The sequence below is a fragment of the Poromitra crassiceps genome (assembly GCF_964638095.1).
Source record: "Poromitra crassiceps genome assembly, chromosome: 5".
In the NCBI taxonomy this organism is placed as follows: domain Eukaryota; kingdom Metazoa; phylum Chordata; class Actinopteri; order Beryciformes; family Melamphaidae; genus Poromitra; species Poromitra crassiceps.
The window spans coordinates 42,816,740-42,888,828 of record NC_139642.1 but is presented as its reverse complement, the minus strand read 5'-3'; the positions used below and the strand labels follow the sequence as shown (position 1 = coordinate 42,888,828).

General features: G+C 42.2%; 1 protein-coding gene across 1 annotated transcript; it reads right to left on the bottom strand.

Annotated features, from left to right (window-relative positions):
* Positions 1 to 28,687: 28,687 nt before the first annotated feature.
* LOC310776491 (uncharacterized protein) lies at positions 28,688 to 68,398 on the bottom strand (the record flags this gene model as incomplete). Its single annotated transcript, XM_083636677.1, has 6 exons — positions 28,688 to 29,157; positions 36,426 to 36,527; positions 47,471 to 47,564; positions 58,563 to 58,710; positions 67,719 to 67,773; positions 68,348 to 68,398. The coding sequence occupies 6 exons, from the start codon at positions 68,396 to 68,398 to the stop codon at positions 29,014 to 29,016; spliced, it is 594 nt and encodes a 197-aa protein (XP_083492803.1). The 3' UTR covers positions 28,688 to 29,013.
* Positions 68,399 to 72,089: the final 3,691 nt, after the last annotated feature.

The following is a 72,089-nucleotide window of genomic DNA, read 5'->3' as shown; positions in this document are numbered from 1 at the left end:
ATGGGTGATGCAAAGTCAAATATTATCAAACAGCTGTAACAACACCAGCTGTGCAAATTTAAAAACCTAAATCATATTAGGCTATAAGTGGTTGGAGGTGATGATTTGGAATTATGGTGTGGTATGGAGTGACCTCACATGCACCTTTCATTGTGCCAATCTTAAAAGCTCTTCTAAATCCATCTAAAATAATCAAGCTCAGTTTCTTAACCTTTTTAATATCAATAACCCCTAATTTTATTCCACATTAGAGCCATGTAATTTGTAAAGTAGTGTGGTCTTTAACACAATGACAGTCTGAAGCACGCTCAATTTGTTGAAATAGTTTGCTGACACGTAAGGGGGAAGGGGTGGTCGTTGCGAGAGACCCGGTTCACCTCCGCTGTACAATGTGTTCAGATGGTAACCATAACCTAACCTGAACAAAGTTTTTTAGTTGGCTAAACATAACCAAAGTTGTTTTAGTTGCCTAAGCATAACCGATGTTTAAGCATAACCAACATGTTTTCAAATAAGCCGAACTGATGCGAGACATATCACCTGCACACACATTTTTGCTCATGTATGTCATTTTGTGTGTTATTATAAATCTACTTATTCTGTCGTTTAGGTTTAAGGACGTGTTTGTGTTGGTTTATGTGAAGCACACTGACTTTGCCTTGTGTATGAAATGCACTAAATAAAGTTTGGCTTGCCCCCTAAAAGAGACCACCTCTACTGGGACACTTACAGTAATGTTTTAATGTCCATTTACACAGCAGGCATTCAGCTGATGCTTATATTCAGAGTGGCAACAATTAGTAAGTCGAATAAGCATAAATTTGAACATTACAATTAGGAGCGCAAAGGTCAGAGCCATCGTGCCCCGATAATGGAACGAAGTATTACCGTGTCTCTATAACAACCATGTATAATCACTGTTGTCTGCCTCCCCCCAACCAACAAAAAGACTTTTAACCTTTCGAAGTAATGTATGAAAATTACTTTCTACACGATAACACGCGGCACCTGTCTACGGCCCTTATCTCTGACGGCGTTTTGTTTATCTGCTTCCTCACTGCTGCTCTCCATTTATCAGTTGCACTAGGTCTCCTGTTAGAGTCCCCACGTCTCATCTCCTGGACGGTGATGGACACAGGTGGTCATGGCAGAGACCATGGCGCTGTCCTGGGGCTCTGGCAGTGGCCCTGAAGGCTTATCATCTCTCCACAGAAGTACGCTTTCATGCTTTTGATCTCATATAAATTAGTTTCTCTGCTTTTCTGTTAAAGCAATTTTCCTCCACCCCACCCCTGTCACAGAAACACCCAATGGCCATGGGTATGGTCAGAAAACGTATTTCTCCTGCCCTTATGTCTGCAGCTCAGCAGCTGTGACCTTCATTGGCAATGCTATGGAGTGTAACGGATAAAAAAAGGACTGGACTACTACAAGGAAGTACAGTAATAGTGAGGAGGACAGCACAATTAACTCATGATGTAACCTGAAATCACTTACTGTATAGAAACGATGCAAGTGAAATGAAATGAAAGTGAAAATTAGATGACATTTTATCTCTCAGACCCAAATCGGAGAATATGTTTATTGTTAGATATGATTTTCTCCAGAATTCCAAGACTATCTGTGGTAGAGAGATAACTGAAACAGACCCCCCCCCCCTACATTCTCTAATTGTGTTAACTAACTTATTGTAGATTACATAATGCAGAGTTTATTAATAATGCAATAGTTTAAAAGTATACAGTAGGATGCAGGGCGAGTGGGTCACAGGTTCAAGCCCCCGTGTTGCCTCCGGCTTAGTCGGGCGTCCATACAGGCACAATTATTGGGCGTGTCTATGAGTGGGAAGCCAGATTAAAGGTCGTTGCACACACAGTCCGATTGTTTTCATATGTGTGTTTTTTAATCCGTCATCTGAAAACACAGACGGGTCCCAGCTCGCAAAAATCTATTGACTGATGTGAAAAACCAGAAAATCGAACCTCGTCCGAAAACTTAAATGACAGACGTAATTGACTCGGTGTGTCAACAATGATTGACACAAATGAGGTCGTATTCTTTTTTTTGCGTCAATTTCGGACGAAAATACGGACTTGGTGTGCAAAAGCTTTAAGGGTGTGAGTCGATCGGGGCCCCTGTTTGGGGGGAGGGGAACTGAGGGGAATATCGTGATCCTGCCACGCGCTACGTCCTGCCAGTGAAACTCCTCGCTGTCAAGTGAAAAGAAGCGGCTGGCGACTGCACATGTATCGGAGGAAGCATTTGCTAGTCTACAACTCTCGGCAGAGGGGGTATTCTCATGTGGTCAGACCCAACGTCGTACATCAGCAAGCTTCCAGCGACGCAGGGTCTGAATCACAAGTCAACTTTCTGGGAGACTTCCGGCAAAATCCCTCAAGATGTTGTGGGAGAAATCTGATTGGCTGGGCTGTGGCGGAAGTTACAGTATGTGTTTTCAGCCGGGGTCTATTTAGCTGATACACACCAGAGTGATGCATGCATTCCGAATGCACCGCTCACAAGGTCCGTGGTTTGTCAAATTCATGTCTGTCACGCATCCTTTTTTTGAGTCTTGGAGGGCTGGCCTGGCACTAACCACTTTTCAGAGTTGTGTTCCAGGCATACAGAGTAGATGCATCTACGGCTGGCATACTGCGAGACTACAGAGGGGGAGGAGCAACAACCGGAACCGGGACAGCAGGGGGAATTAGCCAAGTACAATTGGGGAGAAAACAGAAGGGGTGAATTTTTTTTGCATCTTTCCAATCTAAAATCAATACACATCCTCAATACACATGTTTCTGTCAAGTGCGACACGGCTTGGATACTGGCAAGAAGCTGCACTGCATGTTGACCCTGTTCTTTGCTAACTCTATTGGGTTCAGGAAAAAAAACGAGGATTGACAGTTTTGTGCAGTAGTAAGCAATATCATGATTACCTTTAAGCAAAAGTTGATTGTTAGTGTCCAGTGTGATAGAGGAGGGACAGAAATTCAGCTTACTGCCAGTGAATGTAATGGAATGCAGGGGGTCTCCAAGACCTTAAACATTGTGCCTCTCTGCTTTATTGCTGGGGCAAAAAAGGTCAAGTTATTATCTGAACCTAAGAGGAACTGAAGTTTCTGGCTGATGAGCCCCTGCTGCATTTGATGGAAAATACTATACTGTAGACGCTGAAAGGTTCTGCTTCTGCTGCACTGCTCTCTTCCAGGCTAAAACAAAATGTTATCTCCCATTCATTATTTTGCTTGTCATATCAGATGAATTTCAAGCCAAGAGAGACTCTTCAAAATAATACAAATCTATTTTCAAAGTTTCAGTCACAGTATCAATAAACTTCATTGGAGAGTCAGCCTACTGGAACTGCTCTGCCAACAATACGTGATTAGGAAAATAAAAAGGTTTGACTGTAGGGATTGGATATGATGTATAGCAGGGGGGGAAATAATGTTTATTGGTTCTGGCCACAGTGAGAAGATTCCCATCTGCATTTGCTGATGAGTGCCACATGGAATCTCTTTCTATTTGTGCAAGGCAGCGAATCAGTCATTTTCATCTCTGTTTCCCTTTTCTCCTCTGCATCCCAATGAGCTTAACACAATATGAAAATATGGCAGAGAGCTGATGACTCCGCCAATTGTAAGAAATGGTACTAGCAGGTCTCCTAAATGGTCATGTGGTCACCTCTTCCATGAAGTGTTAGTGTTGTGAGAGAGAGAGCCTGGTGAAGCAGGGCTTTAGCGCTGACCTAGCAAGCTGACTTGAACTAGAGATCGTGAGTTCCTAAACTCCACACAAACCACACATATATACACAAACAAATACATAAAGAAAGAAAGTTGCACACTCAAATTCTCCTCTGCTGTGTTTCATAGGTATACCAACATGTTGCCTTCGTCAGGGGGATGCAGCTCTATCTCAATATCTCCCTGTGGTGTCTAAGCGCCAAAGACTATTAACAATACATAATTATCATATTTTTCTCTAATGCATCATTCATTCACTATTATTATACATATTGGTTTATTCATTCACTGGTCTCTAGTCTGTCCTGATTGAAATTTACTTTGATGACTATGGGGCGAAATTATCTGTCATAATCTGAGATCACGTTTACTCCTCCCATTGACTCCAATAGACTCAGACCTGCCGAAACTCTCCTAAGTGGGTATGGCCATGGTAAACCATGGGCAAAACCCACGTGACACAAATGCAGGAAGTGACTCAAAGATGGGGTGTCTCACTTTGATATTCCATTGTCTCTGGTAATGCCCATCTCCGCTGCTGGTTCTTTGTCTCGCCCCATTGCCTGCATCCAGAGAAGCACTGCATGCCATGGGACCGGCTGTTCCATTGCCTGCTTCACCTCCTGACCTGCCTGCCTCCTCTACTTCTCTGTCAGTCTGTCTGTCTGTCTGTCTGTCTGTCTGTCTGTCTGTCTGTCTGTCTGGCTGGCTGGCTGGTTGGTTTGCTGGTTAGCTGGCTGTCTTGTCTATGTGTTGTGTTTTCAGGTCCTGTTGAGAGCTTCAATCAGTTCAGTCCACCCAATCCCTGCACCAGCTTGCATAAGTTCACTATTATTATTGATTGATTGATTGATTGATAACTTTATTGATTCAATAAGAGCAGAATTGTGCAAGACAATACAACAAAAATATTGATCAAAAGGAATAAAACACAATAAAGCCCAAGGGCTTGTTTCCATTGTGGTCCTTTGTATGGGACAAGTGGAGTGAATATGTGTGCAGGTATGAGCGCGTGTGTGCGCGGGCAACAAACACAAACAATGAAAACATTTTACAACACAACCATACACTCAATGACTGATTAGTCATTGACTGAATGGTTATTTAAATAACAACAAAAAATGCACCAATCAATAAATAAAAAGAGAGACCAGCTCATATAATAAATCAAAGACCTACCTAGGGTTTAAAAACTGCGAGCATCAAGAGACAAAAGAAAAAATAAAAGGTTAGGAACTCATTTGGGAGCCAACCAGCCATTTTTTCAAGGCGAGCTTAAAAGAGAACCTGGAATTAAGGGTCTTTATACTCTCAGGGAGTTTGTTCCATAAAATAGCTGCTGAGTAAGAGAAGGTACATTTACCCTTTAAAGATTTAAATTTGGGGGGAACAATGTTGGAGGTGCTTCCTCTTGTGGAGTAGCCATGTACATCACTGACTTTACAGAAGTAGTCAGAGAGGTAGCGAGGAGCCTCCCGTTTAAAAATCCGGAAAACCATGCACAGTTTGATCTGGGAAACCCTCTCTTCCACTCTGAGCCACCTAAGGCTAAGGAAGTGAGAGGGGAGGAGATGGATTCTGGGATGCAGTTTCAGAATAACCCGTATTAATTTATTCTGAGATGTCTGAAGCCTGTTTTTAAGTTTTATGGTGATTGCCGTGAACCAGGAGGAGCAAGCATAGTCAAAATGACATTGAATCAGAGCATTTGCCAAGGTTTCGAGGGCGCTCTTGTCTATGAAGGATGAAATTCTGGCTAAGAATTTGGTTTTTTGATTTACTTTGGAAATTACTTTTGAGGCCATGCTAGTTTGTTATCTAAAATGCAGCCAAGGTACGTAATCTCCTCCTTGGTGTTAACAGCTACGTCACCCACCATAATTTTAAACCCGGGGGACTTTTTTAAATTAAAATTTGACCCAAATAAAATAGACTCCGTTTTCCCCAGATGAAGTGATAATTTGTTGTCCGAGAGCCACACACTAACACTGTGAAGCTCACTGCTCAATTTCCTTTCGATCTCCCCCCTGTCCTTGTGAGAGAACAGGAGGGCGGAGTCGTCTGCGAAAAGGAACAGGTTGCAATCACAGGCCGATTGCATATCGTTTATATAAATTAAAAAGAATAAAGGCCCTAAAATACTTCCCTGGGGGACCCCACACGTCAGGGGGAGGGGACAGGACAGCGTTCCGTTTATGTCCACCACCTGCTCCCTACCCTCCAGGTAGGACCTAACCCAGTTGAGGGAAGTGCTGTTGAAGCCCAGGGCCCCGAGCTTACACAGTAGAACATCATGGTTAACGGTGTCAAAAGCTTTTTGAAGGTCCAGCATGACCATACCACAGTATTTACCAGAGTCTACTTCCTTTCTGATCTGATCGGTTAGAAAAAGCAGACAGGTGTCAGTTGAATGTGATTTTCTGATTATTATTATTATTATTATTATTATTATTATTATTATTATTATTATTATTATTATTATTATTATTATTATTATTATTATTATTTTCCAATTCCCCTTCACTTTCCCTTCAGTCCCTGCCAGATTGTCTAGCTTTCCCGTGTTTGTTCGTGTTCCTGTTTGTAGTTCGGGCTATCTGAACTCTGCCCGATCTCTGCCTGGTTTGGTTGCCTGTTTATTTTTGCTTGACTCACAGTAAACTAGTTTTTCATCATTTATCTGCCTCCGTGTGTCTGCATCTGGGTCCTAGTCTCTACCCATTACACTTGCACTTATAGTAGTCTGACATCGAACATGTCCACACACACACACACGCACACGCGCGCGCGCATGCACGCGCACACACACACACACACACACACACACACACACACACACACACACACACACACACACACACATGGAGCAAAGCAGATGCATTTATTATACTTGTCTGAAAGGTCAAGTATTCAAAGGAAATTGCTTCGTCCAAGTTATTGGGAAATGTAATGACATAGAATTGTTTATGCATTTGCTAAACACTTGTCACAATTGATGCTTTCCCCTGGTAATCCTGTACTGAACAAAGAATGAGAAATCACTTCACCTTCTGTTAATATGCTGCTGGTCAGTGGTCACATTGCGTGTTTGATTCTGGGCGTGGCAGGGATCTCCCTATAAGACCCTGATAATACTATGGGTACTTCAGCTAAGCAATGTGATAGGTCAAAGACATTGTGCAGGATAGTCTCAAAATGAGACTACCAGTGATTATGATAAATGCTAGTCTCAGATGGATACCCCCAAATTCACTGACACCTCCCTTTATATCCACCCTGCTTTTCCATACATGTAGCAATCACACACACAAAAAACAATACTTGCCATAAAGCCACAGTTGTTGTCTGTCAGGACGGGCTGTTTCTGTTATTTAATATTGTGCAGTTTTCAACGCAGAGGGTTTTTTGTTGTGTCCGAGCCGGACTCTTCTGTTCTTTGGCGGTGTAATTCCATATTTCCACCAATAGCCACAGCCGAGAGGGCACTGTTTCCCCACTAGGAACCCGAAGCTGTTTAGATTTTTTTAGAGTCATGGCATGACAAAAAAAAACTCTGTATTGGAGTTAATTTGGGGGTATATATCCATCTGAGACTATGACTGAACGGTCAGATGAGAATCACTTGTAATCTCATGTTGAGGCTAGTTTGTATACTGATCATTCCCATCAAGCATGCAAAGCTTTACCGGTTGCCATCTTGGTAACCAGGGACTCAGGAGCTATTGGTGATCTTTATTGTTTTCTCCTGGTTTATTCTTAGGTACAGTACTAATTTGAAGAAAACAGGGTACATGCATTGGCTTCACCTCAGTGCTGCACCTTGATCTCCTGCATCACCGCTTAATAATAATAAAAAAACAAACAGGTGTTATTGTTATGACTAACAGCCGATCTATCCATTATCGACATACCTTGCAACAGCGTTCTAACGACATAACTGCAATTAGCGGAGTGTGTTACTAAGATGTGTGCACTGTGGTCCACAGATAGAAGCAAATGAGGGAAGACTGAAAGAGAAGCAGAGCTGTGTGTTACATAAAAGTGACACAAAGGATTTGTTCCAGGAGACTTCATCCAATCCAATCAAGTGGGCTTTTCTGGATGAGTTCTCAAGCGATTCTTGAATCTCTCAGGAGAAAGCACTCAAGTTAACCTGTCCTTTGGTAATGAGGAAAGGATATTGGCAATGAGCTTTTTTTGTTCACAAGTATTATTTTATTATTTCCAGCTGTTTTCATGTGCCCATACAGTAAGTACACCAATGCAACTATATATGAGGGGAACCATCAGGGAGCTCTAGACCCTCAGAAGATATACGAAAAAATTATATTTAAAAAGTAATCTTTGCTCATTTTATTTTATTAATTCCTAATTCTGAGGAAATAAACCCATTAAAACTGCCTATCCAGTTTGTGTTGGAGGGTGAAGGGTTAATGAAAGAAGCCCTTTTTTGTCAGTCTACTGTATCAGAATTTTGCACTTCACATTTGCTGGGAAGATACCCAGCTCTATGCTGCGCTGTGATAGGCTTGCCCGCAGAACTTCAGCTAGGGCCGGTGTGGGTGTAAGCAGAGCAATTTAGAGAGAGAGAGTGGCGTCAGCGGAGGACCGAAATGCGTGACTCATTAGCCAATGAACAGTCAGGAAGGGGTCTCGCGCTACTTTTGAATGTTAAAATAAAGCTGATAATGTACAATTTGATCAAACAAAAAAACTTTCAAAGTACAACACAAACTGTCCATTTTGCTGCAACTCGACAGTGCTGCATAATCCAGAACCTTACTTCCTGGAACTCTTGAGAGTAAAAAACTGGTCCAGTGGAGTGAATGGAGATGTCGCAACTCTTCTACATGGCTCTGGGTGTAAGATCTGATCACCTACGGCTCGCCCAATCACTATGATTGTGATTGGCTGTCGGACACATGGGATTAAAAGGGAGTAAGTGGGTTTGTTTCTCTGTTTCAATTTTTGGATGATGTCATCAGCAATTGTGTTGTCACTGATGATGTCACAATGTCTATGACATGCGAAGTAGAGCAATTGTGCGCTGAGTGATGTCACTCGAGCACTCCATGATGTGATCAATGATGGTCACTCGAGCAATTGTGATGTCATCATCAGTGAGTAAGTGGGTTCTGTTTGTCTGTTTCTCTGTGATTTTTGTCCCACATTGGAAGATGTCATCAGTGACATCAGCGCACCTCGTTTTTAAATGCGACCATTATCCAGATAACTTATTCCGGATACAGGTCGCATTTAAAAACCAGGTGTAAATGGGGTGATAGATACACCTTCCAATTGACTGGTTGCATACACAAACATGGACTTTCAATGTACACACAAATGTCAGTGCCCCTGAGCAAGACACTGCAATCTAACAGGAGTTGGTCTCCTGCCAGTGCTGCTCACTGCTCCTAGTTTTAGGAAGGTTCCTACTTCCCTTCTAGTATAGGATGGGTCAAATATAGAGGATCGAGATGCATTAATAAAGGATAACTTTAACTTACTGTGGGGGAATAGTTCAAGGATGTACGTTTGAATGCATAAAATAAAGCTGATAATATACAATTTGAACGTCATTACCCTTTCGAAATACATCACAAACGGTCCATTCTGCTGAAACTCGACAGTGCTGCTTAATCCAGAACCTTTCTTCCGGGAACTATTGCGAAGGTAAAGAAGCTGGTCCGTTGGAGTGAATGGAGATGACACAACTCCTACAGTATATCTCTATCCTCTGCACTGAGTGAGATATAGGTACAAGATGTCTGATGACTTTGTTAAATCAAATCTTAATCATTAGAACATTTTTATTTAGAGAAGTAGAAATCATGCAGCACCCTCTGACTGAACTCATCAAATGAAATATTGCTTGATTTGACACAGCCCTTTGGTGCAGATATTTCACATGATATTGTGTCATTATGATGTCAAGGGGAATACACAAACAGGAGTGGAATGACACTGTGGAAGCTTTATCTGTCAGCTGATCTTTCTTATTGTCTGTTTACAAAGGGCTGACCTTTTGTCAGTCTAGTGAGAAGGTCAGACGTGTGATCTGTGATTATCTCAAATATATTTCTTTCATAATTATGGGACAATCTCTTTTTTTCTGTGTAAAAGCTTATCATATGACAAATAATAGGGCAGGTTACTTTTTTTTAACTTAGTTATTACACATGCACTGTGTAAAATTGTTTTTACTTACTTATTAGTAATAAGTTATTACTGCACAGCCCACTCATTAGAAACCCATCAATGTTCAGCCCTTGTGGCAAAATAAGGCAGGGAAAATATCTGGTAGTTAAAATAAGAATATTTCTTCAATCATTGCACCTTTTTTTATATCAGTTTCCATCTGAGATCGGCACTTTTAGTGGCCGTTCACACTATACGCCGAAGCAACGCTCAACCTAAGCTCAACCTACCCTGAACCCACAAGTTTCTTGTTAACAGGCGAAGCCGTTCACACCAGCACGGGTGGTGTCACGCTCAAGGCATGCTCAAGCCTTGCTCACACCTTGCTCATGCGAGCGTTTCAGTCCTATTTTCCAAGCGTGACACGTCAAGCCAGGCATGAAGTCAATGGGAGTTGTGGGCGGGTTCAAGGCACGCCGAGTAGGCGCTGAGAGGGAAAGTGACGGCTTCTTGTGTGAACGGTTAAGCGTCAGCTCAGCTTGAGCCTGCCTCAAGCTTCAGTTCTGCTTACGTTAGGCATCCTGTGTGAACAAAGGCTTACTCTTTGCACTCAATAACCCTAACTTCTAAAAATGACTGTGTGTCATAGGATGCAAGAAAACAACAACAACAACAACAACAACAACAACAACAACAACAACAATAATAAGAAAAATAATAAAAATAATAATAAGAATAATAGATACATAAATAAATAAAAAATGAAAACAAAGCCCAGAATCCTGACAAGAATGTGGAAGAAACTCACTCCAAGAAACATACAAACATACTGTAACTTGTTGAGAACATCTGGCTCACCCTTTGGGAATTGTGTTGGACTATTTTAGTTCTGTTTGTCTAGTGGAGATTGACAACATCTCATCCTGTGCCTGTAGAAGTGGTCTTTAAATTCTCCAAAGGTGTATTGGCACAAAATTAGTCATTGGGTAATTGATCATTATAAGTATCATTCACTTAATGGCAAATCAACCACTAGCATCTGAATGTATATTTTTGCTGTAGTTCACCACAGCCTTACGGAATGTGATATGGAGCCTTTTAGCAGAAGTAGTCCACATGTCTTGCAAGAGTGGAAACGTGTTGTGATGAAGTTGAGCATCAGATTTCAAGGCCCTCCACAGAGCTGAGGCTTCTCTCTGAAAGTCACAGATGACCTTCTTTTAGCAGCAGATGCTGAGTAATGTTCCATCCTGATACTTTTACTGTTCCATTTTGATCGATTGCCTCAAATAGCGAGTAGGTGTTACTGACACAGCACTTCTGCTGAGTTACTGACACAACTCCTCTCTGACGAAACAGCCTCAACATTCATAATTCATGGCATATACAGTGTTGTATATGCCACAGTGCTGTACTACTCTACTAGTTACCTGCTGCTGCAGCACCCTCATACAGTAGGTTGACTGGGTTGATTATTTTCCCGTTATGTTCCCTCACTGCTATATTATTCCAAATCACAGTATCTCCATAGATTGTTACAATAATGTCCAGCTGTATCCACCTTGAATCCTATACTGAGCAGCATATCAAATCTGAAAGAATGGAAATAGTTGTGAAAACAACCACTATTCAATGAAAATGGACAATGATATTTTCATTCATACCCGAAGTCGGACCAATGACATTTGTCAGGCAGGTGAGCCCACCATCCTCTGAGGCAGGCTGGTGTACATAGTTCAGTGGGAACAGCATGGTAACATTGCAGGGTTGACAGTTCACCTTCCACTGAGGCCACCTTTGCTAAAATGCACTCAGGGGCTTAGAGTAAACGTTCTCCAAATGGCATGTTACTTATGCACAGAATAGTATTCCAGTAGTCCAGTGTTTCCCAAACTATGGGTCGGGACCCTATTTGGGTCGTCAACGGAGTGCAGTGAGCTGAATTACGTGCAATTCGGCATTCGGTTTATCTCGATAGCCTTCATCTGATCGACTTCAAACTTGGGGAGTGCGCTGCTGAGAACCCGCCATAGAGCAGTGCTGAATTTTGTGCAATTCGGCACAACGCCACCTACTGGCAACACAAAAAGCGGTTTATCTTGAGAACCATTCATCCGATTCACTTCAAACTTGGGGAGTGTGCTGCTGGGAACTCGACATAGTGCAGTGCTGCATTTCTTGCAATTTGACATAGCGCCACCTACTGGCAACACAAAAAACAGTTTATCTCGAGAAACATTCATCCGATTGACTTGAAAATGGGGAGTGCACTACTCGGACCCCGATGGAGTGCGGTACCGCATTTCTTGCAATTTGGACTTATGCATAGTCATAGTGCCACCTCCTGGCAACACAAAAAGCGGTTAATCTCGAGAACCATTTGTCCGATCGACTTCAAACTTCGCGGGTGCCTTGCTGCGAACTAATAAACCTTGTGCAATTCAAGTAATAAGATCACAGCTTTCACGTATCTTCAGGACTGTCCATCCGATCGACTTCTGTACTATGTCTGTCCTTCGCGTATCTCGAGAACCGTTTGTCGGATCGACTTCAAACTTGGCAAGTGCGCTTAGGGGGACCTGAGTGAGTGCAGTGTGTGGGGGGGAACACTCATGGGGTGGTGAATGGGGGCACGGGCACTGCACTAGTTATGTAACAACTGTCAACAAATATAGTAAGCCTCAGTGTAATGAAACCAATATTCAATCATCAGACAATAACACATTAAAATCTAGTGTAAAACAGTGTAAAATTGCAAAAGTTTTTTAAATAATCTTGCATTCTTGAATTAAAGTAGGCTACAACCATTTTTCTTTATGAATAACATAGTTTTAACCTTTTAATGGAACATTAACCCTCTCACCCCCCTCACTTCCTCTTTCCTGGTCCATCCAAACTATACAGTCCACACTAGAACGGTCAATATTGAATTTTCCCCTTAACCGACAGACATGTCATTCTGGCCCAGCGTCAGTGATGACGTTAATATTAATATCCACCCCTGAAATGACAACAGCCCTAATTATGAGCATGGTGTTTCACTTATTTTCATGTTTAGAGATTTGAAAAAGTGTGTGTTTGTGTGTGTGTGTGTGTGTGTGTGTGTGTGTGTGTGTGTGTGTGTGTGTGTGTGTGTGTGTGTGTGTGTCTGTGTGTGTGTGTGTATATATAAATGTGTATATATATATATATATATATATATATATATATATATATATACACATAAAAATATGGAATGACAACAAATATCATGGGTAGTTTGTGAAGTTTAATGTTAAACTGCATTACTTTTTTCACACATCACATTGTTAATATTTACATCAAACAACTCAGAGTAAAAAATACAGGTTAAATTGTTTCACATAATTTCCCTACTCCAGCATGGGCAACAGAGAAACCTCATATTTCAACTATTATTCTGATTATCCTTCCATAAATGTACAGTAAATTTTACAAACAACAAAAAAAGGTAAAGGTTACAAAAAAAATCATTGTAATCATCTTCAGAAGGACATTCAAAATAATTCAATCTGGTTGAAAACATAATGATTTGACACAAAAAATACATGTAAATGACATCAGCATAGTTTGCAGCAATCACTTACACATTAAAATATTGTTTTTCTCCATTCATAATAATAATAATCATAATAATCATAATAATAATATAAAAAGGAAGGAGATCATGAATAGTGTCACAAAAAACAGTTGTGTTTCAGGTACAGAAATAACAAACATCTTCAGCAGTTCAAACCAGAGATCACTGGCTAAACTAAATTCTAGCACACAAATTGAGCCATCGCAAGACAACAAGGTGAGCACAGCTTTCACAAGTTTTACTCTGTCCCATAAGAGTAAACACTATATTACCTTCAACACCTCAATATGTTTTATATTTTACTTTTACACTGAGCACAACCACAAGTGTTTTTCTTTTTACCTGAACATAACAATATAGGCTCTGACATGGCAAAAATGTGAACTTTCAGTTTATGCAAAATTTCTGTCTAAAGGTCTTGTGTTGGTGGCAGTATCCTGAAATTGGCTCCTCAAGTACGTTAGCTTATGTACAGTATGGTCTGAAATTAGCAGTCACAGTGTAAAATCGACTCGTAAGTCAAATAAGTGGAGTGCTATTGTATACAACTGAGCATTCTCTAAAAAAATACAGTTACAAGCTTAGGCTGTTTTGAAACTCTTTAGGCTATTTTAGTACAATTCTACAAATCATACTATGAAAAAAAAAGTTAAACGTTTGAGTTGTCCTTGAAAAAGTATTTATCTTGTTAGTATGAGTAGAACAACAGTTTTACATTTGTTTTTCTAGGAACAACGCTAGCATATGATTGTCTTATTCATTGATTGCATCTGCATAAGGAAAGATTCCTTTGTTGATAACTCAGCACAACACAGGACCCGCAATGTAATGAACCTCAAACCAAACCTCCATGATGAACTCAAGTCTTCACATACAGATATGGAAAATACTGCATAATGTCAAGTGATAATGTAAACTGGGAAAGCATAGCACATTGCCAATCAACTATATACAGTATTTCCCATCAAACAATAGAGTGTAAAGGCTTGAATGAAAGCAAATGGACATTAACTGAAGGTTGAAGTCTATTTCTTTGGCAACTACTGGTAGATAATAATAACAATAATAATATAATGCAAGGAGAAAATAAATAAAATTGATAGATTAGTGTTGGATCTCAAGCCCTTAGTTTTTCACCTTATAGCTAATGACGACAACATTCACTTTGAATAATGCAAAAATATCCATTCAAACACCATAACAGCAAAGCTATTATGAAGAGTGATGAAGAGGATTCAGTTGAGAGACTGCCAATTCACATATTTAAACAACCCTGTCATTAACTGTCATTAAAGGGGTAGGCCATGTCATAATAGATTGATAATTCTTTTTTTTAACAAATCAATTTCAATAATCGAATGTCATTTTTACCATTACACACCCAATCACGTAGACAATTTTTTTCAAAGAAGCAAGCATTGACAAACGAACATAAAACGAACAAAATGTGCACGTAGCTATAAAAGAGCTCACTACCACTGTGGGGAATGTGTAAAAAACAAAACAAAGAGAGAAAGTAACATTATGAGTGACACAATGGCATAATACTGTACACGGTTAGAGACTTGGCAAAAGAAAAGCATTCAAAGGTGAGGGAACCAATCAAAACAAACGTGTGCGGGGCAGAGGGTGGAGTCCTGGGTGACATTCGGCTGTGGTGTCTAATCTAACAGCACAAGGTGACGGGTCCTACAGACAGCCTCGGTGGAACAAGCAGTGCACAATACACGGGGTTGCAGGTCCACAAATTACTGACACTTTCATCATGGCGTATTAAGCTTATAAACAGGAGCAAGGTGGAGGATGGATGCACATCCTTTCAGCGGGGGGCGCTGTTTCTCAGAAAAGCATTTGTGGCACTATCATGTTGCCTCTCGCTGCACAGCTAAGAGCGACGTGGGGTGTCACACAGATTGCTCCTTGGGGAATGTAAACGAAGAGCGAGGGCCGGGGGCGGGGTGACTGGTATTGGCGTACATGGGCTCGTCAGATGGAAGCTGGGTGTAGGCATTCTGAGGCAGAAACGTAACAGGAGGGTAAGCTTGAGCTGGCTGCGACTCGGGAAACTGTTCCACGTTGCAGACGCGATGGTAGTTCACATATTCGGCCGGGTTTAACAGCTCTTCTGGGCATCTCCCACAGTTCTGCGGGGGAAGGAGAGGAGAAGAAGAAGAAGAAGAAGAAGAAGAAGAAGAAGAAGAAGAAGAAGAAGAAGAAGAAGAAGAAGAAGAAGAAGAAGAAGAAGAATGAAAGGTCACTGTTAGTTAGCTGAACTCGAAATTAAATGTCATCGCAATCAGTGTCATCTGAAACACAAGGGAGTTTTTTTTTTACCTTTATTTATACAGGGGGAGTCTCACTGAGAGCAATGCTCTCTTTTTCAGGAGTGCCCTGTTCACATTCACACCTGGAAGCTGACCAGCACAACCACAGTCTGATCTGCTGGCCACTGATCAGCTCCACTGGAGCGGTTGGGGTTAGGGGCCTTGCTCAAGGGCACCTCGGTGGTGGTAGTGAGGGAGGGGCAAGGCAAGCGCTGCCTTTTCACTTTTCCCACCCAGATTTATCCTGCCGATCCCGGGGATTGAACCGACGACCTTCCGGTCACAAGCTCGCTTCCCTAACCATTGGGCCACCACTGCCCCAAGTGGTGGAGTGTAAGAGAGTGGTTTACCAAACAGGCATATACAAACTATGTGACAGTGTGGCACATTGGTGGAATTCCCTTGTTGGTGCACTGTATAAACAATCGATTTTGCCTGGAATACATTTTCATGCATGTTCCCCTATTTTCTGAACAATCTTGATGCCAGGGATTTGAATTCAGTTGTTTATACTTAAAGGAGAATTTCGGGTTTTTTTAACCTGGAGCCATTTCCTGGCATTAATTATGATTTGGCCACTCACCTAGCGATGTCTGCAGCGTTTCTGGGCGTCCTAGCGTTGTTTTGAGATCAATATCGTCCAAGTCAGTCGTAAAATGGAGTTGATTTGGGGCCAAGTGGTAGCCTGTATTTCCTGCATCTAAATAGCTATTTTTCTTCCCGTTTTCGCCACATATCGCCGTAATCTGATCCGTCAACATCCAGCCGAGTGTTATTTCACCCCAGGTTGTTTCCTGGAGTGCACAGGGATCAAATTACCTCAAACGTGATCTAGGTCACCAAGTCTCGTGAAGTCCCGCGATACTTTCCTGTCGACTGGCCAAATACAGGCAGGACGCTTTGCGGTCGTGGTTTTAGCGTAACCTATGTGGGGTTTGGCGTAACCTATGTGGGATTCGAAATAACGAAGGTTATGCCAAACCCCACATAGGTTACGCCAAACCCCACATAGGTTACGCTAAAACCACGACCGCAAAGCGTCCTGCCTGTATTTGGCCAGTCGACAGGAAAGTATCGCGGGACTTCACGAGACTTGGTGACCTAGATCACGTTTGAGGTAATTTGATCCCTGTGCACTCCAGGAAACAGCCTGGGGTGAAATAACACTCGGCTGGATGTTGACGGATCAGATTACGGCGATATTTGGCGAAAAAGGGAAGAAAAATAGCTATTTAGATGCAGGAAATACAGGCTCACACTTGGCCCCAAATCAACTCCACTTTACGACTGACTTGGACGCTATTGATATCAAAACAACGCTAGGACGCCCAGATACGCCGCGGGGATCGCCTGGTGAGTGGACAAATCATAATTAATGGCAGGAGATGGCTCCAGGTTCGAAAAAACCGAAATTCTCCTTTAAACAAACTGCTTAAAGCTAAAACAACAATACAATTACCCTATCCACTAATCTTAATTATGGTAAACGTTTGCAAAGAGTTCTTGAAATATTAGTATTCGTTTGTATGTGAATGTCACAATTTGTACGATTTATTTAGCTGTGTTGAATTATTTTCGCTGTGTTCAGACCAGAGGAACGTAGAGAAAGAGAACAGATTGCTGAGTCCAGCACCAGACGTGGCAATAAATATGTCAGATGTGCTAAATAGCTCCTAAATTTTACATCTAGGTATAACTTACTTATGTGTTCACGTCATTAGTTCTTTTGGGAGCAAAGCACTTTCTGTCTTTTCCACAGCAGTACAAACTGGGAGAGCTACGTATGGTTCCTCTTCCTGAGCACGACTCTTTTATTCCTACAGGGCTCCAGAGTTGTCATCTCTCTCAACTCAGCAGTTCCTCCTGGCAATTCCTTGCATGTGTTTGATGTTTCTCGCCGTTTGCTTTCACAGCAACATGTTAAGATGATATGACATACTGTAGTGATGAATAGCAGACATGCAAAAAGAAAAGTCAATGGATGAAAGTGAAAATGAAACTTACGGATATTCCCCAAGCATCTCTACATCTACGAAAACGACGATGCCCGTTCTGAAAGTATTTTGGTGTGGTAACAAAACCACAAAGAGCCTGAAATCTGTGCATGAATAATTGCACGTTGCTAAATGGAAGGATAACGCAGATGAGGGGAAAGCTTGCATTACACATGAGAACTGTTGCTGAACAGTGGACATTTCATGCCTAAAACATGAGGAATAGGGAATTGTAATATAAGCAGCCACAAGCAAATTGACCTATTAGGACTAATCTCTATCACCTATTAAAATCCATGCAAAGCCATAATGTAACCCATAAACGTAAAGCGCTAATTAATTCATCTAATTAATCTTTATCTAAGTCGGGTCTGATTAGAGAAGTATACAATTTGCACTGAATTGTACCCATAGGGAAAATGCTTTTGAAATGGGATAAATGATTGGAACAAAATGGATTTTTTTTAAAGTGACGCTGTGTTTCCATTACAGTTTTTCGCAAAATAATTGCGATATTTCTACAACTTCGACAATGTACAATTGCGACTTGTAGGCGTTTCCATTGAAGTTGAGTTTGAGTGACGGCGCACACACCTGAACGCAATTCCCCGTTGCAGCAGCTGCCACAGTGATTACGCATGGGGATCTGCCCCAAATCCCGTCCCCTGCATGCTCAAATCCAACCAATGGTCAATGCAAATCACCACATGAAGTTACAACGCATATAAACGAGCCTGATTATCAATTCAAAAGAAATGAGTGTCGTACCCTGCCCCAACATGTTGCTGGCTGCGGTGAATGCAGTGAGCGCGCGAGAGGCAGAGGAAAAAAGGTAGCCTACAACTGCGCGCACACAGACAGGCAGCCTGTCACCATGGAGCGATTTCTGTCATTAAACATGATCTATTTTCCCCAGCTCCGCTTTTGCACAACACTCGTCTTTCTGCTAGGTAGCGTTGCTTAAAAGTTTTCCACTTGCTGCGGAGGTTTTGCCACGGCTTATCGAACCCTTTCTCCCTCATTTTCCTTTCATTTTCCGCTCCTTTTCCAAAGGAGAAGATGGGTCACATGACATGCAAATGCGAAAAATGTGTTTCCATTCCACTTTTGCGATAAACTGCTATATCGACACGTCTGAAAAACCACCTCATGAGAGCGCAAAAACGCTTTGCGATATTTGGGAGGTTTTTGGAAATTTACCTGTTTCCATTGCCCAATTTATATTGCGATATTTAGATTTTGCGCATTTCTGAGTGTAATGGAAACACAACTATTGATGAGGGATGAATACACCAAGATGTAGATGTAAAACTATGAAAAACACCCTGGATTTCAGGATAAGGGAGGGTGAGCTGTGATCTTGTGTGAAGGTGAATTGGTATTTTCACAGTAAAAGACATTCAAGTCAATCTTTCGTGACATAATGCTGGAGACATGCAGAACCGTCTCAAAAGCTTATTTGTTTCAGGTGAGTATCAAGCACTGCTGAAGCTGCTAAAGACAATGCTCTACTTTGTCAGGTTATTAATTTCTCCACTCACACTGATCCACTATCCACTGTGAAAAAGAGCTTGGTGCTTTGAACCAACATTCAAAAGAACAGTCCAGGGGTGCAGTTCCCCCCAATAGATATAGGTGTGTCTCAAGACATTCAGCATTCACACCTGTCCCTGTCTGCATACTATCTATAAAAGGCGGAAGATAGGTAAGTATTATGGATCTAGTGACACTTTGAAGAAAAATATAAACACTACCTTTGAAAAAAGGCTCTCCTTCACACTAAACAACTCTCCTTCACACTAAACAACTCTCCGTCCGACTTCCATAGATTAATATCACTATTAATTTACCGTTCATATAAATAGACTAGTATATTCTTTTTTCGACTTTGACATTCGACTGCTGACTTCCTGCAGTCTTCCTCAGTATTTATTTTAGGCAAGGGAGAGCAAACCTGATGAAGGTGTTATGCAAAGTGTGTCGCTCGACTGTTTTCATTTGTGCATTGAATACAGACAGGCAGGCAGACAGACAGGCAGGAAGACAGACAGAGAGGCAGGCAGACAGGCAGACAGACAGACAGGCAGGCAGGCAGACAGACAGACAGACAGACAGACAGACAGACAGACAGACAGACAGGCAGGAAGACAGACAGAGAGGCAGGAAGACAGACAGAGAGGCAGGAATACAGACAGACAGACAGACAGACAGACAGACAGACAGACAGACAGACAGACAGACAGACAGACAGACAGATAGATAGATAGATAGATAGATAGATAGATAGATAGATAGATAGATAAAGTTGATTTATTATTGAGTAGCAGATCCACTTTCCATTGATGTTTTTGTTTAGATAAGGGTGAGTACCTATTATGAGGCAGGGGTTGGTAATTGGGGGGGGGGGGGTTGGTAATTGAGGTTATAAAGTGGGTACTGCGCATTAGAGAATTGATGAGGTTGATGACCCCACCTGAAGGCACCAGAGAGGAGAAGCCCCACCCTTCCTTTTGTTTTTCTACAGCCTGCTGCTGTCAACAATGATGATGACTTGTACCAGAGTGAAACCACTGCAGCTACACTTAGGCTTATACAACAACTACTGAGCCAATTCATACTATTATGTCACCTCACGGCCATCTTGGCAGGAGAACAACGGGCTCGAAATAGCAGGTGATGTATAATCACATGACAGCAACAGCCAATGAAGTTTGTATGATGAAGCATAATATTCGTAGGAAAAGCAAGTGACATCATGGGAATACTATGAATGGTTTCCACAATAACCATTACTCACAATAACCAGCCTGCTCAGCAGTTTAGAAACCATATAACGTTAAGCCAGAAAGAAAAAGAAAAATCATAGAATGGAAGAAAATTGACCCTGTTGGCTATGGCTCACCAAAAATTTCCAAGTCCAGTATAATCCATATACTGCCTTTATGATCACTGTTCCGCTGACAGAAGTGCACTTTTACAACATCCAACAACTAACGTTAACTTAGTTAGTAACTTCCACCGGCTAACTATCCCCATGTTGTGCTTATGGAAACCAGACAGCATCTCAGTCAAACACGCGGGTGAGTTTTGAATGTTTATGTTGTGCAGTCCGTAGCTTTAAACATTGCAGTATGCATACTTGAAACATGTTGGTTATGTAGAAACAAAGTGTAAAAATGTTTGACGTTGGGGGGTGGGAGTAGTAGCCTACTCCAATCTCTCCTTTCGCATCTGCCTAGCCTGACTGACTTCCGCCATCAATACACACAAACCTCCCAAGTCATGCAGCAGATTACCGTGACTGTGAATTCAGTCTGAGCGCAACACAAAAACATACATGTCATTTAGTTAATTATTACCCATGCCCGTACCCGTGAATTTATAGAAGTATAGCTTTTACCCGCCGTTGCACAAGCTTTTTGCAGGTTACCTGAGCGTACCCGACCCGGTGCAGGACTCTGGTACAAGGTACTGGGGCGCATTACCTCCAACGCACAAGGTGTGTGACAAAGCGGGGACATAGGACGAGTTGGGAGTGACAGCTACTTTATGCAACTTTGCATGTTGACGGCATGCCATTGTTTAAACTTTGATTGCAAAACCCAGAAATCATGTGATGTGACGCCAATCATGTGATGAAATAATGTGATGTGACGTCAGTAAACTGCACACATGTTAACCAGCACAGCCGGTCTGCATGTATACCAAACGATATTACAGAGACAAGAGGTAAAAGATCACCTGCGAGTTCAGCTTTTCTCTGGATGGAGCGCTCACTCGCTCACTGCTGTTTAGGGGACAGTTCTGTAATTTGGTCTTTACTTTTGTTGCGTTTTCACTTCCTGTGGGTGGAGAAGAACTCCACCGATGACACCATGACACCTTCAATTAATTTGGGCAAATAGGGCGAATCTTCAGCTTCATAATTAGAGGAGGATGGGATTCTTCTCTTGCAGCACTATGTGATTTATAGGCTGATGAGAGGGGTGTAGATATATTTGTTGTGAAAGTCTGGCATAGTGCATGCAGCTTTAATTGATATTGGCATTTTTATGATCTCCAATCTCTCCATGAATTACACTCCACACCCTACAGTACATTTCCCTTTGGCCCACTTATATAAAAAGATGTATTTATAATTACATATTTCTTCTGATAGGCTCTTATCCTAAATCATGAAAATCTGATAGCCTTGGCCTATAGCCCAGACTTTGCATGTGGAAAGGCTCCGCAACACAGAAGACACATCCAACTTGGTTTGTGGTAAAGATACGCCTAAGGTGAAATAGACAGTCATAAAAATGTAATGATAAACAAAAGTTATAGGCCAAACTCCTGCAGTTACAAATGTGCATATTTCCCCAAAAATCTGAAGTTAAAAATCTGTATAAGAATCAAAGATAAATCCATAGCAAATAAGCTAAACTTGCCTGATTTTGGGGGGAATTAAAGACAAGTGATTTAATAATAATAATAATAATTGATTGGATTTATATAGCGCCTTTCTAGACACTCAAAGCGCTTCACATATCAGGGGAGGGAGGGGAGGGAACTCAACTCAACCACCACCGATGTGTAGCACCCACCTGGGTGATGCACGGCAGCCAGTTTGCGGCAGAAGGCTCACCACACATCAGCTATCACGGTGGAGAGTTGAGGACTGAATGTGCCAATTAAGTAACGAGGGATGATTAGGTGGCCATGATTGAAGGAAGGCCTGTTTTGGGAATTTTCCCTACTCTTGCGAAGAGTGCTGATGGGATCTTTAATGACCACAGAGAGTCAGGACCTCGGTTTAACGTCTCATCCGAAGGACGGTGCTCACTCACAGGACAGAGTCCCTGTTTCTGCCCTGGGGCATTGGGGAGATTATTCATCAGATCAGATTATTCATCAGACCATTCGGACCAGAGGGGAAGAGCACCTCCTACTGGTCCTCCAACACCACTTCCATTTAAAACGTAACTTATTCTAACTCATCTTATCTGCACATCTTCGAGAGTTGTACTGTATGTTAACGTGCACTCTGTATGTTGTACTCTATGTTAACGCGTCTGCTTTATTAGGTAGGCTACACCTATTCAGTATCAGGTTCAAGCCCCTTTTTGCCTCCAGAACAGCCTAAATTCCTCAAGGCATGGAATCCAGTGCCAAAATGTTCTCTGGGGATTTTGGTTGTTGCCGCCTCGAAAGGGCCACTAAGTTCTTCCAGATCTTTCGTCCATTCTGCGAACAACCCTTTCTACCTCGTCCCTAAGGTGCTCTATACTGGCTTGAGATTGACTCGAGTAAACTAAAGTTCTGGAACCATCTTGGGGCAATATTTAGGTATGCTGTGGCCTTCAAATGATCATCCATCCGTAGGAGGCATTTTATGTGTGACAAGATGACATTCCTCACACCATTACACCACCAGCTGGCTGTTACCATTACACCACCACCAGCTGGCTGTTACCATTACACCACCACCAGCTGGCTGTTACACATTCCCCACACCATTACACCACCACCAGCTGGCTGTTACACATTCCCCACACCATTACACCACCACCAGCTGGCTGTTACAGTTGACAGGCAGGACAGATCCATGGATTCATGCCAGGCTGTCCTCACAAAGGAATACTACGACAGCATTGGTCAATTTCCAAGGTGGTTAAAACGACCAATGTTTTTACGAATGTGACCTCTTGCAGTTGTGTGCGTAAGTGCATGCCTGCAGTGCATATTCCAGAGCCGGGAGTGTACAAGGAAGTAGGGTCGACCTCTAGTGGTCTTTAATGTAATGATGGTACGATCATAGGTAGGAGGGGTGGGATTAGCGGACGGGTATAACGTCCTCATCTTTCAAGTGAGAGAGACTGGTTTTGCGTCTCGACGTGGTCTTTCATCATAGCCCTAACCTTAACCAATTTAGTTGCTAACCTTAACCAAGTTGTTTTAGTTGCCTAACCTTAACCAATTTAGTTGCTAACCTTAACCAAGTTGTTTTAGTTGCCTAACCTTAACCAATTTAGTTGCTAACCTTAACCAAGTTATGTTAGTTGCCTAACCTTAACCAATTTAGTTGCTACTAACCTTAACCAAGTGGTTTTAGTTGCCCAACCTTAACCAATTTAGTTACTAACCTTAACCAAGTTGTTTTAGTTGTCCAACCTTAACCAATTTAATTGTCTAACCTTAACCAATTTAGTTGCCTAACCTTAACCAAGTTGTTTTAGTTGCCTAACCTTAACCAAGTTGTTTTAGTTGCCTAACCTTAACCAAGTTGTTTTAGTTGCTTAACCTTAACCAAGTTGTTTTAGTTGCCTAACCTTGTTGTTTTTAAATTAACCAACGTGACGTGTTTCAAATGAAACCGTGTCCCACACGAGGCGTACAGTATCACGTGTATGCAACGTTTCGCTCATGTCATGTTGGGAGTCATTGAACATGACGTGTTGATTCTTGCTTACGGCAAATTAAGTGTTCACATGTACAAGAAACATGGCATTTATAATGTGTTGAGGTAAATACCACACGTTCTACACCACCATCTACACCACATGTTCCAATTTTCAAATGTGCTGTACAGTACTAGCCTCCTTTGGTGCAGAGCTGTCAGTGTATATCATTATATCATACCATTACTCTAAGCTAAAGGCCTACTCTGACTGTGTGGCATCACCATTAATATCACTACCTGAAACGTATTTCTAATATTTGTATCTGTATTTTTGGCCCTTTTGTTGAGGCGCTGGAGCCTGTGTAGTTACTGTAGCACCTGGATGCTGTTTCCTTTGATCTATCTTCAAAGCACAAATGCACAGCGGCAAGAGCCACAGCCAATGAGGAGTGCTGGTGCCGTTGTGATGCAAGCCAAGCAATATAGCAACTGATAATGAGCGTCTGTGTTGCTGAGTGGGAGGTGATCCTACTATCGATTGGTGGAATTGACATACGGGGTGAAGGAATGAGCGCCGGGGAAAGTATTGGCATGGGGAGAGCAGATCGCAGGTCTCATTAATCCCAAAACTGGTGAGACCTTCTTCCATGTCAACTGAACACATTTTTTTCTCAGGGATCCCTGCTATGTAAATGTTGAGAATCCTGCTGTCCACGACCACGATACAAGCAGAGTGGTAAAGAGTTACCGCCAAACATCAGAGACGACCACGATGCAAGCAGAGTGGTAAAGAGATCATGAGAACATCAGAGAACATCAGAGAGAAGAGTGATCACACAATTGGAAGCTGATCAAAGAGCTGTGAAGATCGGGTCGATATGAGAACTTTTATCTGACTGCCCCCCACCTACCCCCTGTCTTATCTCAAGATCTTGCATAACTGACTTGGATCAGCCAACACTTTGGAGGGGGGGGGGGGGGGGGGGGTGAAATGAAAGAACCCCATGAAATGGCATCTTTACTTCCTTGGCTTGATGCATTTTCTGGTGTAAGCGGGTTGTGGGGGCAGGACATAATGTAGTGAGGGAGCATTCAAAAGTCTAAAAGAGTGAGGCAGGTCAGGGAGAGAAAGGCATGTTGAAAAATCGGATGGATTTATTGGTTAGAAATGTATATTTATGCCTACTAGTACAACATGAGGTCACCATGTGACCCGGCGAAGTCATCCAATGGAAGACAAGACATGGCACTCTATTAACTGTTCAGAGTCTTTTCTTTATAGGCCGAATTGTGGAATCTCGATTCTCTGTATTGAATATATGAATTAATTGTATATGTAGTTGAAGAGGAGAATGACCCTTCCTCCCCACAGCTAAACCGACAGACAGGCTCAGACAGGAATGGTAGATTTGAAGTGGCCAGTTGCTGAAAAAACTTGGACATTCATTTTAATTATATTGCGGTACTTTGTTGATCCCTGTAGGGACATTTTTGTTCTCTTGGCTTGCCCCCCTCCAGCGAGGTCAATGCAGAAGGTCAGCTTAATAGCAGCAGCCCTAGAGATGGCAAGGATCCAGTGTTTTGCTCAAGGGTGCTCCAGCAGGGCAGATCCATGTGGTGACACTGCTGGATGGAAGGTCAGCTAATTACAATAATAATGATGATAATAATAATAATAATAATAATAATAATAATAATAATAATAATAATAATAATAATAAATAAACGAAATAAACGAAATAAACAAATAAATAAATAAACAAACACATAAATACATAAATAAATAAACAAACAAACAAACAAACAAACAAACAAATACATACATAAATACATACATAAATAAAAGATTGCATACAGCAACTCTGAAAACTACAAATTGAAAACCACAACTTCATAGGAGCATGTTAACATCAAATTTTGTATTATCTCTATTTTACATTTAAATCTGTGAATATAATGGAATGACTTGAGGTGATGATAGTCCTCTGCCTTGACAATTTACAGTCAAAATGCATAAGCTTAAAACTAAGGGACAATCTAAATGAAATCTGTCCAACCAAGAATCTTTTTAGAACACCTCTACAGTATGTGCCTGCATTATGTAGAATTGTAGATAGACTAACCTTAGGGGACCTAAATAAGTTTTCATATCTGACAATGTAATTACTCCTTCATAGCAATGGATTCTAGCCAAATACATTCAGGCTCTGATCTTAAAATTACTGATTACTTTTAATTCTCGTCCAGAGCAGAATCTCGGCTGCATAACTTTATAGCTTTACAAGCTCCAAAACATCGCCTTCAAAAAACAGAATAAATGCCCTATCACATTGGGCATGAATTGGCTACACAATATCTGTCTCAGCCAAAAGAGTGTATTGAATGATGCAACTAGTTCAAGTCTTGACAGGAGGCTTTGGAAGTAGGTAATACAAATCGTTGAGGCAAATAACAAATGTTGAATGTCTCAACACAATTTGGCTCCACTGCTATATCATCAATAACAGCGCTTTACCTTAACACCTTGAGAAAGCTGACATAAGAACTGAATCAATATTCATTAATTTGCCTGCCCTCCCCTTGTGTTGTGTATAATCTATGATCTCTTGGATGGGCATTCTCCTGTCAGACTCTCACACTATCTATCCAGCTTATGGCAATTATTCATGATTATATATATATATATATATATATATATATATATATATATATATATATATATATATATAGAGAGAGAGAGAGAGAGAGAGAGAGAGAGAGAGAGAGATAGATAGATAGATAGATAGATAGATAGATATATAGATATATAGATATAGATATATAGATATAGATATAGATATATATATATACCAGTATATATATAGATATAGATATATATAGATATATATAGATATATATATATGCAGTATACACACACACACACACACACACACACACACACACACACACACACACACACACACACACACACACACACACGCACACATATACAAGAGGCAATCTTTGTGTGCCTAACAGCACAGGATGCTTAAATGTGTATGTATCACTCTGCTTCACAGCTGTTCTAATGTAGAGTGTTTAGGCTGCATCATGCTACAGTGTTTGTGGAGACATTTGACCTTAATTATGAAAGGTAAGCTGAAATTGTCTGTGCTAACCTCACCTAACATTAGCTTAGCTAGCTTGCAGTCGGGAAACTGCAGGCAGCAGTCTACCTGTTGCTTGGTAACACTTGCAGTGCAATCCTGAGTGAGCTGTTTTTGTTGGCGGAGATGAATAACGGACAAAAATAATTTGTTGTCTCAAATTATAGAAAAAAGTACAGTGCTCGTTCGATTCTCGAGATATGTGAAGGAAAGACATACAGACATGATACTGTACATACATACAGACATACATACAGACAGTGCTGCCTTTATTAGATAGATACTACATGTAGGCTACTTAATGAATAGCTTTGTGCTGTATAACTGTTGTACAAAAGCACACTCGTCATGCTGTTGTACTGTATAACAACAGCTGTGACCGAATCACAGCTGTTGTCCAAGACGACCATTAAAAGGCGCTCACATGGGAATCTCAGTCGTGTGTTTGTATGATGAGGTATCACACCTAAGATTTACAAAGTTATAAGAATTATAGTTCCAAATTTGACCTTTTAAGCTTAATGTGCCATAATGTCTTTCCCATCTGCATTTACTTACTTGCGATGATTATTTTTTCTTTAAATGAGAATATATTTGCAGCTATTTAAATAACCTGCCTCAGCAGGAATTGCCTCAAGAAATGCCTCCCTCACGAATTGCCATAGAAACCAGTGTAACCAGTATAGCAACACGGTGATTTGTGCTTCAATATAACCCTTTTTGTTGCATAATGAAGGCTTCAAGTGCTGCAGATGACTGCATGTGAAAGAAAACATTTTCCCAGCCCCGCTACACAACCTTCTCTCCTGTGGGGTTTAAGATGAGATATTAGAAGAAGCATCTTGCAAGTGAGTGTGTTTTACTCTTCCAATAAGTGCTGTCAAGTGTGGGATATAATCACTTGAGAAAAGTCCCACTATTTTATATTTTGCATATTTGTCACCGTTCACAAAGATCTTCTACATGAAATGATCACAATATTTTACATTGTTTTATTGTTGATACCTGTAAGGCACAGAGCAAATAAAAAACACCATAAAGCACAAATTATGTTTCTGTTTGTGTCCCATAAATGCAAAGGCATGGATAGCATAATACGATTGAACATTCCTCTAGTTTCCCATGCAGCAGACACATGCAACTGCCCCCATACTCTTATGTCTATTGATATTAATAGGACATGTTAACAAGGTTTACAAGACAGATGATCTCTACAAACAGGATCCATGCATACAAAGACTGACTGAGAAAATGAGGCTTTGCTTAATTAGACTTTTTTTCTATAGTCATATTTTATATGAAAAACATTTTGTGCAGTTAACAAAGTACTTTTGCGGCTGGTCTGGTTAAAGTTATGACCTCTCACTATTGTGCAGACTGTGGGTTTCATTGTGCAAAATAACCACATGTCTCTGGCACTGTGACTACATTGTGTAGAAATAATAGTCGGAATATACTGTATCTCGCCTCCACCTCAGTCAAACTTTCTTTAGAGTGGCAAAGGGAATGTCAAAAGATGACCAGGACACAACGAGGGAGGGAGACAAGGGGATCCAGGTGGAGGGCATCAGAGGAGGGTCAGTGCATGTGATGGGGATGGTGTTACTTGGATGAGTGGGGAAGAGTGTGTCAGTCTGTGTACCTGGAGGCCAAAGTCTGAGGGGAAAGGCCTACGATAGCATGCGCTAGTGTGAGCTAGGCTGGATGGTTGCATACTCGACAAGGTCCCCCGGGCCAGTGAGAGCAGAGCTTCGTGGGCTGGGAGAGGAGGCCAAGGCTGCAGTATCCAGCTCCGCATACTGGACATCACAGTCATTGTGGCCAGAGTTCTGGGGACAAGAGAGGCGAAAGGCGTGTGAGGAGGGAGACAGGCAAAATGAGAAAGAGAGAGAAAGAAAGAAAGAAAGAAAGAAAGAGAGAAAGAAAGAAAGAAAAGAAAGAAAGAAAGAAAGAAAGAAAGAAAGAAAGAAAGAAAGAAAGAAAGAAAGAAAGAAAGAAAGAAAGAAAGAAAGAAAGAAAGAAAGAAAGAAAGAAAGAAAGAAAGAAAGAAGAGAGGGAGAGACACAGCCAGAAGATGAGAAAAAAGACTGGCTGAAAGATGAGATTGTAAAGAGATCAGATGGTCACCGGGACATTTACAGTTTGTATGCTTGGGAGTGATGGAATTACTGGAGGGAGGATAAATGACAGACTATGAACGTGAGTGAGCAGCAGGGCACATACAGTACAGTACTGTAAAATGCGAGACCAAAGCTGACAAAGATTGAATGTTAATATATGATAAGCTGACAAAGACGGAAAGAGATGCTACTGTATACACAAGAGACCTCAAGAGGCAAACAGAAATTAATATAAGACACATATCTTATATACCAAATAAGAAGAGCCAGATGTAAAAGGACTCATACTCATGTTTACATGCTCACAGCAATCTAATTAATGTTGTTACTTTGATGATGAGAATAATTTGATTAAGCTCTCCACATGTGCGGGTACAACAAACTGACTGGTATATCTGTAGCTCATGTTTCAGGAAAGAAATATGTAAATCTGACAGTTGATAGCGGTGAAAACTGGATTTAAAAAACAACAGGTATAGCTAAACAAACCCAACACATACTGTATACGGCATGTGTGGCAAATGAGCAGGCTTTTTCAGATTATGGTGATACACAAACCTTCAAAAGCTAGAAGGCAGTACTCATGTCTCCTAATCACTGTGTGGTTTCTATGATATATATATATAAAATTGAAGCCTTTGCATTTTCAGCATTGCAGCATTTATAAACTGGGTGTCAGCGTGGGCGGAGCTAACACAATAGACTCACTCTGTATAGGTTACTGTAGGTTCCTGACAACTCTTGTGTGAAGTAGGATAACAAGCTACTTTTTTCCAGTCTCTGCTCTGCTCTGCGGGTGGTTGCTATGGCCGAGCAAACTGACTAATGTCACTTTATGCAGGATTTCACCTGCAATTACCACCCATCGCCATAGGTGTCACCCAATATAACAAAACTGAAATCTTAGAGATTATCACTTTGAACAAAGCAACAAAATCACATGAATGTATGTACATGATTTGTTTGCACATCAGGGACCATGATGGAAATAAGTGTTTACATTTTTTCATGTCATCCCTTGGATTTTGTTATTCTTTATCCAAAATAAAATCAATCCATGGGGATGTGGGCACGGTGGCTCAGTGGTAGAGCTGTCGCCTCACAGTCAGAAGGTCCTGAGTTTGATTCTCGCCTGGGACACTGTGGGCGCTGTGGTTGTGTTCCCCCCCATATCTTCAGTGCCTACTGCCCAGGTGGGGTATCTCGTCGTAAGGGCCTTTCTGTCTGTGTGGAGTTTGCATGTTCTCCCCGTGCTCCCCCAGGGGGTTCCTCCGTATATAACCCCCCCACTAAAAACATGCAGAAGATCAGATCGTCATCGTCATCCGACCAGTGATGACAACATCCGAAGTTGGTCCCCGGGCGCTGTACGAGAAAGCGACCACTGCTCCTGGCCTGCCCCCTGGAGGAAAGGACAAGCCTAGATGGGTCAAATGCAGAGGACATATTTCACCGGCCACCATCAGCATGAGTGTGTGTAGTGGCCGCATGCATGTGTTGTAGTGTGTTGTGTGACAATAAAGACGGGCTGCCGTCTGAAAAAAATAGTGAAAAAAAAATAGTTTTAATGTGACATGTGGTTGCTTTGATATTAAAGTATCGGTGTGCATGTAAACCTAGACAAGACATTCATCTAACCAACCAGCATTTGACCACAGTTTGATCACAAACACAGTCTGATGATTGAGTGAGTGATTTATTTGATTGATTGATTGATTGATTGATTAATTGATTGATTTATTGGCCAAGTGGATATTGAAAGATAAATATGACCTGAACTGGTTGTTCAATAGCTAAATTAAACGGAAGGCTTTCACCAGAGTTTATCCAATTCCAAAAATACGGAAAGAAGAGGGACAGACTCAAATGCACTGGGTCAACAATAATTTTAGAAATGCAAAATTCAGACACATTTGAAATGCACTCACTGAGAAGATGGGTACATAAACATGATCAAATTGTTTGAGAAATAAATGCTTTTCATGTATTTTGATCCCATGATAAATAATTATGAAATGCAGAGTAACACATGCATTTGACAGACAACAATATATTGGTTAATATAATATCCACCAACACAGGGAGGCAAATGGGAATTGGACTGGATTGATGCTTGATGTTTCCTCATGTTGCCTCATGTATTACTGACATAAAATAAAATTACAATTGAATGACGACAGGAACCAAAAATTCCCAGGCTGGTCTAATACCCCAACACGTGGCTGATGATATGTCAGGACCCTTGGCATCCCTATACTGAGGCAAAGGGTGCCCTTTCTCATTCGAAATCAACGTTGCGGGCGAGGCAAATGCTAGATGGCCACATAATGCCAGTGCCGTTATGTCTGAAACCAACATTGTGGGCAAACTGACCACTTTAAAGTCCCTGGAAACCAGAAATATTTTTTTATTATTTAGCATTTTGAGTTCATCACATCACAGGAACCTACTGTATGTTAATAAGCCACCAGCCAAATTTGAACGATGATGAACGTCGCAAAGAATATACATTTAGGTTTGACAGTCATGACAAAAATCATGAGAATCAATTGGATTTTAGACTGTCTTTTCTCCCACGGACTGTGTGGGCGTGTCCCGTGTGTGTGCGTGCAGGACTTCTCCCCCGAGAGAGAGAGAGAGAGAGCGAGAGAGAGAGCGAGAGGGAGGGAAACGGAGAGAGAGAGAGGAGAGAGAGAGAGAAGGAAAGAGAGATGGAGTGTGTGTGTGTGTGTGTGTGTGTGTGTGTGTGTGTGTGTGTGTGTGTGTGTGTCTGTGTGTGTATTTGCTCGTTGCTCGGCGCATACTGACAGAGAGGAAGAGAGACTGCCGCTGCGAGTGCACAGCGCTACTGTGTGTGTGTGTGTGTGTGTGTGTGTGTGTGTGCGTGCGTGCGTGCGTGTGTGTGATTCGATTAAATCTTATGACGTGATAAGATCATTCATTGTAGCACCGTGCACACCGCTCTCTTCAATCATCTTCAATGAGGAAGTGGAAATCCAGACCTTGTAGAAAAGTGGCGATTTGGGGGTTTTGGGTTGAAACTAATGTCTCCTACTTTCTGAGGCACACAATTACTCACATAAGACCCTAAATTTAATAGTTAGAAGGTTTTTGTGGATTTTGGTTTCCAGGGACTTTAACGTAACAACAGTCTCATTTTGAAGTAGTTCACTGGCCAAGGGTGAAGGGGTGGAATGGCGGACCTGTACCCTCCCCATCTTGCAAGTGAGAGAGCCAAGGCGAAGGTGGGCTGGGCGCTAAATATGGCCCTGTATCTTCATACACGTACTAGCAATCACAATAAAACAGTACTTGTCTCACACACAAGGTTTTTGTGCGTCACTACAGGCAATTCGTGTTATTAAATATTACATAGTTGTTTCCAATATGCGACCCTGGTTTTCAGCCCAGAAACAGCATTCTTCGGCTGTGTCATTTCGGGTTTCAACTGCTCCACAGTGCAATGTATCGGTTCGGAGGGTGTACTGCACTGTTTAAAATGTACTGGTTAAAAGAAACTCCCACCTGCACCTGCTATGAAAGAGGGAGTCAAACCTCCAGAATCCACTTCCGCTGTGTATCCCGTGTCTCCTGTTGCACGTGGTATAATGAGTAATATTTTTCTGTTACTCTAACAGCGACCTCAATGAGAAAGCCATTGATTGGCTCAAACGGCAGGGCCTCGCCTTATAGTCTGCCTGCTTTTCTCCAATAATAAAATCGATGGAGGAAAGGGAGTTATGACAAAGTAAATGAAAAGGGGAGATATCAGATATATTTGCGTAAATGATTGAACAGATGGAAAGGAGTTGTTGTAATGGGATATCTTGTTGTGTATCAGCATACCTAATCGCCATCTGAGAAGGGATTATATCGAAATTATTAAATTTTTTAATATATATTTCACATTACTAATTCAAATATACATGTAGTATGAAATCCCTACACTGAATGCTTGCATATTTCCCCAACACTCATACTCAGCATTGCCTCCCTGGATATTTAAATATCTTGAATAATTGTCGCCCAGAGTGCAATCAGGGGGGAAATTACAGCCACATTGTATTGAGAATTGGCAGATACTGTTTTTCCCCTAGAGAAGCACTCATTAGTAACACTCCCTGCTCAGCAATCAATGCACTTCATTCACAAATAGTGTTTTGATAACCTATTCATTTTAAGAGCAGCCCTGAACTTAATTTCAAGTGGAATGGACCATTGGTGTCCAATGTATCAAAGTTGAACATCCAATTCTCATTTGGGCATAGAACTGACGATGATACTTTAATATTGATTACCAACAGAGAAAAGCAAAATCAATTTGCCCATGGGATGGAGTGATAGTAAATGAATAGTCCTTGACACAGAATAGTGGAAAAAGATGAGTCATTTCAAAAACCACACCATCAATGCAATGCTGGGAGGCTATATATGTAAAGCATGATGCAGTTCATCAACAGCATCAATACTGTGTAAAAGTTGTGTAACACCTGTTTGCATCAGGTTCAAGTGGAACTTCAGGCAGACCAAACATCTCAGTTTCACATTAAAAAAAAAGTAAGTAACGTACCAAAACACAGCAGTGGCCGTTAATAATTTAACCAACCCTAACCCCAAAGTTGCTTTGTTGCCTAAACCCAACCATTGTTTTACTTGCCTAAACCGAATCAAGATCTCTAAGCCCCTAACCCCAATCAAGATCTCTAAGCCCCTAACCCCAACCAAGTTGCTTTTGTTGCCTAAACCCAACTGTACTTGCCTAAACCTAACCAAGATTTTTTACTTGCCTAAACTTAACCGGCGATTCGAGCCGTGGCTTACTGGGCCGATAGCCACGAGGCACGGTAGCCGAGGCTCCCGCAACTTGCTACCGTGCCGAGGCGGTAACCAGGAAGTAGCGGTGTGGTTACGTGACCGAGCTGGGCTGCAGTAACCAGGAAGAGCTGGTGTCTGTGCTGGAGGACCACAATGTCCATATCTGAGCATTTGTGTGGAAGGAAATGTATAATATTAAAGGAGAATTTTGTTTTTTTTTAACCTGCAGCCCTCTCCTCACATTAATTATGATCTGATGACTCACCCAGTGTTCTCGGCAGCGTTTTTGTCCGTCCTAGGCGTTGTTTTGAGATCAATAGTGTCCAAGCGAGTCCTAGAATGGAGCTCCGTGGGGGCCAAGTGGCTCTTTTCACCGGTAGTTACAGGCATCCCATTTTCTCCTGTCGGGTCAGTGAGACACAACTCTTGTCAGGAAAGTCCCGCGAGACTTTCCTGACGAGAGTTGTGTCTCACTGACCCGACAGGCGAAAATGGGATGCCTGTAACTACCGGTGAAAAGAGCCCGGGGGAGAATTGCAGTCTGATCTTTCCTTAGGGAACAGTTTATGACGATATGCGTCGAAAACGGGAATAAAACTGTCTATTTAGATGGAGGAAAAGCACGCTGCCACTTGGCCCCCACGGCGCTCCATTCTAGGACTCGCTTGGACACTATTGATCTCAAAACAACGCCTAGGACGGACAAAAACGCTGCGGAGAACACTGGGTGAGTCGTCAGATCATAATTAATGTGAGGAGAGGGCTGCAGGTTAAAAAAAAACTAAATTCTCCTTTAACATTACCATGGATTCTATAAACGTGCAATGCCGACATTTTATCCTGGCGATTGGGTTGCAAAAGCTATTGATTTAGCTTACTGAGAAATAATTCCCACTAATTTATAAACTTTACTACATAGACGCTAAAAACAAAAACCCATGAAGAAGTGCTGGTCGTCGTCTCCAGGAGTGATGTCACTATGCCTGTCCCCTTACAGTTTTCTGCAAAGGACTTCTTACAAGCAGAGCAGATGTTTGTTAGAGGCTTCATCCAGCTTCCTGCCTCGTAAACGTAGGTAGGTACCAATAGTAATGACTATTATCTGGCCATCATTTGCTTCCTATTAGCTAATGTATGGCTACACCAAGCGATCACAATTACATGTTTACAGCTGCTGTGAGCCATTTATTGTGGGTACTTCTGTTTTTACAAGACACATGATACACACGCACGCACGAAGGCACGCGCGCGCACACACACACACACACACACACACACACACACACACACACACACATGCAAACCCACACACGTACAGTACACACAGTACAAGGGCCTGCAAGTCTATTGTCTTCAAATCAAGGTTAAGATTCCATCCAAAGCTAAAAAAAATTAAAAAATAAATCTAACCTAACGACGGGGACACGAGACGGATGCGACGCGCAGCGGCCGGTGTGAACGGTCTAAACTGTTAATACCGGAATGAAACCGCCTCGGCATCGCGACACATCCTCGTCGGAGACGTTTCTGGTGTGTCCGTGTCCCCGCCGTAAGCATCTGAAGTGTGTGCCATTCAGAGAGGCTCAACACAGTTAGCAGCTAGGCATCTGATACAACAAGGCAAACACTTGATTGTCAATAGTTACACTCAGGGACGATTATATACTGTAGAGAGTACCACGGTGCAATTGATCTGCACATGGGTGGCATGTAAACAGCAGTAATTGTGTCCAGATTAGGGGGATTGAAGCGGAGGTGAGGCAGAGGGCAGAGTGTGTGGTGAGAGCTGGGGTCAGCAGGTGAATTAGCACACACAGACCAGACGCTGGCTGGATCAGGTTTAGATAGACGCTGAATGGTGCGGATGTAAATGATGAGATAAGGAGCTTACTCAAATTGCACCCACTGGATTTACTGGTTGGCCTGTTAAAGGTCCCTTTCCCCTTTAAAACAATACACTAGCAAAGAATCAGCAAATTTAAAGACCTGCAGTGAGATTCAGAGAGCATTTACTCCTCTGTGAATCTATTCCAAAACACCATGAAGCATGATAGCTCCACAGAGACTTCCTCTGACAATAACGCGAGGCCGAAGGCACCGCCGAGTGTGGACGAGCCCTTCATAGAGAGGCTCTTTTTGTCACGGCTCACGGCGTTACTCACCGGCTTATCAGTGAAGGGGGTTGACTCGTGCGGCGCCATGTCGTAATAAGGAGGCTGAAGAGGGAGCTTCTGCATCTCCTCGTCCTTGTCGAGATGAACCACCTACAGGAGTAGAGATGGGAAGTAACTAAGTACAAATACTCCGTTACTGTACTTGAGTAGGATTTTGGGGTATCTTTACTATTTATTTTTCGGACAACTTTTTACTTAATTCCTCCCTACATTTTAACACAAATATCTGTACTTTCTACTCCTTATATTAAAAACAGACTAGTTTAGTTTCAATGCATTGCAGACAAAAACCATGGAGCGTTTGTTTGTCTGTCTCTCTCATCTCGCACTCTCTCCCAGCTTTCACGCATTATGTGCACCTTTTGTGTGGAAAAACGATATCACATTTCGCATATCACAATTATCACAATCATATTAATATTAATATGACGCCAGTTTCAGTTAGCTTATAGTTTCAGTTAGGGCCTATATCACTCCACTGTATGTAGCCTATATTATACTGTTATATAGGGCCTATATCACTCCACTGTATGTAGCCTATATTATAGTGAGATATATGGCCTATATCACTCCACTGTAGGTAGCCTATATTATAGTGTAATATAGGGCCTATATCACTCCACTGTATGTAGCCTATATTATACTGTGATATAGGGCCTATATCACTCCACTGTATGTAGCCTATATTATAGTGTGATAAAGGGCCTATATCACTCCACTGTATGTAGCCTATATTTTAGTGTGATATAGGGCCTATATCACTCCACTGTATGTAACCTATATTATAGTGAGATATAGGGCCTATATCACTCCACTGTATGTAGCCTATATTATAATGTATTATAGGGCCTATATCACTCCACTGTATGTAGCCTATATTATGAAGTGATATAGGGCCTATATCACTCCACTGTATGTAGACTATATTATAGTGTGATAAAGGGCCTATATCACTCCACTGTATGTAGCCTATATTATAGTGTGATAAAGGGCCTATATCACTCCACTGTATGTAGCCTATATTATAGTGTGATATAGGGCCTATATCACTCCACTGTATGTAACCTATATTATAGTGAGATATAGGGCCTATATCACTCCACTGTATGTAGCCTATATTATAATGTATTATAGGGCCTATATCACTCCACTGTATGTAGCCTATATTATGAAGTGATATAGGGCCTATATCACTCCACTGTATGTAGACTATATTATAGTGTGATAAAGGGCCTATATCACTCCACTGTATGTAGCCTATATTATAGTGTGATAAAGGGCCTATATCACTCCACTGTATGTAGCCTATATTATAGTGTGATATAGGGCCTATATCACTCCACTGTATGTAACCTATATTATAGTGTGATATAGGGCCTATATCACTCCACTGTATGTAGCCTATATTATGAAGTGATATAGGGCCTATATCACTCCACTGTATGTAGCCTATATTATACTGTGATATAGGGCCTATATCACTCCACTGTATGTAGCCTATATTATAATGTATTATAGGGCCTATATCACTCCACTGTATGTAGCCTATATTATGAAGTGATATAGGGCCTATATCACTCCACTGTATGTAGTGATAAAGGGCCTATATCACTCCACTGTATGTAGCCTATATTATAGTGTGATAAAGGGCCTATATCACTCCACTGTATGTAGCCTATATTATAGTGTGATATAGGGCCTATATCACTCCACTGTATGTAACCTATATTATAGTGTGATATAGGGCCTATATCACTCCACTGTATGTAGCCTATATTATAGTGTGATATAGGGCCTATATCACTCCACTGTATGTAGCCTATATTATAGTGTGATAAAGGGCCTATATCACTCCACTGTATGTAACCTATATTATAGTGTGGTATAGGGCCTATATCACTCCACTGTATGTAGCCTATATTATAGTGTAATATAGGGCCTATATCACTCCACTGTATGTAGCCTATATTATAGTGTGATATAGGGCCTATATCACTCCACTGTATGTAGCCTATATTATAGTGTGATATAGGGCCTATATCACTCCACTGTATGTAGCCTATATTATAGTGTGATATAGGGCCTATATCACTCCACTGTATGTAGCCTATATTATAGTGTGATATAGGGCCTATATCACTCCACTGTATGTAGCCTATATTATAGTGTGATATAGGGCCTATATCACTCCACTGTATGTAGCCTATATTATAGTGTGATATAGGGCCTATATCACTCCACTGTATGTAACCTATATTATAGTGTGATATAGGGCCTATATCACTCCACTGTATGTAGCCTATATTATAGTGTGATATAGGGCCTATATCACTCCACTGTATGTAGCCTATATTATAGTGTGATATAGGGCCTATATCACTCCACTGTATGTAGCCTATATTATAGTGTGATATAGGGCCTATATCACTCCACTGTATGTAGCCTATATTATAGTGTGATATAGGGCCTATATCACTCCACTGTATGTAGCCTATATTATGAAGTGATATAGGGCCTATATCACTCCACTGTATGTAACATATATTATAGTGTGATATAGGGCCTATATCACTCCACTGTATGTAGCCTATATTATAGTGTGATAAAGGGCCTATATCACTCCACTGTATGTAGCCTATATTATAGTGTGATAAAGGGCCTATATCACTCCACTGTATGTAGCCTATATTATAGTGTGATATAGGGCCTATATCACTCCACTGTATGTAACCTATATTATAGTGAGATATAGGGCCTATATCACTCCACTGTATGTAGCCTATATTATAGTGTGATAAAGGGCCTATATCACTCCACTGTATGTAGCCTATATTATAGTGTGATATAGGGCCTATATCACTCCACTGTATGTAACCTATATTATAGTGAGATATAGGGCCTATATCACACTATAATATAGGCTACATACAGTGGAGTGATATAGGCCCTTTATCACACTATAATATAGGCTACATACAGTGGAGTGATATAGGCCCTATATCTCACTATAATATAGGTTACATACAGTGGAGTGATATAGGCCCTATATCACACTATAATATAGGCTACATACAGTGGAGCCTATATTATAGTGTATTATAGGGCCTATATCACTCCACTGTATGTAGCCTATATTATAAAGTGATATAGGGCCTATATCACTCCACTGTATGTAGCCTATATTATAGTGTGATATAGGGCCTATATCACTCATAAAGCTATACTAAATATCAGCATGGATGGAATGTCTCTTGTACAATTAAATTGCTCTGCTGTTGTATAATTAGATTTAGCTAGGCTCATTCTCTGTACAGTCCTGTGAGACATGCATGTGGTAAAGGGCTGTATACATTAAATAACTTGAACTTGAAGACTATTCCCTGTGTTACATAGGCCTACAGTATTACCAGAGAATTATGTTGAAAGTTATTTAAGTTCACTTGCCCATGCACATGTGTTCCTCAGTGGAAATAATCAAAAACAATGCCAGGAATCTGAGGAACAATGTGACTCGACAGCAGCATGAGCTTTTAGCTGCCACACTTTTGTCAAATGAATATGTTGCATATGACCATACAAAGGTATGATGCAAAGTTTTGAAATAGTTTGCAGACATGCTAAAATGACTGCAAAGCTACAAAGCTAGCCTTGGTACACAGCAACTAAAGAATATGCAGTGCAGCTTATTGCATATTTCACTGTGCATTATGTGTAGGCTATTTACAAAACTGTTGTGTTCCTTTATATCCTTCGGCTATACACATCATTAGTAAAAATTACACAATTAAACAATAAAACGTAATAACTATTTTCAACAGCATCCCAAATGGCCAGAGCAAAATGGAGTCCCTGAAGTAAGAGCCATAGCACAGTGTTTGGTTTGGGGTTTTCTTTTAATGGTTTGATGTTACTGAATTAAACATTTGGGATAATCCCTGTGTAACCGAATGAATGTGATTCCTCATGAGTCCCGAGTGGTAGCGACTAGCGAGTAAGTTGGTTAAACTCACTCCCCCAGTATAAATGGCCGTTAATCAGCTCCGCTAAGGGAGCTAGCTCTCTTAGCGTGTGCGCTTTGGAAGCCGGAGGTCGGCGTTTCGAATCCACCCCTGGGCAAGCCCTTAACATGGCTTGCTGCAACTACCATCAAACACAACGCCGTTACACCTGCAGCAAAGGTGCCTTTGAATGGAGATTTTCAACAATTGTACCCTGGCTTTGTCACATTCCAGAGGAATGTATATTCTGTGTTTGAGGATTTGACACTGGACTGGAGATAGTTTCAATTTAAAAGTCAAAAAGGACTCGGAGGCTTTAATGTGTCGATATTTTTGTGCTTTTGTTTGCTTCTTTCTCCAGACAGGTAAATGATGTGAAAATATTTAATCAAAAGCATTTTAAGACTCCTGAACACTAACAAACACAGAGGTTGTTAAATATTTGTGAAAGCTTTTGAATTCAAAGGGGTTAAGCAGAAAATTTAGTTTGACACACCGCATTCATTGGAAATGTCGGGATTGATGAGAATAATAATAAGATGATGTTCCTGATGTGAATAATATGCTGCTTTTGAAACCAGTGTCTGTGTATTTAATGTCCTGATGTTGACATGCACCGTGTCTATTTGGAGACAAATAAAGAATAATCTTCCTGGATGATGATGAGGGTTAGACACTCATTAGAAGGGCATTGTTAGCAAATTAAAGAGAAAGTGAAAGAGGCATTCAGGTTAGAGCAGAGTACTGTAGCTGCAGGCCACATTAGAAAAGGAATGAAAGGGAGATGATGATGGAACTAAATCACATTTTACTATATACATACTGTTTAGGCTACTATACACACATACATACTGTTTACTATACACATTTATACCATGGTCTGGGTGAATACTCGATTCTGATTGGCTGCAGAGTGTCCATTAAAAAGTGATAATGTACAGTTGGTAAAGTCATCAGCCAAATGGTCTGTTCACCATTCATATCAATGCGCCATAGTTTCAACCGGTTTCAACAGTGTTATCAAGAGAGCAGTTTGAGCTCTATACCCCCGTTAAGGGTTAATATGGCACTTTTGTATGTTGAGAAAAAAAATTACTCGGTCAAAGTAAGTATTTAAATCACCCCTGTGTGCTCAGTTTATCAAAAAGAACTCTTATTTACAATTTTGATTTTCGTTTCGGAGATTTCTCTCCCCTGACAGAAGCCGGCTGGTGCCTCGGACCGGTTCACGCTTCTCGCGTCGTCCCTTAAAAAGTGATAATGGACACCTCGTCGTGCATTAACCCTTACATATACATACTGTTTACTATACACACATACAGTATACATGCATACTGTATATGCAACAGATTCTGATTCTGATGGCGTCAAATACCACCGCTTTGTCACGCACCTTGTGTGTGTTGGCGTGGACGGTGACACACACGGACGTACCTGGTTAGGGTGAGGCAAAGGTCAAGCTTCGCTTTGGGGTTGAGGTGAGGCACAGGGGGGTTGGGTTTAGACACTGTAGAAGGGTTTCCAGGGGAGGGTTGGGGTGAGGGGGGTTGGGTTTAGACACTGTAGAAGGGTTTCCAGTGTAGGGTTGGGGTGAGGGGGGTTGGGTTTAGGCCCCCGTAGAAGGGTTTCCAGGGGAGGGTTGGGTTTAGGCACAGGGGGTGAGGGGGGTTGGGTTTAGACACTGTAGAAGGGTTTCCAGGGGAGGGATGGGCTGAGGCACAGGGGGTGAGGGGCAGTGTTCGAATTGGGGGGGAGCTAAGGGGAGCTGAGCTCCCCTAAGAAGGACATTGGCTCCCCTGAAAGACTGCTTTGTGAAATGTAGGGGGAGCTCTAAAATATTGGCTGTTTCTTTCTCACCAACTCCGTAAGACAGGCCTATGATGTGTTTTTTGCGATTTCCGAACAAGAAAAAGGATAATCTTTTCCGCGTTGCTCTCCGAGACACAGCTGCTGCACTGCCAGCCAAGACGAGAGGAGTAGGACTGAGAGAGGAGAGGGGAGGGGCTGGGGGCGTGCTTGAGAGCACCCACCACACACATACACAGCACAGGGAACAGGGAACCGGCGGAGGAGCAGGCAGATAGACTAGACATGCAACTGAGCAGAGCACACGTTAAGAATGGCTGAAAGAACGAAGCGATCAGATTCTAAAGTGTGGTTGTACTTCACTCGAGTCGATGGTGACAATTCACGTTGTCACAAGTGCAATAAAACCTTCGCTAGTAAAAGGTGGAAACACGAGCAATTTGTCTAAACACTTAGCCAAAGTGCATCACATTCAAACGGAGAAATGCACAGTTTTTTTTCTCTCTAGCTGTTTTGTTCTCTTTCTACTAAAAACAGCAAATATTGCCAATAGCCTATAATAAGATGTCAATGGATATGTCATGCACATAATTGTAATTGACATTGTTATGGAATGTCTGTTGTTTTTAACATTTCAGTTCTAGTTAGGCTACAAGTTACCTAATATATTGGCCTACTGAAAAAGCTTTATTTTTGTTTCAGGGTATTTATTTTAGAAACATTATTCTAGAAATATTTTTTGTTAATTAATATTTAATTTTACAGCATATTGATTGTATAGGTTATACAGGATTCTTGAAGGGGTGTTTTGAGCAGAAAAAACGTTGCCTGTGTGTCCCCTTTGCTGCTTTTCTTTACTCTGATTAATAAATGAGTTCGATCATCCAATACGGCTAGTAGAATGTTTTTCACATGGTCTTTAACCCAGCAAGCACCATTCTAAAAGAGGAGCAAATGATACATTTGTTTATTTATATTGAGACCCGTTATGTTGCCAAATTGCGTCAATTAGTCCCCCCCCCCGTACCCCCCCCCCCCCCCCCCCCCCCCCCGTACCCCCCTCAAAAAATTGGGCTCCCCCAGGACCCATGGTCCAATTCGAACCCTGGTGAGGGGGGTTGGGTTTAGACACTGTAGAAGGGTTTCCAGTGGAGGGTTGGGGTGAGGGGGGTTGGGTTTAGGCACCGTAGAAGGGTTTCCAGGGGAGGGTTGGGTTTAGGCACAGGGAGGTGAGTGTGGTTGGGTTTAGGCAAGGTTGGAGTGTGGAACAGGGGGGTGAGGGGGGTTTGGTTTAGACACTGGTAGCCACTTGGTTGAGGTTAGGTTTTGGATATGTTGGGGGGGTCCAGGGGAAGGGTTAGGGTCTCCAGGTATCTTCTTCCCCTAGGGGTCACCTAATGCCTCACACCAACCAGCTCCAGCCTCCAAACATGTGTCTGTGTGCGTCTCATACTGACTCACACGGTGCGTGACAAAGCGGTGGCATTTGACGCAGGTGGATAATGGGCTGATAATGGGTACTATGAGTACAATAAGAGCCTTTTTGCAGCTCAAAACTCTCTTTGGAAAGAGACGTGAAAAGAAATGGCATGACAGCATTTATGTCATTTTTTTCACCATTCAATAGAGCAGTTGGGGGTAGAACTAAATATCAGAGGGCCTTGCTTCAAACAATCATGGTTCTGATAAGAACTTTTCTGAAGTATGCTTCACAGAGGAAGCAGTCTAATGAAAGAGGAGCTGCGGCAAAGCGCTCCTCTATAGTTTCCATTTCAACAGGTCACCGATGTTAAAAATCTGCCTGCAGCATGTGGGCGGATTCTAACATCCCAACTAATTGCTGTGTCAAAGTCTGTCATCATCTCAAAGCAAAGTTTGACATTGTTAAGTGAGAAATATATTTTTATTGGGGTTAACGTGGGATATTCATGACAGGCACATGAGACGTTTCAGACACGAGCGAATGAATTAATTTTCGGTATGACAAATGAACACTCATAAAGCCTTCATTAAAGATTTATCTGACCTGCATGTCGCACAGTTACATAGCAGAAATAAAAGTCCTCCAGAACAATGTAATTTTCAATGTAATGCATGTGAGATTCATATGATAGATTTGATCAATGCTTGTCCCCTCCACAACTCTTATTGAACTGTTATTCAATTTGTGGGATCAAAAGACTGCCAAATGCCTTTTGATTCCTAATTTGTCTTACATTGAAAAATGCTGATCAGCCAACATCCACTGCACTTTGCTGTTTTGTTGTAGTAATATTTCCCCATTATATTATATCCAATTGCAAGTATATGGCTTAGTGATGGTGTATGTTGAGCTGGATACCAGTGTTCAAATGCAGATGTACAGTATGCAATCTAGTGAGCACAGATGTTGATAGTTGGGTGCCAGTTTTGCCCGCTGCACTGGGCAATGACATCAAACCAGGAGGCTGCCAACTTCTTCACGCCTGTCAAGTCACCTAGCAGCCTATGCTGAGGTCACACCTGCAATGTGCAACTTTTCACATGAAAACAGCAATGAATAGATAGTCTGACCATGTGTGTATGCCTGAAGCCAACGTTTCCCTGAAATAGACATTGTCAGTGACATTTTTGGGGTGCATAGTGTTGGCTGTGGGCGTGGCCAGCTGGGGTCTGCAAATCAAGATATGGCTAGCAGCCACAGCACAGATAAGTCATATAGCAAGAACAAACATGGCAGAACGCAATAAGAAAACAAAGTACAGCAAAGCCAAATGCACATCTGCTTCGATAACACCTGACTGTGTGAATGCTGGTTACTTCAGCCTCAGGCGACATGCTGTTTCATAGACAGCTCATCAAGATGAGTGACAAGTGTTGGGGGCGGGAACTTGACCAACTGTGGGGGAGGAGGGCGTCCTACGGTGAAAATGTGCCTATTGTAGCTTTAATTGGCCTTCAGCAAGTTATTTTTCTTTTGGATAATTTGAAACAAGGGCTGTCAATCAAACGCTTCATGAATGAATCATGTGAATGTATCAAAGTAGACAGCCATTGTTAATATGTGACCCACTGTATCGAGTGAATACACAGGTAGGGGTGGACTTCATGGGGGCACTATATGCAAAGGCAAGTATGAGCCCCCCTGTGTCCCAACTCTTGCTTTTCAATCCATCCTAGTCTAATCTTGGGTAGCTTTTAATAATAATAATCATCATCATTTAGCAGTAGCTCAACTATGCAGTGTCAATGGAAATCTCGCTAAGTTGTATAACCCATAGTGTGATAAAGTAGGGAGTAGAATTGAAATGAATGATTGTAACAGTAGAGGGGTGTTTTTAAATAACAATGCCCAAGGCCTATCTTTGCCTAATGCTAAGACCACTCCTGTACACAGGGACTGTAAAATAAACTCACTTATATTGTATGCATTATATTGTATGCAACACAGGCCTACTTTTCTCATATAACAAACATGCTTAATGAATGTTATTGTTCATCCATCAATGAGCATTGTTCATTCATGAATGTTTTACCAATAATGTCATGATCCTGTGATGATTTTTGTTTTACTTGCTTAATTGCTTTTGTTTTTCCAGGGGGGAGGGGAGCTGAGCACACATGTTATTTTACTGCAGCTCCAACTGCTCATTATAATCTCACCTTTCTACTGATCACCAGCTCTGAGGAGCTAGGCATTCAGCTCTTGACTCAAGTGCGGCCGTTGCTGAACTCACTTTTAACAATTCTATTTCCTGCCCAGATTGTGGATGATGTTCAGGAATTATTCCTTGCAGTCATAAAGGATGGACTATGTCAATTCTCAGTAGTTCTGTCACTCACTAACCATTGCAATTAGTGAAATATTCAGTTATTGTTATTCTAATTATTCTTCATGTGCCAATGTTTTGAGAGTGACCTGAGGGGGAAAAAAATACATCAGTTGATTCTTTTCACTCAGCCATGGACTGTTGACATTTCAGTTGTTGTTTCTAATTAATTAACAATTAAGAAAATAATCCATTGCTCCTTTATAGCAAAGAGTGAACATCAGGGGCCTGACTGTATTAGGGAAATGTTCAAAATAAAAGTAATTTCCATGGTAGAAGATGTCTTGGGGTTAAAAATAAAAATGGCATTGTGAAATGAAGCTGTTTTTCAGAAACTGGATAGTATTTGTATACAGCACTCTTTAAGACATGGTTAAGCTGCATACAGCAAAAAGCAGATTTTTTTAATATTATTATAAAAATCCCAAACATTTAAAAACACTTTTTTGTAAATTCTTCATTTATTCATATGTAACTACAGTATAGTGACATCTGTGTTGGATGTATGGTAGAATCAGACGTCAGTAAAGTATTAATTTGTGATATTTTGCAAGAACAGTGTGTTATAAAAATCCCAAAATAGACAGAGTAAGACATTGGCCTAATAGCCTACACATCCCTTTTTCTTTCTTTTTTCATGATGCAATGCAAGGTCAGTACCATTTATTTGTCAAATATGACCCACTTACCATTACTTTACCTATTGGGGCAAATTATATAGTCATTTGCATCAGACTGGTAATTACTCTACATGGTAGTGGGTTTACCTGCGGCACAAGGCATTTCTATATTTAGATATTCCATTTAGGGTGTTTGGAACTCAAGCGCTGTCAGCTAATTGTAGCTGGATAAATGAAGCAACTCTTTGACCAGTGTGAGACCAGAGAAGAAGAAGATGAGAAACACTTGGGAAGCTGGGTAAGATGAGCAGTGTGCCAATAAGAAATACTGTACCATGTCTGAAAATAGCAGCATGTCACTGCACTGCACTGACACATCATTTCATTGCTAGGCTACCAATGACATAAATACCACATGAACAGCATCTAACCATGTAGTCCAATTGAGATAAAAGAGAGAGAAAAAAGCTGGCCAGTATTTAGAAATGTGTTGCTGTAGTTGCTAAGCTCTGATAATGTATGGCGGTGCTATGTGTTTGTTTCTGCTCGTCCTGACTGGGTGACTGACTCAAAGTGTTTCATATTTTGGTGCAGTATTCAAACATGGCCCTCATTCCGTGGTGGGTTCGGATTGGTAAAGTTTCACTCATGATTCTTCTCTTTCAGCGTGAAAGGTGGTAGAAATGTGACATGAGAAAGCTGGCAGGCCCTCAGCATCCATGGCAGACCAGCCGCACATTCACGCTGAGAGGATGAGAACAAGGTGACGCCAGGCAGAAGCGAGCGGGGGAGGATCTTACCTGGATGTCATCGGATGTCAAGTGTCCCTTCATGTCACTGTTCTTCTTTTTGGGCGGGGGAGGGGCCGGCTTGTGGGCAGGTGGGAGGTCGTTCCTGTTAAGAGAGCGAGAGGATAACATGACACTCGGCACGGTGAGGGGTCGCCATTTTCCACGGCCCTCACCTTCTACAGCACTCTATAATGAGAAGTCCTGCCTGGCACTTGCCTTTGTCACTCTTTCCCTGGGATTTTGATAGACCCTCGTGTTGGTGGCTTTGTTGCAGTGGTGGCAGCCATTCTCCCTGCCCTTTCAAAGGCTCTCGCTGCAGAGAGACTGCTCGCTAATGAGAGCAGGCTGTAATTGGACACTGAGGTGGAGGGGACGGGGGTGGAAGGGTGTAGGGGGCAGGGAGAAGGCCAGTGTGAGTCAAGTCCTCAGGGTGGATTCTAGCTCATCCAGTGCCCGCTGTACAGTGACTGTTTGCTTGACAGTCTCCCTGGACCCCCGGTACTAACATGCCCTACTCCCGAGGCGCTCACCCCACCCCACTGTTGACACACCTGGGGAAGAACAAAGCCTCACAACCATGGATGTATTACAGAGCTGGATAAGAGATTGAAAATGTCTGCCAATGTATTTGAATGTAAACCAGCACATGAAGCATTTTGAAGGGGTTTTTCTTTCTCGTTTTACTTGATGTACAGCCCAAGGTCATGTGTGCATGTCTGCCATGATGTCTGCTTACGTATTCTCACACAATGGCGTTATAGTGGTCAGAGCCATAGATAGAGGGAGCTCCAGAAAACAGCTCTTGGTGGCTTCTGAAGCAAAATGGACTCATAATGTACAACTTGATAATTAAAAGAGTCATTTTGACGAGTGATACCCAGATCCCCCCCCATGTAAGCGAATGTGAATAACTGTTTCTGGGCTGCATGGCGTCACATGACTTGCGAGCTTGGACACCATGTTCAATTTGCTTCAAGGCTGAGACCTGATGCTGAGAGCTCCTCACAACCGAACACCTGCGCTCATTTGCATGCCATTACCAGAGCAGTACACATCTATTTATTTTATTAGAATTATTTGCCCCTTATTGTTATGAAATCCCAGTCAAGATGAAGGTCACACTCGCATACAGTCAGTGATGCAATATTCAACAGATAAACCCAGCTGAAATTGCAAATTGCAAACATGAAAGAGGGAAATCATTGATTGTTTGAGATTGTTTGAAGTACATCCAGATAATTATTTCAGACAAGGAAGCAGAAGGGTTGTTGCCACGTAATTGTTACAAAGGAAAACCCCTTCCCTCAAACATGCTGGCAGTCAGATGTCATCTGCCATATTGTGACATGATATCAAGAGTGATCAAAGATAATGAAGCCGTGCACAGACACTGAGCTGTGTAGCTACATGCATGATCTCCAGCTCCTCCTGCCTCCCCATTCGCACTGGTTTGCGTCCTTATTGAATAACATGACCTTTCCACAAGGCCATGCCGGCTTTTTAATGTGCAGAAAATTTGTGCATGAGTGCACCTCTTAACTCTTTCTTTCACGCTCATTATTTCCGGTCCGTATCACCTTGTCTCCAGACGGAGCTGCCGTGCCCGTGCCACTGCCAGACTCATGTGGCAGCCTCCCCAGCCCTGCCTGCCTGCTCCAGCACGCCTACAATAACCTGTTCCACCAGAGAGCCATCAGAACAAAGCATCCATTTTCTCAGAGACCTGTGGCAGCACGCTCATTATAAAATATTGTAATCCATTGCTTGTGATTGATTGGATTCTGATCCAGGTGAGAACATTGGAGCAAAACTTGGGAGGAAAGATCATTTGCTTTAAAGAAATGTGCGAGGCAAAGTAATTCTCGACCTGTCTCCATCGGCATCGCACATAAACTGAGACAGCAAATTATGACACATCAGCGATTCACTGAATAAGAATAGAAGCAGAACAGTGTGAGAAACACCTCATGCACTGATCCTGTAGACACTTTGTCGAAGTGAAATGTGTTAATATTGCTGCTAAATTATATCAGCACACAGCATCTATTTAAAGACTTGATCAGTTCAGTGTCCTTGGCTTGGGACAGATTATTTACACCATGTTTATGTATGATGCACAATAAACATTTGCATACAGATCTGCTGCTGTATTTGGAAACTGAATCTCACATTTTTCAACTTCAATTCGATCCCATGGGACTTATACTGATTGCATTTCATTTTCATCGCACATTACCATACCTGCCAATGTAACCGAATGACTGTGAGTCCTCGTGAGTCCCGAGTGGTAGCGAGTAGGTTGGTTAAACTCACTCCCCAGTATAAAGCCCTGTTAAGCAGCTCCGCCTCTTGGCAAAGTGGTAAGTGCGTATGCTTTGGAAGTGGGAAGTGGGAGGTCAGTGGATCGAATCCCACTCCACCCTTGGGCAAGCCCTTAATATGGGTTGCTGCCAATGCTGACAACACAACACAGGTTACACTAACATTGGCCTTTGAGAGATTTTCCAGATTTTCGGTGAATGGCCGCTACCCTCAAAATCCCTCCGCCCCCATATAACCTTACACCACAAATTAATAGAATAAATAAAATGATGTAAAGTAAATGACTTTTAGCTCACAGTAAAATAAATAATAAAATAAACATAGCCTACAAAATGTACAAAGGATGTGATCAAAAGTCAACATCAAAAACGACAACTAAAACAATTTGCAAAATGCATGTTGTCTGTGGTTAGAAACGGTAAGGTCTCGCACTGTGAAGTGAACTGAAATTTGGACGTGTGTTTCTTCTTCTTGGGTCCTGTTTCATTTTCAGGGGCAAAGCGAGCAGAGCCCATTGAGTGTATGTGACGGTCGTCACCCTAGAGTTTGAGCGAGTGCAGTGACGAGTGATGCACGACATAGTCTCTTAGAACAGACGAGTTGGCTTCCGCAATTTTCAAATGCTTCCGCCATACCGTCTGTACTTCGTAGGGGAGAATCATGCACCAACCGGAATGGGAAGTAGAAAGGCGGGTCTTCCGCTCATTAGTCCAATCAGAATCCAATATGCCGCATTTTTCGTGGACCCACGTGTCGTGATTAGTCGGATTCTGTCGAACTTCTTTCCTGTCTGAAGGTTTTTTTCCCAACTTCCTTGTGCATGTTCTGGGGGTGTAACGTAAAGACTGTATATAGCTGCATTCGCCGGATGTAGATGAGACAGTCTGTTTTAAGAGACTATGCACGACACGTCAGGCACGGTTGTTTGTTTGGGTTGCCAGGTACCACGACACATATCCTACAATCTGGACATATTAGGCCTGTGAAACACCCATTTGAGTTGTATCACTATGAAATCGGGAGATTAGCGGGAGAAACTACCAATCGGGAGCACAGTGGGAGAAAGGGTTAAAAATAGGGAGCCTCCCATGTAAATTGGGAGTGTCGCATTACTGCAACTAGGTAGTGTTTTGTGTCCGATGGGTTTGGTGCTGATCTGACCAAACATGAAGCATCCAGCATCCACCCCCACCACCCACCTCCACCCCTACCCTGCCAATGCAAACATTCAGCTACATTTGCAATCAGGTTGTGCACAAGCCGCGGCCTTGTGAGAGTGTGAGTGCGCAGCCTGTCACACCTGGTTGACACAATAGCCAGAAAGAAAGAGCAATATAGCACCAAGGGCAGGAGCATCCCTATTTGATGAGGCGGTGTGTATTCAGAGTGAGCGAGCGAGCGAGCGAGCATGAGGCGGTGTGTATGCAGAGTGAGCGAGCGAGCGAGCGCCAGGCCAAGTGTATGCAGAGTGAGCGCACGCACATAGGAGTGTGTGCTCAAGCATGCTAGTGCAAAGACAAATAGATGTGTTTCTGTGTGCTCAATCTCTCTCTGAGATACACACACACACACACACACACACACACACACACATTGATCGAGATGCAACAACAACAAAAATCCATGCATATAACAAACAGTAATTTAAGCTGTAATCTTTGGAAATGGGGGTTACATTTGAACTGTTTTATGTTTGTCTTAATGCTTCCATTGAAAAAAGAGGTGGGAGGGGGTGGAGGTTCTGTTACAGTCGGATGTGAATCCAGATGAAGAGGAGTCACAGCTACTGTATACCGCCTCCATTATATTTAATCAAAGTTATATAACGGTGAAGTCCAGCTAAATAATTAAGTGGCTTCTTTCATGCAAGACTCGCTTTCAAGCAAAATAAGCATTGTCTTTGATCTTGGCTTTTTCTCTCTCTCTGCTTGCTTTATGTGAAGTTTGTTGATGAATGTGCCGGTGTATTTCATCACCTACAGTACAATGAAGTTCCCTTTCTCTCATTTTAAGATTTTGAAGTGACAGACTGTGGAGATGCAACCGTTTGACTGAACAGAGATATTAAAATTATTTACAATAATAAGGGTCAATAATTAAGGGTTAGTTAATGCCTAATAAGCATTAAGTAACACTTAATTAACAGTTAACTAATGTGTCTAGTAATAACTTACTGAAGAAGGTCTATGACCGAAAGCTTGCAATAAACAAGATATTTGCACAGATTTGAGTGTGCGGACGCTCCTTTTTTCATTCCTAGTAATAACTCACTAAAATTTTTCATGTTAACTAGGTATTAATGTATGCATTATTTAATAGTTTAGGGTTAGTTAATGGTTAGGGTTAGAGTTAACCGTTAATTTGGTGACCCTTATTGTAAAGTGTCACCAAAAAGGAATATAGGCCTACTGTAGATCTCCAGACAAGACAGCATGGTGTCAACCATATTAATAGCTGATGAGCATTTAAAGGCGGCATAAATTCTGATTCATTACGGGAGGATTCGCCCTGCTATGAAATATGCTTTTCCATATGGTAAAATATTCAGCACAAATGCAGCATAACCATTTGTGTATCTTATCAATATTCCCTAGTGGCCTCTCATTTCTTTGTCCCGACACATTAAGCTATAAATAATTCTCTGGTTTGCACTCTGTTTACTGGAGCATCATTAGTCAGACGTGGCATGCTAATAGCAAATTCAGCTTGACCAGCTGTGTATCTCAGCTGTGTGATTATACTCAGACGACATCAGAGGCGGATCTGATTCAGGCAGCATGTGGGCGTTGGCTTTGTGACACACTGACGCTAATGAAACCCGACAAGCGCCACAAGCCTGGGGAGCAGAACGCATCGTGCAGGGAAGCACAAGCTACATTCAAGTTGCAGCGTTTCCTACTTAGATATCCACCTTGAAGGCCTCGGTCTTCCGCGCTCCGTCGAGTGCAAAAGGCTCAGCGCAGCTTAACGGGAGATTTAAGGAGGATAGCAAGGAGAAAACATAACTAATCCTTAAACTGAGGAGAGTAATCTGAGAGGGAAGATTTACAGCAAAGAAAATCACTCTTAGGCTATAGCGACCAAAACTGAGATTTTATTCTAAATGTATCGAGAAGCCGTTTTTGAATTGGAGGTATTCAGAAGTAAGATGTTCCTTGATTTGTCAGTTAGAAAATACTTTCCCTGCCCTCTGCTTAGAGAACGGGCAGTGTTGCATCCCCAGAAGCATTTGAGCCATCGCATCACCACAGTCCTCTTGTGGAAAGCAACATGGTGTTTGAGCTGATCCTTGGTGCTCCCATTGATTTCTGTTGATCACAATCTTATTTGGCAATTTAAATGCTAATGATACTTTTAATTGCAAGACCGGATAAATGTGATTTGATCTTTAGGAGGCAATTACTTTCATGCTTTGTCCATCCAGCTCCAATCTTTTCAAAGCGTGGACAACAATTACTCCGCCCAGCTCTTTTTTTAATTCTCTGTATAGCCAGAAAGAGTGAAAGAAGAAGAAAACAAATTTGACTTCTGTTTTGTTCTCTGACAAGTTTATCAAAAACTATTTCAGTTTGGAAAGAGCGTTTTGCTTTTTTTTAACACTTCAATTTTACAATGATACACATATTCAGGGCCATGTTACCAGACCTATTCCATAGAGTGCCGCAGGGATGACATCTTTTTTGTAGGCCAACCCAGAAGTTAGCATCGTGCTAACCACCTACTGCTACCACTTTTATGAATTCTGAAGCGTAAATGTGGTAGCCAGAAAACGCTTCTAAAATCCTAAAAGTGGTGGTGTTGATTTTGTGAAGATGATCTTACTGAACAAAAAGGTCAAATATCACAAAAGTTGTGTTAACCACAGACCTTGTTTCAGGCATCTCACCAAAAATCCATACAAAAATCCCATTGACTTCGAGAGGATTTCCGGATATTAGGACTCATCCTTGCAGCACTCTATTGCCGTAGGCTTCTAATTACATACACTGCTATACAGGATACATGAATGAAGGTCATTGAAGAGACAGTTTTACTGTATGTACAACATTCTGTACAGAGAATCCAAGCACTGTTCTTACTCATAGACAACATAATAACAGTGAATGATTCATATTCACACCCAATACAACAATAACAGTCCATGTTGAAAGGCAGAAAGACAATAAAGACAATCCCAGTTTGGTCACAGTTTAAAGCTAGTTAGTGCCCAAAATCAATAACCATGTACTACTTTTTTATAGCTCTCCACAGACCATGGCAATTAATGGTGACCACTAATGTACATTAAATTGTAGTGTAAATAATATTCCTGGAAGCCCCGGAAACATAGCATAACCTCTGCCACTATAATTTTCATCTTTCATTTCATTGTGTTACTAAAGCAGACAGTCTATATTTATAGATGCAACTAACCATTTCTTTCTGTTAGATCACACTGGAGAGTCTATCAATAATTTCAAGTGTCCTCTAAATCACAATGCGGCTATGGAGGCCTGCAAGCACATTTCCAGTTCAATTGAAACGTTTACATTTCATTTGTGTTTTCCTAAGCTAAGCTACTGTATCCCAAAGAGGCCTGAATTTGCACCTCAGCCTGAGAATTATGTTGGGGACACTGACATCCGACTCATAATTCAATATTCTTTTACATTCTGCATGTGATTCTTGTCACATATTGTGGTAAATATGGCCAGCAAGTTGGCACCACACTGATTTATAACACCGACTATTTGCAACGGTGCCAAAACCAGCTGCATGTCAGAAACGGTACTGAGTGAATTCATTTTGCGAGGGAGCCATGCCACGATTGGCAGCGCTTTTCAGCGTTTTGGAGGTCATACATCACGCTCGGAAAGACAGAAGACAAAGTGATGAACACATTATCCTGAGAACAGTGCTTTTGACAATGCCCATCTATTTTGATAAGCAGTGGACTCTTGTGCCAGTGCCGCATCTGAAGGGCCAGTGATTTATTAGGATTGACCAATTTTGAGTCCCATCATGTGCTGCTTTGCGAGGGCAAACACAGACGTGACTGGCGGTGCAGTCAGCCATGTTATCAAATGCCCTGGCTTGATTAACGGCTCATCAACATGCAGAATTAAACAGTCTGGCTAAATGCTTCCCCTTCACCCCGACTGAGACGCTCATATAAAACTATGAATCTCTTGCACTGGTTCTCTGCATAAAACCACACACATTCACTGGCTTCCAACACCGAGCAAAGAAGACCATTATGCATTTACATCGTTAAAACATTTCAAAGTAAACAAACGTTTCATAAGACACTGAACATGTTAAGATGACAATTGCTATATGGCAAGAAATGAACACTGACACAAATATTCATCTAGACAATTAAAGCTTGGAGTCACATTGCACTACATTAAGCATGGCATGCCAAACAGGGAACAGTAACACAACAGTTACACAGCACTGATATGACTCTTGTCATGCATGGACACTCATGCACACAGAGGGCAAACAGCAAGCGCTAGAGCAGGAAAGAGGTTACACAATGCCAGACAGTACTTATTGAGTTTGAGCATGTGTGACGATTACGAAAGACTAAGCTCGTTTCTAAGCGTACACATTTTCCAACTCATTAACAATGTGATATGTATGTTATTACTGTACTTTTGTTATTTTTTTCAGAATCAGGGAATGATTCAAATGTGTTCTGTTCTGCGCAAGCACCCCAAACGTGTGATATGACAAATCAAACTGGATATTTTATCTGAATTAAAAAAAAAATTATTTCGGTATTCTTTCATTGAGCTTGAGTTCCATTGCCATTGGAATGGACTGTATGTATTTTAGCATCAAACAGAGATGTTTGAAGCTTAGTATGCTGGGGCCATTCTTGAACGTCTCAGATTGCACTTCAAACGTATCTTATTTGTTGAATGCCATCAAAAGAAAAAAAGAACAAATAAATCAATAATTTCCAAGACCACAGTTATCGTGTTGATTAATGTCCGTTTTGCTGTGATACTAGATGTTCACAAGGGTGTGCTCAAGTATGTCACTTGCAGGCCACCATTACATGCAGGCAACAGAACAGAGGATCCAGGAGGACAGGGTTCAGTGGGAGATAGACTGGGGTCAGGTGCCTCTACTTTCCTTGTGGGGGATTCTGGCTTCTCTGGAGCCTGTGTCACACAACTATCAGCAACAGCAGCAACAGCAATGCTGAGGGAGGGGAGTGGGAAACAGAGAGCGGTTACTTTGGCATCAGAGAGAGAGAGAGAGAGAGAGAGAGAGAGAAAGATAGATTAGCAGGGAGGGAAAAAGAGACAGATAGCAATGGGAGAGAGGTAAGCGTGTGTGCGCTTCATTTGTCTGGAGAAGCGTTCCTGAGAGGTAGAGGCAGTGTGGTTTGTTTGTCTCCGCAGATTCGCTGTTGGACCCGTGGCCGCCTCGCCTCGGAGCGCGCGGCAGTCTGACTTGTGGAGGCCAAAGTCTGGCAGAGCATCTCGCTTTGAATATCAAATCAATTACAAGGTTCTGCAGGGGGCCTCTCAAATAAGCATTGTAATCTCATCATGTGAGTTGATTAAAGGCCCGTGTGCATCCTCCTCAGCCAGGTTTTGCACGCCCCCACCTCAGATGTTTTGGGAATATTCCCGGGGAGGAAGATAGCCAACCCCTGCACAGCAGCAGCATTCCCATGGGGATGTGGCTTGAGCTTGCATCATGTAGTAATAGCCAAGGACATCATGGAAACCCTGGCAACCATTGAGCTATCTGTCGCAGCCAGGTGTCTCAGGCAACACCCTCCCTTCTCGTTGAAAATCCACCACAATTCTATCTAAGCAGATGGCGAAGAGCAGTGGCGTGCACAGATATTTTGGGGGGCAGGTGCTCAAGTGCAAAAAAGGGCATGGTCTCACTACAATGAAATGGATACTATGAGGACTAACATCATCACACATGATACATTGGGCTCATTGAATCTGCAAGAGTCTCACGTTTTCCAGTCATACCTAAATTATACAATTCCAAGCCTATTTAGGGAACCGAGTATGCAGAAATATCCAAATAGAATACTGTAGGCGAAAATAACACATTCATACTGCATGGAACAACCTGCATGGTTTTGGCAAAAGATGCAGGGGATTAGCATAAAGTGGGCAAGACTGTAAAGGGGAGACTCTTGGGTACCCATACAACCCATACTCATGCATATGTATTGAGGTGAGAGATCCAGGGACCCCTAGAATATGGCCATGCCAGTTTTCCCGACAAGCAAACATAAAGTTGTTGGTACCAATGGACGCCTTAGGTCTTCTACTTTCCTATGATAATATCTTTCTAGCTAACTGAGTCCACTATACAGCCTCTGAAACACAATCATGTTGGCCGTGGACGTGTCTTGCAAAAAGGGCACTTATCAGTCAGAGGCCAGAAGGCCAGGGGCTTAGGCACCACCTGGGGTCTATCTGTGCACGTGCCTGGCAAATACTTATCATCTTCAGAATAATACAAGACAATGTTTCCCTTTTTCATAGCTCTTCTCCTTGTTACTCTCTCAGCTCCATTCTCTGTAACTTCTGTGTTCCCCTCTCTGTGCAGGCAGCAGCTGGCAATGTTCGAAATTGTCCATGGCTCTAGGTTTGGAGGCGGAACAAAATTACCTGGTTGGATGCTGGAGGGGTGGCATGAGTAAATAAAATAGGCAAAATACGGGGGCCCTGAATTTATCTTTAATAGCAATCTGCTGGCTTGACTGGAATGAAGAATGCAGTCTTCCTTATTCTGAAATGATTCCCGTATTGTAATTTTCGATTTCACAGCTTGGAACCATCTCGCTTATCGTAATGTATTAATGTATACAGAGGTTCCCAACAGTTTTATTTTGGGAGTATGCACACCTATCAGCCTGATGTGACATATGGATTGTGACACTTCCTTTGCAGTGTTCAGACCTCAACTACCATCATCACACCAGTTATAATGGTGGTGAATCACAATTTCCACTGTATTGTGGTCATTCTTCATTCTTAGAACTGCAACAAATTAACCTTTTTCGGCATTTCCAAACCCAATCATCACATGGTGATTCGTCTTTATTCACTGTTTTGATTGAAATCCATTTGCGCAACTCCGGCGTAACTGCCTCTCCAAATGGCATTTCGAAACAGCGCAACCTCTCTAGACCTACTGTGTAAGAAGAAAATCTCCTTGAATTCCTGATAATTTGGTAACAGTCCCACAAAGGTGAGGCTCTCCCTAGAGGAGAGCACATTGCTGCATGGAGTTCCTGCAATCAGATTCTGATTGTTTCTCAATGGGAATTGGTCAAATCAAGCAACCACTTTAGCTGGCAGTTTAAACCAAGCACAAAGACATAATGAACATAAACGTGTGTGTGTGTGAGTGTGTGTGTGTGTGTGTGTGTGTGTGTGTGTGTGTGTGTGTGTGTGTGTGTGTGTGTGTGTGTGTGTGTGTGTGTGCGCGCGTGCGTGCGTGCGTGCGTGCGTGCGTGCGTGCGTGCATGCGTATGTGTGTATGTGTGTGGTGTGGCGTGGCGTGGTGTGTGTGTGTGTGTCTGTGTTTTAGCATGGGTCCCATTATCATTCATAAAGTGACATCTAACAGCTGGGAAAGGGTATTGGCTCTCAGGCTGAATGAGGGGGGGTGACAACATGTCTGCAGTTAACTCTGCCACAAAGTGTTTTGTCCTCAGAGTGTTTCTCTCTTGTGTGCTGACAGAGTTCACACCTAATCTTGCCACCCATCCGGCCCCACTGCAATCCTCTCTGGCACAGGTACTCACAGGTCATTATCTGTCTCCGTGCGGCTCTTCTGCTGCCGCCGATGGACCATGAAAACGGTGACAGCCACGCCAATGATGAGTCCGATGGCAACTACACCTCCAAAGATCCCGATAACACCACCTGGGGGACCCCGCGCCATCGGCTTTTCTGTAGACCAGGAGAGAAATAACAGCGTCAGGAATCTCTGCTCTTGTGCAGGTCATACTGCTGGGTTGAATAAAAACAAACAAACAAACAAAAAATCAGCACTGAGCACAATGGAAGTTCACCAGTGTTATATCTCGATGATGTGCTGTTGAAATGCCACCGACACCACTAAAATGCTTGACTGCATTTTGGTAGAAAAACATCACTGATACATTCGGGATAAAGTTGGACACAGTTTTAAGAGAGAGAGAGAGAGAGAGATTTGAAAAGAAAGAAGCAATGCATAAACAGAAAATATGGGCAAAAAAGATAGAGATAGACTATACTGTGTAGATTGTGGGGGCGAAACCAAAAGTTTCACAAGCCATTTGAATATCTGCTCTTCTGTAGGTCATGCTATACTGGGTTGAACTATTTAAAAAAAGAAATTGTCGTTACATCTCGATCCGCCACTAAAATGCCTGACTCCACAATGGCAGAAAAATATCACAGATACATTGGGGATGCAGTTGGACAGCTTTACTTAAGGCATCTGGGTAAACAAAAAAGATTTAAAATGAAAGAAGCGATGCATCAACAGAACAGAATGAGCAAAAAAACCCTAGAGACAAGGTTGTGGGGGAAAAACAAACAAAAGCATCACAAGTCATTTGAATATGTGCTCTTCTGTAGGTCACGCTGCTGGGTTGAACAAAAAGAAACATCAGCACTGAAGACAATGGAGGTTCACCAATGTTACAGCCTGATGATGTGTTGTTGAAATGCCACCGCCGCCATGAAAATGCCTGTCTCCAAGGCAGGGACATATCAGTGGATGCAGGGCAAGGCAACTGGGTACAAGTAAAAATTTAAAATGAAAGGAACAAAAAAGATGAGCAAAGAAATGCCAAAAAACTTGGATGTGGGGAGAGAGGGGAAAATAAAAGAAAACCTTCACAAATCATTTGAGATTTGACACTACAGCTTTGGCCCGGCTTGAGGCATTTCTGCATAATACAGCCCAGACACTATTTTCAGGGACATATTTTAGGATGAGAGCATTGTCCTCCCTTGCCTTGGCACTGCATGAATAGAGCACAGTGTGGTGGTCACACAACAGCTGTTCCCCTAATGTGTACGCCATCAGCTGGTCAGAAAGAGCAGCAACTGGCTGGCGGGGATTTGACAGTGAACCAGAATGCACTCTTAAGAGCATGACAGAGATAGTGAATTCTAAGTCCGTGCCATGCAAGGGTAAAATGAATACAAAATAAAATTCTAGCGGTAGCCTATGAGAAAGAGGAGAAGAAGCATGGAAAGTAAGGTACCAGTAGTGTGGTTTCCAAACTGACACAATGCACAGTACACTGTTGAGAGGAACAGATGGGAAAGTTACTTGCCTTGACTTAACTTATGAGAGTCGTGAAAGTGGAACCAAAAACAATGCAAATCACTGATTACCTCAGGTCCCTATTGTTCAACACCTCTGTTTCTCCATTGGTGATGAAACCAAAGCCATTAACTTCGAAAGGCACAGGGATTGCAGTGGAATACTAAATATATTGATATAACCTACATTTTTAAGTGCTGCACTGGGCTTTCATGATCTATCGCCTAAAGAGTAACTAATCCCCACTCAAATCTGTGCTGAAGCCTGACACCTAATGGTGAAAAGTAGGGTACTGGACTGTCCATCTGCTATAAGCTGGTCTTTGTGACAGGTGATGTCACCTTCTCGACTGTAGGTGGTGACATCACCTGGCTGGCACAAAGACCAGCCAATAGCAGATGGCCAGTCCAGTACCCTACTTTTCACCATTAGGTGTCAGGCTTCACCATAAAATTAGTGTCTTTGAGAGTTTTTCCAGGAGTGTCAAAAGTGATCTGCAAAGAGTGCCAGGAGGAACATCTGAGGCAGAAAGGAATATTGGAAAGTGCAAAACTTGTTTGATGCCAGTATTTGTTTTAGCTTACGGACGACAAGACATTTGAAATCATCATAACTACTTTGGCATGCTGCTTTGACAGTCAAGATGACATTGAGAATAAATACCATCTGTGGTATAGTCAGCTGTCTGAGTTCAGCATACTGGACGTGAAAATGTTAAGTCATCTAATGTTCATGGATAAAAAGCCAAATTGGGTCTGGTGTAAGCCTCTTACTCACACACTGATTCCCAGCGGATATCAGGTATTACACAAACAAGATGTGAATCTCTATTCAGACTTTTGACTCGTATTGGTCTGTGTGATTTCTCTGTATGATTTGAATACATGTTTGTGAAATTAATTTCCTGCGTTGTTTTTTCTTTTCTTTATGGTCATATAATAATATACATTCATGTGACATCATCGCAGCATACATATTCTGATAGTCCAGGTTGTCCTGGAAGAAGAAGAAGAAGATGTAGGCCTATATCACTTTATTACAGGGTTGAGGTTATACGAGCATTATTACACAAGGAGACCATATGGACTAAAAATAGGAAAAGATGGCTTAGACTCCAGAGGGTTAACGGCTGTTTTTACCATCAAGATGACATCGAGAATGAATAACATCTGCGGTAAAGTCAGCTGTCTGAGTTCAGCATACTTGAAAATGTTAAGTCATCGAATGTTCATGGATAAAAAGTCAAATTGGGTGTTACCTCTTACTCAGACTACGATTCCCAGCTGATATCAGGTATTACAAAAACAAAATGTTAATCTTTATATTCAGATTCTTGACTCTTTTTTGTTAGAGGAAAAGTAGCACCGGCCTCACTTTTCTTCGACAACGGAAAGCTGTCCTTTTTTTAAGACAGACCAGGGACCAATCAATGGCCACGGGCCACTGCAAATTCTCACCATCTCCACTTTGAAAAGGAAAGCCTATCTCCTGCCCTCGTGATGTCTCCATTATTATCTGGCCATGCCTCGCGGTACTGACAGGACAAGGCTTGGCTCCCAGGGGGCCTCTTCCCAGCAGCCACTGCCCGCTTCACTGATTCACTGCCCACAATGATGGATACACAGAGGACTCCTCCACATAAGGCCACACAATAGCAGGCCACATTAGCCACTTTGTACCTAACACCCCCCGCCTCAAAGTAAGTGATTATGTTGCCACCTCCATCGCTGTGTTAAACTGTGACTGTAGAGGTCCGAGGATCCAACCCGGACCCGGCTGGGTCTCGGGTTCATTCAAAATAAGTGACTTCGGGTCTGGGCTGGGTCAGTTTGCTGCAGGTCTCGGGTCTCTGACAGTGAAATGCCGGGTCCCACAGGACCCGATTGGACCCGGTGAGACTCAGGGGCGTATCTAGCGGGGTGGCAGCTGCCCCGTGAAAAAACAAACAAACAAACAAACAAAAAACTTGCCTTGCCACCCCAGAAAAGTTGAAAATAACATAAGATAACAATAACAAGACCTAAGGCATCCATTGGTGCCATGCCAATGCTATAAAATGTATCAACACTCCTACAAAGAAATGTCAATGTTCACACTACAGGTGTCTGTCCAGTCTGTAACATTGTAACATATTTCAGAATGTGGTTTCTTGCTGAGAAAAGACTTCTCTTTGTCTTCCCAGAGATAAGCACGACTGCATTCCCTGGTGTATCAATAAATGTTCATCATGTATCTATCATTGTAACATGCTCGAATAAGAACACCAGTTTTCTATTGATTCCATTTGATGACAAACAATGTTATCTGACCTTGCACGTCAGCAATGTTGAAACCACATTCTTTCCCACAGACAGAATGAGAGTGAATAAATTAAATCTAAGAAATATGTTTTACTGCCATATAGGTAATTAGGTATGTACGGGTCCGGGTCTCAGCTTTGTAATAATAGAAGGGTCCAATCAGGACCGGGAAAAAAATTCCTGGGTCCATTAGGGTCCGGGTCTTATATTTACAGTCTATGGTCCGGGACCCGTGAAGACCTCTACATGGCTGCTGTTGCTCTAATGTTATGCTGTGCCACGGCCTGCGCTCGTTAAAAGCTGTGTCTTGAAGAGTAAATAGGTTTTGTATAGAGGTGCATCCTTCTTTCTTGTGATGCGTTTCAATCAAAGTCTGTGGAATGGCTTTGAAGAGCGGGTAAGAATGTGATCTTGCATCATGGCAACAGATAAGGTGGAGTGGAGCTTCTGCTCTTGTCTCATCACTGGATGGCTAAAGCAGTGGGCTTGAATTTCATTGCCCTAATGCAAATGCCAGGCACAATAGTCTGTTGTATAACACTAACACAGAGGAGTGGACTGGATCAGAATGCAATTTCCCTGTTTGCAGCCGTAGGCACTCAGCAGCACAGGATTTGGACAGACTGTCACCTCCTAACACATGCATGGTAGGCTACAGTAGGGTGTGCCATCTGGCACGCAGTCTGAGTGCTTCATTTGTCTGATACTGTCGCTGGACAATCATTAAAAATTAAACCCTTCATTTTCAGTACATGGCTTCTACATTAAAGCGTTTCGATCATGACCAATCTTCAACTGTATACACTGTTTTTGTGTGAATTGAGTTGCAAAATGTTAGCATCCTTTGTGCTGATAACGGTGAATGTTGTAGCCGGTGTAACAAAATGATTAATAAAAATACAGTGAGCGGGCACCTTACTCCACACTATGCATGATAATGCTGAGCTGGTATAATTTTATCACAAAAGCAAGAGCTTCCCTTTACTTAAGGTCCTTCTGCAGCAAACAACACACCTTCAAATTCAATTAGTCCAAGTCAGATAGTATAATTGGACCAGATAACTGCTGCCAGAGGATTACATTGTTGTATATATGTTGGCAATGTATTTTCAAGCAGGTGAATTGTTGGAAATTTGGAAGGACAACAGGGGTCATGTTACTTTTAAATGCTTCTTCTCCATCCATAACCTCCCACCCCACCACCAGGAGACACACTATACACACTGTAACGTTAATGTGTCAGGACTCGTTTAGGCATCATTAAAGAAGTTCAAGCGCCCACGTCACAGCAGCAAACAAACAAACAAACAAACAAACATGATCCAACACTCATGACAGCGTGGTCAATGGGTCAGCATGGGGCAAATCCTCTCGTTCTCCCCATTCAGCTTACTTAGCATTTAGCTGCTAGCCCAGGCAGACAGGATCGGCGTTTACCGCAGTAAACACACATCTGAACAGACCAACCGACGTCTATGTACCTGCTCTTGAATCCCCAATCCTGTAGTGTAGAGCCACAGCACCGTCCTTTGGTGAGTCAGCCCATTGAGATATATGGGTTTTTTCCCCCACTGTCTAGTCTTTGCGTGCCAGCCGTAGTCATTTTGTGGGCGTTCCCACACAGACCGACTGTATCTATGCTCTGATGATCATGAATTAGTCCCGTCCCGTGAAGTAATGGTTAAGAAATCCCCTTGCGTGGCACACAACATGCAGCACTGCATTACATCAGGCAGCACTGCACTGCATTAAAAGAGCTTTGTCCCTCTGGTAACATAAATAGTGGATTGCCGGCAATAAGAGGCATGCGTACTGGAGTTAGTATTTCCTCTGTTCTGCCTCCTTTCACTTCCACCAGCCATTACAGAAACTATTACCATGATTATCTTCATCTTCATAAAACACAGTGAATACAAATTAACACTGTAGTCTGATCAGGGAGGCTAGTCTATCATGGCTGACTCTGTGCACAGCAAGAATCACAACAAGCAGCAGCAGTTTGTTTGTAGCTTAATAAATATAAGGAGGTAGAAGAAATCAAATTTGCTGCATTCATCTTTGGTAGGAGGTGGCAAGTGGCAAACGCGTCATCTCCGACCGACGTGCGTTCGAGCTTCAGGCTTCAAGTCGGAAAACCATGGATGCTAATAGCCGTTAATTGTCTAAGTTAACAGCTAATAACAACATAAACGTTTAGTTGTATGGGTTTAACCAACTATTGTATTGGCATGCTGATTGGTCTGAAAGCTATAGCCTATTGTTGAAAATAAAATAGAAATGTGTTTTAAATTCTTACAATCATCGGCGCAGTGTTGAAATGAGGTCAAATGATGCACTGGGAGCAACTGGGGGTTGAGAAATCATACCCAAGTTTGCAGGAACTCCCAGGTAACGTGATGTTTTATTTGATTTTTGCTCAACTGGCAATTTGCCGCTTGCCGGGTATAAATGAATGCAGCATAAGATTCCACTGTCTTTATGTGACATCATTGCCTACATTGAGTGCACATCACCAAAGCAACTGACCAAAGGTGTCACCGAAATCAAGAAAAACAAGAATCTTTAAGATCATGCCCTTAAAGAATACTTGCATTAAAATCATTTAACGTTCCTATGGATTTGCTGCCAATGGAAAACCAACATAACCTTTGGCCAGAGTCTATTGAGTAAGGGCCGTTCAAATATATCTTGTAGCTGCCACTGAAAGATTGTTATTGATTTTCAATAAGTGCAAAGCATCCATCCATGCAGCGGCTGTGCTGTCAGTCGACAAGTGTGGCACATTTGAGCTGACAGACAGACTTGACCTTGGCTTTCGAGGTGGCAGCAACCTTCACTCCTGTCACATCTACTCCCCGTGTTCACTGAGCTGCACCAGATGTATGCGTTATTGTCGGTTTCTCTGCCGCCGGAGCCCAACATCCAAACAGCCAAACATGGCGTACATCGCAGGCCTCCACATGAGCCTCTGTCACCTCTGACTGGCTTTGTTTATATAGCACCTTTCAAAAACAAGTTACAAAGTGCTTTACACTAAAAACAGATAATGAAAGTAAATAAAATCAAAAAATTAAGATAAAATCATTTTAAAGTTACAACAAATACCATCAGTTAAGAAAAAGCTGGATTATAAAAGTGAGTCTTAAGATGAGTTTTTAAAGAGAATGCTGAGGTTGCCTGCCTGAGACCCGCAGGCAGGGAGTTCCACAGCTGAGGGCCCCGCCCAGCAAAAGCCAGGTCCCCCTTACGTGACAAGCCCAGACTCTGGAACCATTAGGGCCCTGCTGGAGGATCTCATAGATACAGTTGGCCTGTGTGGGAACGCCCACAAAATGTTACAATGGCTGGTGCGCAAGACTAGACAGTGGGGGGAGGGGGGGTGGAACCATAGGTGTAGTGCTGGTAGAACGTGGGGGAACGCTGTTCCCATACTTCTCCAAGCAGTGTTTTGTGTGTGTCAACGTGTGTGTGTATGTGGAGCCAATAAAACGAGTGAATCTGGACAAAGTTGTCATTCGTCTATATTTAAGGTGGGCTGAATGATTCACATGGCATCAACTCGTGGCTTGAAGGAATAAGGAAACATTCCACCTTCACTAATATTTAAGGTGGGCTGAATGATTCACATGGTATCAACTCGTGGCTTGAAGGAAGACGGAAACACTCCACCTTAATAACTGACTGTCATGGGCTACTTCTGCAGTGTCTCTAGAGGACACAATAAGTTAAGTCGTGTGTGTCAGTGTAGTGTGTGTGCGTGCGGGGGGACCTGTGCGTGTGCCGGGGGAGGGGGGTGTTCCGCATAATAGGTGCGTTCCCCCACTTCTCAAGATAGCACTACACCTCTGAACCCATATATGTCAATGGGCTGACTTACCAAAGGACGGTGCTGTGGCTCTACACTACAGGATTGGGGATTCAAGAGCAGATACGGTATAGAAGTCTGTTCAGATGTGCGTTTACCCCCCGGTTGAATCCCCGATCCTGTCTGGCTGGTTTGGGCTCGCAGCTAAATGCTAACTATGCTGAATGGGAAGAACGGGAGGATTCTCGCCCATGCTGACCCATTAACCACGCGTCTATGTGGGGACACAACCTGAATGTATGCAGTGGTCCGGTCTATAGGGAGTTAAAAGATCACAGATATAGACAGGAGCGAGCCTGGCCATTCACGGCTTTAAAAACAAGGAGTAAAATCTTTAAATCAATTCTAAAACTCACAGGTAACCAGTGAAGGTCTAAAAGTCACAGGTAACTAGTGAAGGTCTAAAACTCACAGGTAACCAGTGAAGGTCTAAAACTCACAGGTAACAAGTGAAGGTCTAAAACTCACAGGTAACCAGTGAAGGTCTAAAACTCACAGGTAACAAGTGAATGTCTAAAACTCACTAGGTAACAAGTGAAGGTCTAAAACTCATTAGGTAACAAGTGAAGGTCTAAAACTCACAGGTAAACATTGAATGTCTAAAACTCACTAGGTAACAAGTGAAGGTCTAAAACTCACAGGTAACCAGTGAAGGTCTAAAACTCACAGGTAACAAGTGAAGGTAAAAACTCACAGGTAACAAGTGAAGGTAAAAACTCACAGGTAACAAGTGAAGGTCTAAAACTCACAGGTAACCAGTGAAGGTCTAAAACTCACAGGTAACCAGTGAAGGTCTAAAACCACAGGTAACCAGTGAAGGTCAAAACTCACAGGTAACCAGTGAAGGTCAAAACTCACAGGTAACAAGTGAAGGTCTAAAACTCACAGGTAACCAGTGAAGGTCAAAACTCACAGGTAACAAGTGAAGGTCTAAAACTCACAGGTAACCAGTGAAGGTCAAAACTCACAGGTAACCAGTGAAGGTCTAAAACTCACAGGTAACAAGTGAAGGTCTAAAACTCACAGGTAACCACCAGTGAAGGTCTAAAACTCACAGGTAACCAGTGAAGGTCTAAAACTCACAGGTAACCAGTGAAGGTCAAAACTCACAGGTAACAAGTGAAGGTCTAAAACTCACAGGTAACAAGTGAAGGTCTAACACTCACAGGTAACAAGTGAAGGTCAAAACTCACAGGTAACAAGTGAAGGTCTAAAACTCACAGGTAACCAGCGAAGAGCAGCAAGGACTGGTGTGATGGTCGCTTCTCTTACGTGTTAAAAGCCTAGCAGGCTTTTGTATCAACTGCAGTTTTATGTTTGCTTGCTGATACCCAAATAAAGTGCATTATATAATGTAGCTACAGCATTACAGTATGTTCACATCAGCTGGTAACCCACAGAGAAATACATTTCCCTGCCGACCCATCGTGCATGGAGGCATCATTGACTGAGCGCAACTTCTACAGTACAGTACCCAGCAGGTCGCCCTGCTGGCAGCAGAGTCCAGACCTGCAGCCAGCCAGAGGCCCCTGGGGACAGGGGGGGATGGGCACAGCGGGGAAGGGGATGGGGGAGGAAGGGGGGGGTGGCACACACACTGAGTAAGTGCTTTGCTAGCGATTATTACTTATTCATTCCTCAGGCAAAGCCTACAGATTTTTATGCCTGCTCTCAACAAGGGGCCAGCTTTACTACTTACAGTAGACAGGATCTGACAACATTTTTATAGATTGTAAAAACAACCCCGATCAGCTGAAACCGGCCTCGAAATTGATTACTTTCTCACTCAAGCTTATGGCCTTTCTGAATGAATGTGAGCTGCACACTGAGTAACACAGCAATAATTCAGTGTCTGTCCCATGGACCATCACAATGTGTGGAAACAGCGTCAAGCTCCAGCTGCACCCAATAGCCAAAATATGTGGGTTCTAGTGTTACCAGTCTCCCATAGACTGTGTTAGTCACACATACCAGAACAGTACGAGTCCAGGTGAGAGGCCAAAGGGTGAGTAGTCTCCAGCTGGAGATGGCTCTGGCCACTCCAGACCCAATCTGTCACAGACTGCAGCCACGCAGGGCTTAAACGCTAGCAGGTTTCCTCACCAGATCTATTCCCTCACTGCCATCTACATGCTGAGGCCTGGTGTACTTCATCGAACACTGGCATAGGGCAGGCTATTCACAGCTTAATGATGTCTCTTCTTAAATGTACAGTCACTGCTGGCAATCTGACAAAAAGATAATAAAGAGGAGACGCAGAAGGCAGGAGAATATAAGGCATCGCACTACTGACTTAAGAGGGCATTTGTGTAATGGTGCTTTGTTAAAATGTTCCAGTCATAAGTCTGATCATATTCCAAGAATGTATGTGGCTGCTCCTCTCTCTCCCATCAGAATGTATGTGGCTGGCTCCTCTCTCTCCAATCAGAATGTATGTGGCTGCTCCTCTCTCTCCCATCAGAATGTATGTGGCTGGCTCCTCTCTCTCCCATCAGAATGTATGTGGCTGGCTCCTCTCTCTCCCATCAGAAATTGTAATTGCTATCTCCTCCACAGGGGCCAGAATACTTTCCAGAAATACTGGTGGGGTTTCAAGTGGACAGATTGAGAGTCTGGCTACTAACCCACGCCAGCTCAGTACCACCAATGCCAGTCTGAGACGGCCACCTGTTCCAAAGACCACAGTGATTGTTATGCTACCTCGACTTGCTGAATTTCACCAGTAGGCTACACCAGCAGAGTGAAGCTGTCTAGTTGTCTTTAACTCTATTCACCACTTGTACCTTATGTGCTAGTAAATGCGCAGCCTGTTAGCAATTTATCTCGAGGAGATTTTTTTGTACCCTTTTCCACATCGGGTAAATGCTGCAGGCCCCAATAAAGAAAGAGAAATGTGGTTTAATGGAGTTCATAAATCTGTATTTCATGCTGCCAACTGCGAGCGGCACATGCTGTTTCGTCTCCTTCTGCCACCCCTCCCTGAGTTGGTAATCTCGTTAAAGTTCAATGTTTTCCAGAGCTGTCTCCTCTGGGAAGCAGGGCTCCTGATGTCATCCTCCTCTCCACAGTAGTTTACCCTCTGGAGAGGTCCGAGTCCATTACCCCCTCCATTCACACTGATGGTCGGTTCCTCCACTGCCCCTCAGAACCAATGCGCCAAAAGTGAGATAGGGGCCTGGGGGGCATGAGGGAGGGAGGGGGCCTGTAATTGTGTCTGATTGCTGTTCTACATCACTCCACAGAGGGCAGCACTTCATTAAAGGCAAATTGTTAACACCTGGAATGTGTTTATTAAGATAAAACAGAGGCCATTATGAACCTAACTCTCTGGGAACTGCTGGGCCGCCACAAAAGAAAAAAACAACACCTGAGGCCAGAAAAGAACATGCCTAAAAAAAGAAAAACAACAACTCTTATCAGACAGCTACTCATTTAAAGAGAGACTGATGGATGGACATTGAGGCAGGTATTCACATGCTATATGGCTGAATAAAACTCTCCTGAGTCACTATACTGGCTCCATGTGGAAATATTTCATGAGTCAATGGTACATTAAAGCAATAAGGAAATAATAGTAATAAAAACAATCAAAAAACACTTGAGTTGTATCCCTTAAACAGAAGACACACAAAGTCAGTATGGCATGCATAAAATCAGCTGTAAGCGCCTGGTGCCTCGCTGAGGTTGGACAAAGCGACGTCATGCAGCACTAAAGCCCCCGTAAATGAATATGATCTTGCAGTCTGCCTGATGCTCTCATGAGGTATTAGCCTACCTCCTGTGACAGCCAAAATAACAACAGTTATAATTAAAGGATGATTGGAATGGGTGGACCACTGCCTCCTAATGGGGGAATAAACTGCAACGTTGCTCCGAGAAGTGAATCGTGCTCATTTATTAACTTGAGGATCCCAGTAGGTGCTGTCAAGATGTAATAGCTTATTCTAAAGCTACACAACTCTCCATCTATTCTGATGCCCACTGGCCCATGCACTCCAATTAGATAAAAATATACCCGCATCATTTAAATTGTGTGATAGACTGGATACTTCAGCAGTCTATTTATCAAAGGTGTGATGGGGAGATTTGAAGTGGATAACTCGGCGTCAGTGTGGAGCTCCATACTGTGCGTCATCGCTCCTCTCAGACTTTGCTCAGTGAAAAAAGCGTTGCAGTGTTGGTGATAGGGCTCCCAGACTGCTTTAACAGGCAGTCTCACTCTCCAGGCCTTTCATGCCCCAGCTGAACTCCTCTATGTGTTGAATGTTAATTTAATGGCTGCTCCCAGCTGAGGAACCGCAGTACTTAGACAGATCGGCACCCTCGTCTCCACCTTGTCCTCCCTCTCCTACCTTCTTCTCTGTGTAAGCAAAACGACTTCTCCCTGCACAGAGTGTCTTTCTGGCAAGCATCAAGGGGTCACGGCTGATAATTCCCTTTGCCTGGTTAAATGCTGACTGATGAGCAAGTCAGTCTGGATATGTTCGAGAGCAGGTTTTCAATTTCACAACACCTAGTCGGTCTGCACATCCTATTCCCTTGTATTGCCCCTGTTGCTAAGCAAGTGTAACATCTTGGATAATCTCAATGTAAACTCAAATGTATTCAAATAACCTCAGTGGGATTAGGTAGTATTAGATCTGAAATACAATATATTTTATATTTTTATATAGTTTGTGTTCTCTGGAAAGTTGCCATTGATTGCTCTGTACATACCTGCAGACCTATTTCAGTGGAGGAATATGAATTTATCCTTCATAATTGAATTATAGAACACATCTCTCCCATCTGACATTTTGATTTTATAATTCCCCACCACTGAGTTTCTGTGTCATCAGCTTCTCTCTCATTATTTTCATTGATGTAACACTACGCGTTTTCAGAGGTGATGATATTTTAAATGTACCCTCTTGATATTGGAATGTAAACAGGAAGGTGAGGAGTGGCGTACATAAAGAGTCACTCTAAGATAGAAATGCATGCTGAGGTGGCGTTAACCCAACTAATAAAACATCCCTAACACCACCTACACGTATGAGATCTATGGCAGATTACAGCTTCACCACACATTAATGGACATTGATTCAACACTTATCAGCTCCCCTAAGGTATTAAGAGCAACATTATTTTCCCGACAGAGGTTCTAATGTGTGTCAGTTTAGTGAGTTGCTAAAATAAAACTTCCCTATTTAACACCATTTTAATAAAACTGCCATATTGAGGGCTTAGAGCTAAAGGGGTATACGTGCATTATAGTAGATTTTACAGGAGAGCCAAAACCAATTCTGATCCAACTTGGATCAGCTGCCATTGCACATACTAAGCACAATATTTTAACTTGTGTTTTGAGATTAAGCATTAATATAAAAGCAATACTGCTACAGTTTAAGTTGAATTATCTGTTTTTTGTTTTTGTTTTTGTTTTGTTTTTAATGGCAAAAGAGTGAAATATGTCTTTTCGGCACAAACATCCTCCCAATACAGCCATGGAGAATATGGCCCTTATGGGCGTATATAAGTATTGTAAAATGCATTCATTTTACAGTAATACAAATCAGCAATCACACTTCAATCAATACTGAAATATGAACAATATCAGAATTAAGCTTTATCTTGAACTAATGCAACTGTGTGCTATGGAACATCAAATTGATTGATATTTTTTTCTGTTAAAACCTTTAAAACCCCCTTCTCTTTTTTTTGCTAGTAGGCATTTTGTATGTCAATAAGTGATGTGTCCTGGGACACATTCAAAGACCTATAAAGCTCCTCATAACACTGAGGGATCACTTCAACAGTCTTACTGCAGAGCTCCTCTTGACTAGTTCACACTCCTAACATTATA